This window comes from Apostichopus japonicus, chromosome 17 (genome assembly GCF_037975245.1).
Source record: "Apostichopus japonicus isolate 1M-3 chromosome 17, ASM3797524v1, whole genome shotgun sequence".
NCBI classification, from domain to species: Eukaryota; Metazoa; Echinodermata; class Holothuroidea; order Aspidochirotida; family Stichopodidae; genus Apostichopus; species Apostichopus japonicus.
In genome coordinates, this window is record NC_092577.1 from 37,113,385 (window position 1) to 37,185,473 (window position 72,089).

The 72,089-nt window shown below is 37.2% G+C and overlaps 4 protein-coding genes across 5 annotated transcripts in view; 3 read left to right on the plus strand and 1 right to left on the minus strand.

The window, feature by feature from the left end:
- Window positions 1-4,037: 4,037 nt before the first annotated feature.
- LOC139984700 (bystin-like) lies at window positions 4,038-18,783 on the plus strand. Its single transcript, XM_071998715.1, has 10 exons — window positions 4,038-4,251; window positions 5,126-5,211; window positions 8,443-8,554; window positions 9,265-9,397; window positions 9,896-10,035; window positions 10,986-11,083; window positions 13,498-13,576; window positions 14,242-14,307; window positions 16,654-16,862; window positions 17,417-18,783. Exons 1-10 carry the CDS (start codon window positions 4,105-4,107, stop codon window positions 17,625-17,627), a joined length of 1,281 nt encoding a protein of 426 aa, XP_071854816.1. The 5' UTR covers window positions 4,038-4,104; the 3' UTR covers window positions 17,628-18,783.
- Window positions 18,784-26,135: 7,352 nt separating this feature from the next.
- Window positions 26,136-50,207, plus strand: LOC139954887 (peroxisomal acyl-coenzyme A oxidase 1-like). Its single transcript, XM_071954864.1, has 14 exons — window positions 26,136-26,674; window positions 28,627-28,795; window positions 32,381-32,541; window positions 33,024-33,131; window positions 33,412-33,531; window positions 33,901-34,016; window positions 35,823-35,992; window positions 37,246-37,408; window positions 38,830-39,020; window positions 40,094-40,255; window positions 42,915-43,020; window positions 44,978-45,124; window positions 45,513-45,719; window positions 45,999-50,207. Exons 1-14 carry the CDS (start codon window positions 26,515-26,517, stop codon window positions 46,071-46,073), a joined length of 2,055 nt encoding a protein of 684 aa, XP_071810965.1. The 5' UTR covers window positions 26,136-26,514; the 3' UTR covers window positions 46,074-50,207.
- An 8,912-nt stretch (window positions 50,208-59,119) lies between these two features.
- Window positions 59,120-64,517, minus strand: LOC139954888 (uncharacterized). Of its 2 annotated transcripts, none has more exons than XM_071954866.1 (4): window positions 64,308-64,517; window positions 61,202-62,385; window positions 60,504-60,566; window positions 59,120-59,774 (listed from the first exon to the last, which is right to left on the minus strand). In XM_071954866.1, exons 2-4 carry the CDS (start codon window positions 62,370-62,372, stop codon window positions 59,671-59,673), a joined length of 1,338 nt encoding a protein of 445 aa, XP_071810967.1. In that variant the 5' UTR covers window positions 62,373-62,385; window positions 64,308-64,517; the 3' UTR covers window positions 59,120-59,670. The 2 variants fall into 2 exon arrangements, with proteins under 2 accessions (XP_071810967.1, XP_071810966.1); XM_071954865.1 differs by having other exon boundaries at window positions 64,267-64,515.
- A 2,052-nt stretch (window positions 64,518-66,569) lies between these two features.
- LOC139984843 (uncharacterized) overlaps window positions 66,570-72,089 on the plus strand; it is a 15,435-nt gene continuing 9,915 nt past the window's right edge. Inside the window, exons 1-4 of the mRNA XM_071998944.1 lie at window positions 66,570-66,833; window positions 67,515-67,658; window positions 67,888-67,943; window positions 69,627-69,706. Of these exons, the coding sequence (XP_071855045.1) occupies window positions 66,686-66,833; window positions 67,515-67,658; window positions 67,888-67,943; window positions 69,627-69,706 (428 nt within the window). The 5' untranslated portion in view covers window positions 66,570-66,685. The remainder of the gene's footprint in view (window positions 66,834-67,514; window positions 67,659-67,887; window positions 67,944-69,626; window positions 69,707-72,089) is intronic.

Here is a 72,089-nt window from a genome sequence, read left to right on the forward strand (position 1 = left end):
GACAGTGTTTATAAACTGGTTCCTTTAGAGCAATTGGGTCATTGATAATGATCTTGTTGACAGTGTTTATAAACTGGTTCCTTTATAGCAATTGGGTCATTGATAATGATCTTGTTGACAGTGTTTATAAACTGGTTCCTTTAGAGCAATTGGGTCATTGATAATGATCTTGTTGACAGTGTTTATAAACTGGTTCCTTTAGAGCAATTGGGTCATTGATAATGATCTTGTTGACAGTGTTTATAAACTGGTTCCTTTAGAGCAATTGGGTGATTGATAATGATCTTGTTGACAGTGTTTATAAACTGGTTCCTTTAGAGCAATTGGGTCATTGATAATGATCTTGTTGACAGTGTTTATAAACTGGTTCCTTTAGAGCAATTGGGTCATTGATAATGATCTTGTTGACAGTGTTTATAAACTGGTTCCTTTAGAGCAATTGGGTCATTGATAATGATCTTGTTGACAGTGTTTATAAACTGGTTCCTTTAGAGCAATTGGGTCATTGATAATGATCTTGTTGACAGTGTTTATAAACTGGTTCCTTTAGAGCAATTGGGTGATTGATAATGATCTTGTTGACAGTGTTTATAAACTGGTTCCTTTAGAGCAATTGGGTCATTGATAATGATCTTGTTGACAGTGTTTATAAACTGGTTCCTTTAGAGCAATTGGGTCATTGATAATGATCTTGTTGACAGTGTTTATAAACTGGTTCCTTTAGAGCAATTGGGTCATTGATAATGATCTTGTTGACAGTGTTTATAAACTGGTTCCTTTAGAGCAATTGGGTCATTGATAATGATCTTGTTGACAGTGTTTATAATCCTTCACCTAAAGATGATTGAGAAGAATGTTTGAAGAGTTAACTCCCAAGTAGCAGTTCCCTGATATAACATTCTGCGAGACAAACATGTTTTAAACATTGTATACAGACTTTGCCTTAGGTAATTTCTTTGTACTGTTTGCTTATTGATTAGCTGTCTTCTGTAATTAAAGCAATTCACACTGATGTGTTTTGTTTTGTTTTGTTGATGTGAAGTGGGTGAGTAGTTGTGAGGTGGGTGATGTCTTCCAATTTCCAATTATTTTCACATGTTTCATAGTACCAAAACTTGTGTTCTTCAAACTTTTACATAAACTTTATTATTTGATGTAAATAATTAAGCCAAAATCCAGGGTTTAACCTTCCAAATAACTATTCTAAGATATATTTTGTGTTAATTTTTTGTTCTACAGACAGATAAGAGTGTTGCCTAATTGTGTGTCTTCATAAATTACACAGTAGTTGGTTTAATAACTGTTGATACAAGGTGACAAGATAAATATGGAAACATTACTCCATTGCTTTGTACTTGTCTTGTCAGCTTGATTTGCTGAAAGTAAACATAAAATGTTTCTTGTAATGAGTAGCAGAAAGTGACTATAAATGAAAGTCAAATAATGTAGAGGAAGTGAGGTGTCCTCCTCCTCCTCCTCCTCCTCCTCCTCCTCCTCCTCTATCCTTTCAGCTGATATACTGTTATACAGTGTAAGGTGACACAAACCAACCATCATCTTGGCTTATATGACACAGATCTATGTTAAGAAGTCCCCAAAACCCCGAAGACAAAACAAAGTTATATTTGGGAGATATTCTCGTTTCAAAAGCATGTGTTGTAATTTTGTAAATTATCTGTGATGTCATAGTGCCACTAGCAGGTGCGTAGCCATGAATTTGCCAAGGGGGGGGCGAAAATGTAGAAAAATGATCAGAGCCGTAGATATGGCATCGCAGACTATCTAAGCGTAGCGCCACCATGGTTGGCGCGAAACGTACAAGAAAATTTTGGCTAAAAATGCCTCCCAGATCGCTGGAAATGGCACTTCCCAGGCCTTGTAAGTTGCATCTTGGCATTTTCTCTTTTGAAATTACTAGCGATATCCTAAAAACATGAATTAAAAAAATATATATATGCTCAAGGGGGGGGCGGCTGCCCTCTTCGCCCCCCCTCCCTTTGCTAGCGCCTGGCCACTAGGATCTTACACTGTTGCTTTCTCTTTTGTCTTTTATTTTGAGCTTGAAAATTTTCAAGGGAAGAAATGATATCATTATGTAACATACTACCTGAATAACAAACATTCCAGTAGTTTTTTATATACATTTTGCTTACAACTGATCATTGTCATGCATGTATGCTCTTTGTTCCTTAAGAATCACAACTAAATTATGCATGTTGCCAGTAAACTAAAGATCAAACCATCATTATGTTATATAATATGTATGTTATATACTATCATCGTGTAACTTAAAGCTTGAAAATATTCAGCAGGGCATTGTTTAGCCATTTATATTCACTTTTTATGTCATATTAATGCAGACATTTAAGTCAATCTTTCTCAGGCTTCATTTGAATGTGACTAACAAAAGACATTGAAGAAAAAGAAGAGAATGTGTTGAAGTTGAGATGAAATCAGAAATGTGTTGTCTTTGTGTGTTTTTATAGTACTAGCTGCTAACAGGCAGACTTTATATTTAGTGTTGAAACTCAAATAATGGTCACTCTTGAGCTAACTGAACCTTAGTCTCAGCATTCATACCCACCTGCAGTATCCCCCTCCTGCCCTCCCGCCTTATTTCACTTTCGAAGATACCTTAAAAAATACATAAAGCAAACTGCTCATTTAATGAAATTGTTTTCCCTATATTTGGCTAAACCTTTGAGCTCTGCAGTAAAGAACTAAAGTTGTGATGTCCTTCACACATTCAAAAGTTTTCCGGGGCGTTTTAGCGCAGCAAAGACAATCAATGTTCGGTAGCATAAAGGACCGTTCGTCCCCCGGCTGCTTAAATATATGCCCTTTTAGACATTAAAATCAATTACAGAAAAACAGAATTTTCCCTTATTTTGGAGAAGGCGGGGGGGGGGGGTGGTGCAGCCTATTGACACATAAACAGAATAGTCTTTGTCAGCTGATGTCTCGTTGATGCTTGGTTTACCATGAGAAACCTTTCCATGTATAAACGTCCATGGTGAAACAGTACAGTTCGCAAGAAAAGTTTGCTGATCATGTCTGTTAGTTGATGGCCATGATAATCCTCATATTGCTAGGTACTGTTCTTGAAAATGTTCTCTTAGGTCAGAGAACACCGAGTCGCCGACGGTGTGAAACACTTCTAACTGAATTGACTTTATTATTTCATTGGATGTTTTCAGCGGTAAATTGCGGGACGTCACTAACGTTATTTGATGTTAAAATCGAATGAACGTTTTTGTAATAATCAATCTGCAAAGCTGGGGGAAATGCGTGCACGCTTGGGTTAGAAATGTTAATAAAAATCAATAAGAAGAAGTGATAAACCCGTTTTACCACATGCACTCAGAGATTTATTGAAATGGCATTTTCGAAAGATTACCTATCCGGGCCCTCCCCCCTCACTCTCCCACTTCCTCACTCTGAAAAGTGCATAACTAGTGAGAAATAACTGATATGCGTCGCCAAATTAATGGCTTTCGCGTTTATCTTTTCATTTCAAAAGATGAGAGGGAGAAAAAGAAACTGGTTTTTCTTTTTGGGGGGAAAGGAGGGGGGAGGGGGTATAGGAGATAATGCTACCAGCAGATTGATTAAACATCGTTCATCCACCGGAATATCACATTCATTAACTTCGCCACAAAGAAGGATACCTTGTACGCCAACCTTAAGAAAGACATAAAAATGAATTACAATTGTTTTTAAAGCTATAATGAGACTTTACACATATATGATATTATGCTAATATCCTTACACTTATGAATGGAAATACCACTTCCTCTACTTCCCCAGATGGTGCAACCGAATGCAATGCAAGATTCGGGCAAATTCTGCGAACAACTAACGACAGTTTGGTCAGTTGTTAGTAACATTACTGTGTGTTGAACATAAACAGTACGTGAGCAGACGACGCTCACAACTTGCCCGGTTTGGTAATGGCGGCGGGGTCTCGATATTATTTCGGTCAGTCCGCCCTCTATTCTTATATTCTGCTCTAAGCCCACTGATCTACATAGATCAGTGTCTAAGCTTAACCCTGAGTACAACATTATTGCGCAATTGTACGTTTGACAGAAAACTTAAACAGCAATGGGTAAATCAAAGAAAAGGCAGAATTCACGAAAGGTTGGGGATCCAGTCGCAAAATCTGAACCTTTAGCAGAGCAAATTTTAGGAGATGCTTCAGTGAGAGATTCTCAACGAGTAAAATTTAGGCAACATGCAGAAGAAGATACGGTAATAAGCGTGCTGACCACGTTTTTAATTGACAGTGCTGTTCATATACTAGGTTGTTAAGGGTGTAGTTTCGCGACATATCAAACTTTTACTTTTAAGACATGGTTACAAGCCCCGTCTCTCTTTACTCTAACAAAAAAAGTTGCGTCATGTTATTCAGTCGGCCGAGTAAAAAGAATTTCCTACAATATGACAATGTTTCACTGTATATAATATTCTTTATTTCTTGAAGGCACTACTACTTCCAGTTATTCACCTAGCCGAAGCTAGTTGTAGGCTACTACTACTAGTACTAGTACTGCAGTAGTACTACCTAGTATAGGCCTGTATTATGACATTGTCAATGTGGTTCCAACTGACTTTCAGCTGTTTGCTGATGATTGTGTCTGCTATTGGGAAATAAATAGCGTCAGCGACTGTCATAAGCTTCAGGATGATATAATTACTGAGGACAGTGTGCTAATTTTTTTCCATAAATTTATTGTACATTTCAAACTAAGGAATACTCTACACTACAGATTGCCCATGCCAGGGTCCAAGATAAATAACACACAGGTAATAACTACATTGGCATGTAATATTATCAGGCTAATTTGTTTGGCAAATTTGCTATACCCAGGCATAGATTTCTTTCACCATTTGAAGATACAAAATGTATGTATTCCACATGCAATCAATAAGCTACACTATGAGTATGACTGATTCACCTTTGCAAACAGCACTATACAGAGATTTAAACAATGATAACAAAACAGGGGGTCATGCGAATGACAGCAAATACCAGCAGATTACAAACCATAAAGGATAGCATTAGCTAAATGTTAATTGGAACATACAAATAATGCATTGTGATTATTCTTTCTCTCTTTTGCAGTTTGTTGATGACAAATTATCCAAAAAGATTCTCGATCAAGCGAGACAACAGCAAGAAGAACTTGAAGAAAATCATGGAGCAAAAAGGTTAGAATTTGTACAACCAATACTGTAGTACATAGCAAATGCAGTGTGTTATAGAAAACTCGATTCATCTGGATTTTATGACACCTGATCAACCTGGGCAGGTCCAAGCTATTGTATCCCTAGAAGCCAAATTTCAAACTTTACTGAAACACCCTAAATGTGGTCTCATGTTAAAGCTGAATTATTGAAGTTTCAGATTTTCATAATTTTTTTGAATTTTTTTCCCTATTCAAACAATTACAGCCAGCTAATTTGCATAAACTCAAATTGCAGTGTGACGTACGGGACATTTGGAATCCTATTTCGCTGCCAGCAATATGAACTTATTGAATATAAGTTATGTGGGACATGATACACAGTTCCTTCCAATAAGTTTGACATATTATGTTTGGGGGTTCATTAATTAAATATGCTAATTAGCTAGTGTCCAAATACTGATGTCCCGTACGTCACAATTTTCAGCACTTTTTTCAAGTTTTGATATGGAGGAACAATTTTTTTTTTGGTGATATTCTATAAAGTTCTAATTAAGAACATTGCTCAACAATTTCCATCCCCAAAAAATTGAAATAATATTCACTGCAAATCTAATTATCAAATTTTAAAATGTGACGTACGGGACAAAATGTGACGTACGGGACATAGTGTGGTGGAAACCCTGTATTTATACATAATAAACATGCATGGGCTCCAATGGGGACCTCTACTGGAAACCTTCCAACGCTTACAAGTTTATTTTGTTGAAAGCTGGTAGTTGCAACTTATAATCCCTGCATGCCTGAAGAGCACATCATGGCAGCAAATAAACTATTGACTGATGACCACCAACAGCCCGGGTGTTGTTTGACTATTGGGAAGTCAATTGTGCGTGTGGGGGATACAGAATCATCTACAATGCTATTCAACATTGACACTGAATGAGGACGACTTCAAGAATGTTGAGTTTGCATTTCGTAGGCCTATTGTGAAGTGTGACTATGATAATGTGCAACTATGTTCTTGTTTCCTGAACTTAGATAGTAGACATTGAGATTTTTAGTTACAAGTGTAGAGTTTCCCATTAGTGGGGAGTATGGTACAGTGTTGTACAGTATACTGTACATACCAAAACAGTTTTGCACCAAAACTTTGCATCTTGAATCATTTGTGGTCTAACAAAGCAAGAATTGATGTTCTGACTATTTGGTCTGGTAACCAGTATTAGGTCTATAGAGTTTTCTTTGTTGTACTACTGTAGTTTCATATATGGACATTATGTGGCATTACTGTGGACATTTAGGTATATTTTGAATGGGATGGATCATATTTCAACTTCAGGGTCAATAGTGGGGAGTATGATACAGTGTTGTACAGTATACATACCAAAACAGTTTTGCACCAAAACTTTGCATCTTGAATCATTTGTGGTCTAACAAAGCAAGAATTGATGTTCTGACTATTTGGTCTGGTAACCAGTATTAGGTCTATAGAGTTTTCTTTGTTGTTCTAGTTTCATAGATGGACATTACGTGGCATTACTGTGGACATTTTGGTATATTTTGAATGGGATGGATCATATTTCAACTTCAGGGTCAATAGTGGGGAGTATGATACAGTGTTGTACAGTATACATACCAAAACAGTTTTGCACCAAAACTTTGCATCTTGAATCATTTGTGGTCTAACAAAGCAAGAATTGATGTTCTGACTATTTGGTCCGGTAACCAGTATTAGGTCTATAGAGTTTTCTTTGTTGTACTAGTTTCATAGATGGACATTACGTGGCATTACTGTGGACATTTTGGTATATTTTGAATGGGATGGATCATATTTCAACTTCAGGGTCATTAGTGGGGAGTATGGTACAGTGTTGTACAGTATACTGTACATACCAAAACAGTTTTGCACCAAAACTTTGCATCTTGAATCATTTGTGGTCTAACAGAGCAAGAATTGATGTTCTGACTATTTGGTCTGGTAACCAGTATTAGGTCTATAGAGTTTTCTTTGTTGGATATACTAGTTTCATAGATGGACATTACGTGGCATTACTGTGGACATTTTGGTATATTTGAATGGGATGGATCATATTTCAACTTCAGGGTCAATAGTGGGGAGTATGATACAGTGTTGTACAGTATACATACCAAAACAGTTTTGCACCAAAACTTTGCATCTTGAATCATTTGTGGTCTAAAAAAGCTAGAATTGATGTTATGAGTACTTGATGTATGTGTAGAGTAGATTAATACTTTATGCATTCCATTTTTTATGTGGAATGATCTCACAAGTACAGTCACTGCTCTTTTCCGTATCCCAGAAAGAAGGAAATATGGCATGAAATTACCAATGACATTGTTCTGGCATATCCAAATTAATTTTTTTATGTAGAAATCAGCTTGTTATGGTATATTCAGGAATAAAAATATGAGTTTTCATAGTCAATTTGTATATGGACAAATTGTCCCGTACGTCACATGTCCCGTACGTCACAGGACAATTTTCATTTGTGTAACCACTGTACTGGAATGGCTTCATATTTTTTTCTAATATGTTACAGCTTAGCCCTTGGAAGTTTAGGCTATTCACTAGTTATAACAGCTTGATCACTGCCCTCCTAATTTCAGAGCGGTTTCAGCTTTGTTCTTTAGTAAAAAAAACACAAAATTCTCTGGTCCCGTACGTCACACTGCACATTAATTAAGATGGGACCTAATTAAAGCAAGTGTAGGAAATCTTCATGAGTTTGTAATAAAGTAGCAGCAATAACAAATATAAAAAACTGAAAAAGTTTCTGGAAAATAGATTTTATGTAACTTTTAGACAAATTTAAGTCTCTGAAATGTCCCGTACGTCACAGTTCAAATAGCTTGGACCTGCCCACCTGCTGTGTGTGTATATGATGTTTATGATCCATATATATTCCTGTACCATATTTGGCAAGAGAAAACATTGCTCTTTTCTTCTAATCTGCATGATGTAATTTGTGCTAGATTGTGAAGGAATTCATCAAATGTAGGCCTATATTACTCGCATGTGCAACAACAGTGTATAATATGCCTACAGTATAAATCAGTCGCTATTAGCTCTCCATAGAGGTAAAGTATGTTTTCGTAACACATTTTACATGCAATCTCTCATGGTTGGTTTGCAACGAAAGCAAGGAAATTCTAAAATGAAATATCCAAATTCCTAGCTAACTACTGTAGTATCAAAAACATCTTGATAGCTTACTTTAAGATATCTTTTCAGTCAATCTCTGAAGAGAAAGACAAATCTAGGTTCCGTAGATGCAGCATCGGATGAAGAAGATGAAGATGGCTTACCAGAAGATGATCCTGAGGATTTCTCCGAAGGGGCCGTTGTAAGTCCATCAAGATACTCCCTTTTCCCCCATTTTTTTGGTAATTACAGGTAGCTACAAGCAGTTGAATTTGATCAAATAATACATCAAAAGATTAAAGACAAGAAAACAGAAGTATGAATTTGTTTATGTCTTTCTTAAAAGTGAATCACTAAAGTTCTATTTAAGTTGGTTTAGATCTAAATAGAATAAATGTTGATATCATGTCACACAATTAAGAGCCATGTTGAGTTATCCAATGTGTCATTCTGTATTTTCCCATATATGCAAACGACCTACATATTAGTTTGTGCCTTCTACATTGTGTGGCAGGCAAATCCTATATTACTGCTACCTCCAAATTAGGACAATTTACTGAATAATGTACTTTCATATCCTAAGCATATTTCAGAGCATTTGTACTACAATATGAGTATCATTTTTCTATCAGATAAAGATTAGGAACTGTTCACACTGTCAGTACAGGTGTTTTGAAGCATGATATGCCAGGACAGTACAGAGTAGTATAAGCATTAGAATCAGATAAAGGTTAGGAACTGTTCATACTGTCAGTACAAGTGCTTTGAAGCATGAAATGAGAGGACAGTATGGAGTGGTATTGGCATTAGAAAATTGTCCCATCCGGCTGCTGCTACTGTAAAACTAGTTACTTTCTGAAGAAATAATCAGCTAAATTTCTGTTGCAATTGTTATCTTTTTTTGCCTGCTAGGAAATTGACAAAGAGGATGAAGCAGCCCTGGAACAGTTTATGAATAAAGATGCTCCTCCAAGGCAGACATTAGCAGATATAATCATGGAAAGATTAACAGAAAAGAGAACAGAAGTTGCTTCACAAATGTCTGGTAGGGTTTATATTCATGAGAGGTAGAAGAAGCTGTGTATTGTGTGTAGAGTTCTTTATCTACAAGACAGCATTTCAAGAATATTCAAACCACCTTAACTGATGAATCTAGTTTTGAATTTTGATAAAAAAAAAAAACATTTGTGCTGTTCCATGTGTTATCATTCATTCTAAAAGAGATTCAGGTTTAGCAAATAATGTTCAGTAGATGGGATCATTAATGAGGTCACAACAAATGTTATTTCTTGTTTGGCAGGATATCTCACAAGTTTTATCATTCTGTTTGTAGTAAAAGACCACAATGGGCAAGGTGTTGTCTGACTTGTTTACAAGAAAATATGCAAATGTTGATGTTTTTTAGTAGTTCAAGTAATATTTCTGGTCACATTGATGCATGGAATAATATCACAGCATTCCTTTCATTTAAATTAAGATTCAAGTTTATATCTGGATTGGAATACTCTCAGTTATAGTATTTTGCCCTTGTTTCTTTGACTAGAGAGTGGTGTATCACTACCAGAAGTTGATGAAAGGGTTGTTCAGGTTTACAAAGGGGTGGCGCAGCTTCTTTCAAAGTACAGGAGTGGCAAATTACCAAAGGCCTTCAAAGTTCTACCATCTCTAAGATCATGGGAACAGGTAAGCACTCACAAAACAAGTTAGTTAGCATTTTTTCTTGTATATATTCTGAGAGCTTGTAATGAGGCCTTGTTTAAGTTAGCTAGAATTATATCCTAATAAAAATATAATAAAACTGTTAGCAAACTGCTTATCCACTAGAGAGCCTGTGTAATAGAATGTTTAGCCTTTGAAGAAGATCCTGCTAGGATCGAAACGTCAGGCCAACTTACTTTTACACAGAATTATATCCTGTTTGAATTGAGCAGAGAATTACACAATTTTTCATCTTTTTATAAATTTATATAGATCCATTTCATTTAAATATCTGTCCAACTTGTGAGAATTTAGGTTTCCACATTACAGTAAATCATGTGCAGTTCTGATATATATTACTTTTTGAATGACATAGTGACATTGTTTTGAAAGAACTGAAAGACTTTCATGACATAAAACCCATTCTTACCATCAGCCCTGCCCTTATTAAATGATCCATAATACTGAATTGAAACTTGCTTTGTATTAAAGAAAGGATCAGGAGGGACACTTAAGTCCCCATCAAGGACCCAATAGGAGAGAAAAAAACTGAAGCCACAAACACTCAGACCCGATAACAATGATTAAAGTGCTTGTCCAAAGCATTCTTTAACCCATTCACACTATTTGCAAGTACTACTTTCTCAGGCAAACCGTTCCACTCATTTACAACCCTATTAGAAAACATTATGCTGAATATTAATCCTACTTTGTGACTTGTGGAGTTTGAAACAATGACCTCTGGTACAACTACTATGAGCAAACATGAAAAGTCAGTGAAGAATAAATTGTCAGAACCATACACAATCTTGAAAACCTGAATCAAGTCACCAGGCAACCTCCTAAGCTCCAGTGTGGTGAGATTCTACAGCTGTAACCTCATATAATAATGAACACCCTCTAAGGAAATATCTTCGCATTTACTTTTACTATAGATTTTGTACATCACTCAACCAGACAGATGGACTGCTGCTGCAGTATTCCAAGCTACCAGGTTATTTGCCAGCAACCTAAATGCAAAAATGGCACAAAGGTTTGAACTTAACATCAGTTAAACTGTTTTCATAAACTCGGTTTATCTCCTGTCTTTATTTCATCTTCTATGTATTGTCTCCTTTGTTCATTGTACGTTAATATCTGAGAGGATGTATTGTTCACATAATCATTCATATTCATGTTGTTTATTGTATGTTAATATCTGAGAGCATGTATTGTTCACATAGTCATTCATATGCATGTTGTTCATTGTATGTTAATATCTGACAGGATGTATTGTTCACATTGTGATTCATATGCATGTTGTCTATTGTATGTTAATATCTGAGAGCATGAGGCGGAGTGTCTAGCCTAGTGGTTAACGCCGGCGTCTCCCAGTCATGAGATCCCCGGTTCGATTCCCCGCCGACAGCAATGTGTGTCGTCTGGCAAGGGTGTTGTTCAATAACAACTTCCCGACATGGACGTTAAATGGATGTGTGCCGAGAGATTGGCTTCGGTCAGCTTGCGAGTCTATAAGCCTCCATGGCTTCTTTCGCGAGTTCCTGCTTGCGGGAAGATCACATATACATACATACATACATACATGTATTGTTCACATTGTTATTCATATGCATGTTGTTCATCGTATGTTAATATCTGAGAGCATGTATTGTTCACATTGTTATTCATATGCATGTTGTTCATCGTATGATAATATCTGAGAGGATGTATTGTTCACATTGTGATTCATATTCATGTTGTTTATTGTATGTTAATATCTGAGAGGATGTATTGTTCACATTGTGATTCATATTCATGGTGTTTATTGTATGTAAATATATGAGAGGATGTATTGTTCACATTGTGATTAATATGTATGTTGTTTATTGTATGTTAATATCTGAGAGGATGTATTGTTCACATAGTCATTCATATGCATGTTGTTCATTGTATGTCAATATCTGAGAGCATGTATTGTTCACATTGTTATTCATATGCATGCTGTTTATTGTATGTTAATATCTGAGAGGATGTATTGTTCACATAGTCATTCATATTCATGTTGTTTATTGTATGTTAATATCTGAGAGGATGTATTGTTCACATAGTCATTCATATTCATGTTGTTCATTTTATGTCAATATCTGAGAGCATGTATTGTTCACATTGTTATTCATATGCATGCTGTTCATTGTATGTTAATATCTGACAGTATGTATTTGTTATCAATTGTGATTCATATTCACGTTGTTTATTGTATGTTAATATCTGAGAGGATGTATTGTTCACATTGTGATTCATATGCATGTTGTTTATTGTATGTTAATATCTGACAGGATGTATTGTTCACATTGTGATTCATATGCATGTTGTTTATTGTATGTTAATATCTGAGAGGATGTATTGTTCACATTGTGATTCATATTCATGTTGTTTATTGTATGTTAATATCTGAGAGGATGTATTGTTCACATTGTGATTCATATTCATGTTGTTTATTGTATGTAAATATATGAGAGGATGTATTGTTCACATTGTGATTAATATGCATGTTGTTTATTGTATGTTAATATCTGAGAGGATGTATTGTTCACATAGTCATTCATATGCATGTTGTTCATTGTATGTCAATATCTGAGAGCATGTATTGTTCACATTGTTATTCATATGCATGCTGTTTATTGTATGTTAATATCTGAGAGGATGTATTGTTCACATAGTCATTCATATTCATGTTGTTTATTGTATGTTAATATCTGAGAGGATGTATTGTTCACATAGTCATTCATATTCATGTTGTTCATTTTATGTCAATATCTGAGAGCATGTATTGTTCACATTGTTATTCATATGCATGCTGTTCATTGTATGTTAATATCTGACAGTATGTATTTGTTATCAATTGTCATTCATATTCACGTTGTTTATTGTATGTTAATATCTGAGAGGATGTATTGTTCACATTGTGATTCATATGCATGTTGTTTATTGTATGTTAATATCTGACAGGATGTATTGTTCACATTGTGATTAATATGCATGTTGTTTATTGTATGTTAATATCTGAGAGGATGTATTGTTCACATTGTGATTCATATTCATGTTGTTTATTGTATGTTAATATCTAAGAGGATGTATTGTTCACATTGTGATTCATATTCATGTTGTTTATTGTATGTTAATATCTGAGAGGATGTATTTGTTACATTATGATTCATATATGCATATTGTTCATTGTATGTTAATATCTGAGAGGATGTATTGTTCACATTGTGATTCATATTCATGTTGTTTATTGTATGTTAATATCTAAGAGGATGTATTGTTCACATTGTGATTCATATTCATGTTGTTTATTGTATGTTAATATCTGAGAGGATGTATTTGTTACATTATGATTCATATATGCATATTGTTCATTGTAGAATTGCTTTGTGGTACTAATTGAAGGTTTCTTTTCTTTCTTAGGTTTTACAATGTCGTATTACTTCCAAGGATACGAGATGACATATGTGAATACCAGAGGTTAAATTATCATTTATATATGGTAAGTGTAACAGAGGTTAAATTATCATTTATATATGGTAAGTGTAACAGAGGTTAAATTATCATTTATATATGGTAAGTGTAACAGAGGTTAAATTATCATTTATATATGGTAAGTGTAACAGAGGTTAAATTATCATTTATATATGGTAAGTGTAACAGAGAAGTGTGGGAGAGATAAGTTATTCAAAGCTTCATAACTAAGCCTTTGATGCTGCTTACACATATGTTATTGAAGCCAGTTTATTAGTGATTAATTGGAACATATATACATATATAGTCTGTTCAAATTATCTTTGGAGATCCGGCTTAAGGAATCACAATGACTTCGAGTTGGTAAGCATCATGCTTGATCTCTAGAGTAAGGCAAATATTTCACCAAAACAGAGCTAGTATTATTCGATACTGGTGACAAACGCCTACAGTGGAATTAAAACCTTCTTTGCTGGTTTTCAAACCTATGCATATACAATCAGCATCCATAGCCTAGTGGGAGGCCGGGGTTCGAATCCCGGTGGAGGCTAGAAGTTTTTTCACTGTTCTGGATTTTCCAGCTCACTACAATTTCAATTATATATATATATTGATATATATCTATGTTTATTTGAAAGTCCAATAAAGTTGGAAAAAAGTCACATTTTCTTTACTTTGGTTTTCTCCATTTAGTCTCTGAAGAAGGCACTGTTCAAACCTGCTGCATTCTTTAAGGGTATTCTTTTACCTTTGTGTGAGGTAAGTGGATTAGGGTAGTGTCCTCATTATGCCTTTTATCCTGAATCACATTGATTTACCAGTGTGATATAAGCCTTAATGCATCATATTACATTTAGGTATTGTCAACAATGCCTGATTTCTACCTTTGCAGCAATTTATCTTAGTTTATTGGTAACTAATGGGAACATATCCTATTGTAAGTTGATCGTATGTTAAGCTGTACAGTCTGCATTTTAGATGTGTTAATTATGAAAGAAATCCAATAGATATCGTTCTGGGCTCATTTTGAAGAAAATGTTATGGTTGTTTAACTTGTTTTTCGGACATATTTGGTTGTCCGAAGGATTTTTTTTGTTGTCCAATGAAAGCACCCAAAAATACTACTGTAGTTGCATGATATGGTATATTGCACTCATCCTGTGCACAAAAGTTACTAAATATTTGCTCAGGGACAATTATGTTAGTTTATACGTACGTCCTGCGATTTTCCAACGCTTGGATTTTTAAGTGGCGCCAAGCGCCATACATATCTGCAATGCATAAACTTTGCCTTGTAGGTGAGTACCATAACGTTAGGCTGCGCAGGCCTAGTCCATCGGCCTGAGGCTTAAGTCTAGTACTCTTAGTGACTAGTCTTACCGAGATTGACTTTGTGGAAATTTTGGACAGAATTGTAGTGTATGGCATTGTTACGAAAGCAGGATTCTGCATCTGGGATGCAGTCTTTTAGCCAGTGGCGCAAAACCATCATATTGCTGCCATCCGGCAAACATTTGGAGGAAGCAAACCCCAAGAACACACTCACAGCTAGGCCTATAAAAAACGTAACAAGCAAATTTTTGAATGAATATATTTCTTCCTTTTCAAAACACCACAACTTCTTGTTAAAAGAACCAAAATTCCAGTACTTTGCTCAGATGATTGAATTTGTTTGCAAACAAATAAATCATAACAATCAACTGCAAGTACAGAGTGAATACAGAGATTTTCATGGTAAAAATAGTCAATGGTGGTTTCCAAATTTCCTGTGATTCGATTGGCTAATAGCCATTACCATTGTTCACAAGCATTCTTGCATCTATATGCTCAATGAATGCAAAGGGTGTTGTTTAAATGCAACTAATTGTAACTATGGTAACTAGTCTACGGCAAACTGTCCGCTTCAGGATTTGACAATAATTTTGTTGTTGTATACTAGTTACAGCTTTCATCATTTGATTTATTTGTTCACATTATATACATATCACTTTAGGCTTCCGTTTCATACAAGCCAATGTGTGTCTGGTGTTATTATAACTAAGTATTCTGCGTTCCTATCGAGGTATTTTAAAGTGCATGTTTTCATGGAGGACTGGTGACGCAAGTTTTTCTGACTGACGCAAACATTGTTAAGACGTTTTAAGTTTAATAATCCTGGCAACAATAAATGAATGCAGCAACATAAAAGAACATACGTATGCCCACATTTACAGTATATAACTGCATACACTTTGTACTCCAGCTAGCCTGTCATATGTGGGTGCAGCTGCCAGGGTCTGTAGTGTACAAAGTATACCATACTTTACGTAACCATTAGTGCTTATGTACAGTTTCCACATTCTGTCTTTACTAATAATGAAAGAGCTTACTGCATGTTAGGGATGCGAAGGGGTTATGGAACATTCCAAAATGTGATTTATATCTTACGTTGTTTCTAGTATGAATGGGGGCGATACCATCACTATCACTACCACTTTTTCGGGGCTGATTTTGATTTGAAAGAATAGGGATTTTCTGAGCTTTGTTTGAGGTGTTAAACACTTACGACAAATGCTAGTCTTCTGTCGGACAACAATAAGCAATGTTTAAGGTTGTCCGACGTGCTTTTGGTCGTTCTCGGACAATCGAACGACTATTAAATTTGAGCCCTGCCGTTGCTGAAGTATTGTAAGATAGATGCATTGTTGGATAATCAGTTTTTATAATGCCACAATGTGAGTTGAACATGATTGAGTTGGCCTTAAGACTGACATATTTTTCTGTATTCTGTAGAATCATGAATTAAGAAGATACATATGATTTAAGTGAGACATTTGTTTTCAAAACGGAAAAGAAAGAATGCACCTTGCATATACCAAACTAGTTGCAAATATGTTAAAGATAATGAATTTGTGCATTTAGTGATTTTCACATTCCTGTGACTTGATTCTTTGCTCCTTTACAGTGCCCCGTCCTTCCATAGAATGTTTTTATCACTTTGTGGCACTTTACTTACCCTTTTTGTTTACAGTCTGGTACATGCACTCTTCATGAGGCTCACCCCCCTCCTTTCCCTAGAATGTTTTTATCACTTTGTGGCACTTTACTTACCCTTTTTGTTTACAGTCTGGTACATGCACTCTTCGTGAGGCTATCATTGTCAGCAGCATCCTAACTAAGTGCTCCATCCCTGTTCTGCATTCAAGTGCTGCTATCTTGAAAGTAGCCGAGATGGATTACACAGGAGCGAACAGCATCTTCTTGAGGACACTGCTGGAGAAGAAGTACGCCCTCCCATACAGAGTGATTGATGCACTAGTGTATCATTTCCTACGGTGAGAATTCTTAATCCCCGCCCACGTCCTGGCAGCCTTTCATGGTCTCACTTGATGAGATTATCCTAAACCCATGGCAACTAATCATATTAAAATAGGCAAAGTAAACCAAAGAAATTCTTGTCCTCTACTTCAATGCAAAAATAAAGCTGAATTTGATTCAGAGTGAAAATACCAAACAGTTGAAAACCTGGCATACAGAAAAGAGAGTTCATTTGGAAATGATTTGGGATACATATCTTACAGAAGTTCCTTTAATATGTCAAAGATTCACGAGGAGAGTAGGATCAGGTCTCAGACCCTTCAAATTATTCAGTTTCTTAATATTCATAACTGCTGATATGGCATTGAAGGTTGTGTATCTCAGTTTGTAGTATGTGTTTTCTGTTTTGACAAACTGAGGCTCCAATAAAGATGAACATTAGGTTTGAACCATCTTTTATATAACTTTTGTTGCTTTCAACTCTTTATTCTTTCCCATACTCTTATTTGTCCAGTACTTTTCTCGCTCAATATCTGCACATTTGATTTCTTTGATGTTTTCATTTAAATAGGTTTGTGATGGACAAGAGAGAGTTACCTGTTCTCTGGCACCAGTCTTTGTTAACCTTTGTTCAGAGATACAAGGAAGACATTTCTAGCGAGCAAAAACAGGCCCTGTTAGATCTCCTTAGGTCCCAGACACACCCCAGCATTACCCCTGAGATCAGGAGGGAGATCATAAACTCTAAATCAAGAGACTCTGAAGAACCAATTGTGGGCTAGATGAGGTTTCTTTCATCCGTGAAATAAAAGACAAGTACAGACATTTTCATCATCCCCTTTCATCGGAACTATTCAATGATTTCTAAATTGGTAGAAGAGCATTTGCCCGAAAGGAATACTTGATGTGCTGTCCACACACTGGCAAGAATGAATTGGCTTGGGAAGTATTCAGAAGTTTATTCAATGCTTCCAATATCTTTAGAAGAACTTTTCAGATTTAAAAACGAGAGGATTGCAACTTGCTGTACATCAGGTTGAGATGCTCGCTTGTATGATTGAGGAGTACATAAGAGGCAGAAAGAGCGAGATGGAATTGTCGCTCAAACCTTTTCATTCTATGAGCAAAACTCATAAGTCTTGAGAAACAACTGACTTTTGTTCACTCCGGAACAGTGGGAAGGTTTAATAGTAACAGAACCAGATGTTTCCATTAAAGATCATTAACTTCAGACATTACGGTCATGCTAAAATATCGTAACAATATGGTCCATGGACTTAACTAATCAGGTTCATTGCACAAAGTGAAGATTAAGTCACAAAATGTCTTAAATGGAACAGTGGCTGTTGTGACGAATTGAAAGGTATGAGACTGTTTGAAGTTGTCATTGATGTTTTAAATAATAGTGGCTTGGTTTGGTAAATAGGTGAACAAATGCACAGTATTAACTTTCAAAGTTTATAGAAAGGTTACCTTGTATAAAAAAGGCTATGAAGAAAGTCCCAATTATCAGGGTGGGATTACTAGAGAGTGATAACATTACCTTGGTACTTATAGTTTAGTAGTTTAATAAGTGTAATATTCTAGAGAAAGGAATTGATTTCAAAATGTCAGATGTTCTTCAAATGTGGTAATATTGACAGAAAAAGGAAATGAAAAGTTTCAGAGGAACCTCACAACTTTATCGTTGACGTCCAAAGCTGTGCGTGGTGCATTTGAAGGGCTATAAAGATGCTCTTGATGCATGGTGTAATGGAAGTGGTGGTAGTCAAAACATGTCTTAAGTAGAAAATTAACAGTGCCCATCTGTGGCTGTTTTGTCTGCATAATGAACCGTCTTCTAGTTCCATGTCCTTTCTCTTGGAGAAATAGACCTCAATATGGAGTCGTCTAGTGTGTAATATATGACCAGAAGAACTCTAATATTGTCCTCACTATGTATGATTCCTTTTTGTATCGACATCGAAATTAAACTGATGAAAATATTAAGTTGGCGTGATTTAGTAATAATTGCTATCAATTTAAAATGTTGGTGATGTTTGGAAATTTTTGACATGTGTCTGTTCCATGAAGGATTTATGAAAACAAAATTGAGCTGGTAAAGTTTATGTTCGTAGCATAATATAAAATTAAGTGTAAATGTTCGTCATTTTACTGCTCAAGTCTAACTCAGTGACAATTTATATACCACATTGAAGAAATAAAGCAGGAGAAGGTACAGGCATGTAAAGGTGACAAACACAAAATAATTGTCCTTTAATTCATGAATCCATCAGCTTCATTGGATAATATAATATCTTATGAAAAATGATCTAACACAGCATGCAAGAGATGATCAACACAAGCGACATCATGCACAGCTTCATTGGATAATATAATATCTTATGAAAAATGATCTAACACAGCATGCAAGAGATGATCAACACAGGCGACATCATGCACAGCTTCATTGAATAATATAATATCTTATGAAAAATGATCTAACATAGCATGCAAGAGATGATCAACACAGGCGACATCATGCACAGTTTCATTGAATAATATAATATCTGATGAAAAATGATCTAACACAGCATGCAAGAGATGATCAACACAGGCGACATCATGCACAGCTTCATTGGATAATATAATATCTGATGAAAAATGATCTAACACAGCATGCAAGAGATGATCAACACAAGCGACATCATGCACAGCTTCATTGAATAATATAATATCTTATGAAAAATGATCTAACACAGCATGCAAGAGATGATCAACACAAGCGACATCATGCACAGCTTTATTGGATAATATAATATCTTATGAAAAATGATCTAACACAGCATGCAAGAGATGATCAACACAGGCGACATCATGCACAGCTTTATTGGATAATATAATATCTTATGAAAAATGATCTAACACAGCATGCAAGAGATGATCAACACAGGCGACATCATGCACAGCTTCATTGAATAATATAATATCTGATGAAAAATGATCTAACACAGCATGCAAGAGATGATCAACACAAGCGACATCATGCACAGCTTCATTGGATAATATAATATCTTATGAAAAATGATCTAACACAGCATGCAAGAGATGATCAACACAGGCGACATCATGCACAGCTTCATTGGATAATATAATATCTGATGAAAAATGATCTAACACAGCATGCAAGAGATGATCAACACAAGCGACATCATGCACAGCTTCATTGAATAATATAATATCTTATGAAAAATGATCTAACACAGCATGCAAGAGATGATCAACACAAGCGACATCATGCACAGCTTTATTGGATAATATAATATCTTATGAAAAATGATCTAACACAGCATGCAAGAGATGATCAACACAGGCGACATCATGCACAGCTTGATTGGATAATATAATATCTTATGAAAAATGATCTAACACAGCATGCAAGAGATGATCAACACAGGCGACATCATGCACAGCTTCATTGAATAATATAATATCTTATGAAAAATGATCTAACACAGCATGCAAGAGATGATCAACACAAGCGACATCATGCACAGCTTCATTGGATAATATAATATCTTATGAAAAATGATCTAACACAGCATGCAAGAGATGATCAACACAGGCGACATCATGCACAGCTTCATTGGATAATATAATATCTTATGAAAAATGATCTAACACAGCATGCAAGAGATGATCAACACAGGCGACATCATGCACAGCTTCATTGGATAATATAATATCTTATGAAAAATGATCTAACACAGCATGCAAGAGATGATCAACACAAGCGACATCATGCACAGCTTCATTGAATAATATAATATCTTATGAAAAATGATCTAACACAGCATGCAAGAGATGATCAACACAGGCGACATCATGCACAGCTTTATTGGATAATATAATATCTTATGAAAAATGATCTAACACAGCATGCAAGAGATGATCAACACAGGCGACATCATGCACAGCTTTATTGGATAATATAATATCTTAAGAAAAATGATCTAACACAGCATGCAAGAGATGATCAACACAGGCGACATCATGCACAGCTTTATTGGATAATATAATATCTTAAGAAAAATGATCTAACACAGCATGCAAGAGATGATCAACACAGGCGACATCATGCACAGCTTCATTGGATAATATAATATCTTATGAAAAATGATCTAACACAGCATGCAAGAGATGATCAACACAGGCGACATCATGCACAGCTTCATTGAATAATATAATATCTGATGAAAAATGATCTAACACAGCATGCAAGAGATGATCAACACAGGCGACATCATGCACAGCTTCATTGAATAATATAATATCTTATGAAAAATGATCTAACACAGCATGCAAGAGATGATCAACACAGGCGACATCATGCACAGCTTCATTGGATAATATAATATCTGATGAAAAATGATCTAACACAGCATGCAAGAGATGATCAACACAGGCGACATCATGCACAGCTTCATTGGATAATATAATATCTGATGAAAAATGATCTAACACAGCATGCAAGAGATGATCAACACAGGCGACATCATGCACAGCTTTATTGGATAATATAATATCTGATGAAAAATGATCTAACACAGCATGCAAGAGATGATCAACACAAGCGACATCATCATGCACAGCTTCATTGGATAATATAATATCTGATGAAAAATGATCTAACACAGCATGCAAGAGATGATCAACACAAGCGACATCATCATGCACAGCTTCATTGGATAATATAATATCTTATGAAAAATGATCTAACACAGCATGCAAGAGATGATCAACACAGGCGACATCATGCACAGCTTCATTGGATAATATAATATCTTATGAAAAATGATCTAACACAGCATGCAAGAGATGATCAACACAGGCGACATCATGCACAGCTTCATTGGATAATATAATATCTTATGAAAAATGATCTAACACAGCATGCAAGAGATGATCAACACAGGCGACATCATGCACAGCTTCATTGGATAATATAATATCTTATGAAAAATGATCTAACACAGCATGCAAGAGATGATCAACACAAGCGACATCATGCACAGCTTCATTGGATAATATAATATCTGATGAAAAATGATCTAACACAGCATGCAAGAGATGATCAACACAAGCGACATCATGCACAGCTTCATTGGATAATATAATATCTGATGAAAAATGATCTAACACAGCATGCAAGAGATGATCAACACAAGCGACATCATGCACAGCTTCATTGGATAATATAATATCTGATGAAAAATGATCTAACACAGCATGCAAGAGATGATCAACACAAGCGACATCATGCACAGCTTCATTGGATAATATAATATCTGATGAAAAATGATCTAACACAGCATGCAAGAGATGATCAACACAAGCGACATCATGCACAGCTTCATTGAATAATATAATATCTGATGAAAAATGATCTAACACAGCATGCAAGAGATGATCAACACAGGCGACATCATGCACAGCTTCATTGAATAATATAATATCTGATGAAAAATGATCTAACACAGCATGCAAGAGATGATCAACACAAGCGACATCATGCACAGCTTCATTGAATAATATAATATCTGATGAAAAATGATCTAACACAGCATGCAAGAGATGATCAACACAGGCGACATCATGCACAGCTTTATTGGATAATATAATATCTGATGAAAAATGATCTAACACAGCATGCAAGAGATGATCAACACAGGCGACATCATGCACAGCTTTATTGGATAATATAATATCTTAAGAAAAATGATCTAACACAGCATGCAAGAGTTGATCAACACAGGCGACATCATGCACAGCTTCATTGGATAATATAATATCTGATGAAAAATGATCTAACACAGCATGCAAGAGATGATCAACACAGGCGACATCATGCACAGCTTCATTGGGTAATATAATATCTTATGAAAAATGATCTAACACAGCATGCAAGAGATGATCAACACAAGCGACATCATGCACAGCTTCATTGGATAATATAATATCTGATGAAAAATGATCTAACACAGCATGCAAGAGATGATCAACACAGGCGACATCATGCACAGCTTCATTGGATAATATAATATCTGATGAAAAATGATCTAACACAGCATGCAAGAGATGATCAACACAGGCGACATCATGCACAGCTTCATTGGATAATATAATATCTTATGAAAAATGATCTAACACAGCATGCAAGAGATGATCAACACAAGCGACATCATGCACAGTTTCATTGGATAATATAATATCTGATGAAAAATGATCTAACACAGCATGCAAGAGATGATCAACACAAGCGACATCATGCACAGCTTCATTGGATAATATAATATCTGATGAAAAATGATCTAACACAGCATGCAAGAGATGATCAACACAAGCGACATCATGCACAGCTTCATTGGATAATATAATATCTTATGAAAAATGATCTAACACAGCATGCAAGAGATGATCAACACAAGCGACATCATGCACAGCTTCATTGAATAATATAATATCTGATGAAAAGTGATCTAACACAGCATGCAAGAGATAATCAACACAAGAGACATCATGCACAGCTTCATTGGATAATATAATATCTGATGAAAAGTGATCTAACACAGCATGCAAGAGATGATCAACACAAGCGACATCATGCACAGCTTCATTGGATAATATAATATCTGATGAAAAATGATCTAACACAGCATGCAAGAGATGATCAACACAAGCGACATCATGCACAGCTTCATTGGATAATATAATATCTGATGAAAAATGATCTAACACAGCATGCAAGAGATGATTAACACAAGCGACATCATGCACAGCTTCGTTGAATAATATAATATCTGATGAAAAATGATCTAACACAGCATGCAAGAGATGATCAACACAAGCGACATCATGCACAGCTTCGTTGAATAATATAATATCTGATGAAAAATGATCTAACACAGCATGCAAGAGATGATCAGCACAAGCGACATCATGCACAGCTTCATTGGATAATATAATATCTGATGAAAAATGATCTAACACAGCATGCAAGAGATGATCAACACAAGCGACATCATGCACAGCTTCATTGAATAATATAATATCTGATGAAAAATGATCTAACACAGCATGCAAGAGATGATCAACACAAGCGACATCATGCACAGCTTTATTGAATAATATAATATCTGATGAAAAATGATCTAACACAGCATGCAAGAGATGATCAACACAGGCGACATCATGCACAGCTTCATTGGATAATATAATATCTGATGAAAAATGATCTAACACAGCATGCAAGAGATGATCAACACAAGCGACATCATGCACAGCTTCATTGAATAATATAATATCTTATGAAAAATGATCTAACACAGCATGCAAGAGATGATCAACACAAGCGACATCATGCACAGCTTCATTGAATAATATAATATCTTATGAAAAATGATCTAACACAGCATGCAAGAGATGATCAACACAAGCGACATCATGCAGAAACATTGAGATCATTTTGTGTTTTAAATACCGTGCACAGAAAATCTCATATATTTTATGAATTCTGCAGAAACGATGAAAGAGACCCATTTAGGAATGACATGCAAATTTCACCAGGAGGCTTAGTAAATGTTTGATTTCTTTATTACTTTGTATATATTATATATATTTCTACACAGCCTGTCAGTATTCTATTAACTACTGTGAAAACAGGCTTTAATTTTTACCAGGCTCCCTAGCCCAACCGGCCACCGGGCATTGCCCAAATACCTGTGAGGCCAGTCCGCCACTGTCTCTATTTAACAACAAATATCCAACATGTTCGTTTAACAAAACATTTGCAGTATAGTTTACAATAGTCTTCTAAATAACAATTTCAGATACGAAAGAAAGGATGAGGCAGAATGACGGAAGACAGGGCTTTTATGTGTGGAAACGTTACCCAGGAGGACACGAGTTTTACAATTTCTAGGTAGACACTCGCATTATCTAAACGTTACCCAGGAGGACATGAGTTTTACAATTTCTAGGCAGGCACTCGCATTATCTAAACGTTACCCAGGAGGACATGAGTGTGACAATTTCTAGGTAGAAACTCGCATTATCTTTTGATGCTTGATTTAATGCCAATTGTGAAGTAGTAATGAAAGTGAGACGAATATGGCGTCGCCACTGGCTCCCGGACCACATTAACCACAACATACAACACAACAAAGAACAGTATAATCATTATGCAACTGATATATGACAAGTACGGCAAGTATTGCCGTATGGAAACTGTATACACACAAAAGTTGGAAGTGGGATACTGCGCAAAACAAAGTCTGATACAGAGGCAAGTTCACACCCAGTTAACAAAAACAAGAAAGACTTGAGGAATTAATCGCTCTATAGAAGGCATACAATACTACTCAATTTAATTCTGACTTATCATGTAATATATCCGTGATACTCACATATTGCAAATACAGGCAATGTTTTGTTTCTGTTAGTTTCAATCATTAAATGCAGTGGCGTAGCCAGGATTTTTTCAGTTGGGGGGGCGCACTGGGGGGCTTGACCATTTCCTGGGAGGGCGTCTTGTTACTATCTAAGCGGAGCGCCACCATGATGGCGCGCAGCGTATCGAAAAATGTTAGCTAAAAAAGCCTCCTAGATCATCGGAAATGACACTTCCCAGGCCTTGTAAGCATGGGCGTCAATCCGATTTGAAACGTGGGGGGGGGGGGGACGTAATCGATTCGAGTATTCCGGCCGCAAGTACTATCTAAGCGGAGCGCCACCATCAGTTGGCGAGCAGCGTACCAAGAAAATTTCAGATTGCAATACCTGCCAGATCGCTGGAAATGGCACTTGCCAGGCTGGATAGCAGCCATCTAGTTGCGTGATTTCGGGAGAAAATGACAATTTCGTCACTCAGGAAATCTGCAATAAAGTTCATGCGGCCTTAATTTTTGGTGGATTATTTCTGTTATTAGTGATTCCAATTGACATGAACATTAGAACCCACCGCAAGTTGACAAATGATGCGGCGAACTGGAGACCCCAGCCCCATTTTGCCCTATTTTTCAGGATAGAATACCCCTCTTGTTCGAACCCATGACAACTAACAATCTGTGAATAAATTTACTTCAAAATGGGCACATTATAAGGAGACTACTCCTTAATATTCTCAACATTAGATGGACCAATAACAATTGGTTATCAAACGATGAGCTCTACAATGAAACCAACCAAACACCTTTGGTCATCCATAGTCGCACATAGAAGATTTAGATTTTTCGGTCATGTAGCAAGACTCAAGGAGGACGCTCCAGCAAAGGTTGCTTTAAGAGAAGCATACTGCTAAACCAGTAGGAAGGCCGTGACTACCTTGCTTGGAAAAATAAAGTCGCAATTTAAAAACGTAAACATTAACAATTTCGAGGAAGCAATAAACCTTGCACAATATCGAGATACGTAACGGAGGTTAATCAATGAGCATGTCGGATAGACGAGACTAAACTTACTACTTACTACTATCTCCTCATTTACATAGTCGGTCCATGCTCCTTATCAATTTCTATGATATATATTATGTACATACCGATGGTGCCTTTTTAGTAGTAAGTAAACAGAAGGGAAATTGTCTTTGGTGAGCAGACGACATATGTACGTACGACACTAGTCCCTTCAATCACAATGCCTGCAAGTAAAGACATTAATGTTGATTCTAGTTTAGATGAATCTAAGATGAATCCCGATATTGCAAGGGAGAGAAGAAAGGCCGAATTTGATCCTATCGATCTAACTTACGTCCTGGACAGGGGAAAAGACAGGACGGAACTAAGAAGACGTACCGGTAAGTTTTGATTTTTCATTATTAAGCTAGAGTAGGCCTAGTCTAGTGCTAGTACTCGCGTTAGTGCAATTAGGGCCTAACGTTAGGCCAAAGAAAAGCTAAGTTAAGCTAAGTAAGGATAGGGCATAACACCATGCATGGCCAACAGGATAGGCCTTCAGCCTGGCTACAAATCCAATATACTAATATAGACCTAACTTACTCTAGAGAAGGACTCAACCATCGACTTGTACATAAATATGTAGGTTTCAATACACAGTGAGAAAACTTGCCAACCTTCCAGGGTCATGAAATGTGCTGCCCAGGAATTAACAATATGGACATAACCTTTGTATTTGTAACTTCAATGTGATTTTGTTTCACATACTACAGAACACCCACTATACAAGAGACATAAACCGTAAATCTGAGAATGATTTCTTAGGTTTGGATGATACTGATGGTTGAAATTTACATTGGCTTGATCTGCATGGACCCTTACTGCAGTTAGTTTTTGAAGATCTTCAGAGCCTGGGAAATTGATTATGGATCTGAACTCATAATCATGTTATATGCTTCTGTCTATAGATGTAGCCTAGCCTAGGCCAACAGCCTAGGTTTGCTACAGACATTTCAGCTTTGTTTCGTTATTTGGTTTATCACTTCACGTATAAACACATAGATTCAACATAACATAAATTGTAGTTACAGAAATTATATACATAAGGTGAAAGGAAATGCACAGAAACCTGACGGACTTGAAGATTTACACTCCTGTATACAATATACAAAAACATTGAAAATAAGTACAACTAGGAAGACTATAGCAGAAAAGAGACAGCTAGGTTTAAACCACAAAGTAGAAAAATGGAAAACCACCCAAAACTCCCATTAACCCCGTCTCTCCTTCCCCAGCCATGAAAATTTAACAGCGAGTTGATATGAAGTGACATGCAAATTACATTTTACAAGATCAATCCAAGTACAGCAATGAAAACAAGAATTATAATTTCAGTTGAATATGGTTAACGGTTTGAAAATGTGGTAAATTCAATCCACGTACAAATACATTTATGAAAGTCTTACCTAAAGTTCTGTTTACTGTTGAGTGTTGATTCCACCAGGACTTCCCCAGGCAGCTATACAATGCAGACATTAGTTGGTAGTACTTAGAATACAAATACATGGGGTATGATGAATTTTTCTTGAAATCACATTCCTGCTACTTTCTGGATAATATCACATTAAACTGCAGTGTGATCCCACAGTACTGTATGAAAGCATTGTTATAGAAAAAAGAGCTTCTGCATCCTGGTCATGAAACAGCTTGCATCCGGAGTACACAATTGTTTTAAGAACACTCTCACAAGTCAACAAGCATCGCATAGGAATACATCATTGTTAAAATAACATGAATGTTTTTCACTCCTCAAAAGGAACCACACTTTATCTCTCAGTGGTTGTTTGACAACAGTGTATTGTACAGTATATACACGGTGCAATGTTTTTATTTCTACATGAGTGCCCTACTGAAGTAAAAAGATTGTTTGGTTTGGTTTGGTGTTTTTTTTTAAAACAAAACATTAACATTTACTGTAGGCCCGGATTGAGAAGCCTAATGTCATCAGTTTCACTGTATCTAGGACAATTATCTACAGACTGAATTTAAATGTTTACTATCTTGAAAACTGGAAACAAAATAGAGAAATGCATCCTGTCAGTTGGCATTCAACTTTTACTTCTTGTTTTAGTTGCATTGTGGCATATCAATGTTCAAATTTCTGCAAATTAAAGTCATCCTTTAAACAGAGATTTTAATACAATGGACTGGTTCCCAGACCCTGTCTGCTTCAAACCTGTTATCTGGCATTAGAACATCGCATAGGCTATCAAGCGTGTTTTTTGAGGTCCTAAGACTAGAAACATAACCATAGAGGATTATGCTTGATCATTTGTCGTTTTATTCGGAGCAGAATCAATGGTTTTCGATGACCCTCAGTTCAAGAAAGAAGAGATTGCTTTCATGGACCAAGTAGAACGGTTTAATTACAGCATCAAACAGGAGCTGGTAGCCGTAAAGAAAATCAGAGAACTTGGCTGGAATGCAGTCGACAACAGAGAAGAGGTTCAGTGGCTTAGAAGGTATTTCAGTTCTAGAAACCACTTTAACTTCTTATCTAACAAATTATTTAGACCATTTGAGTTGTATTGTAATTTAGTTTAGCTTAGTATTTCCCGAGATTTAGGGTGTCAACAGAAGCTCATTTGAAACCATTCATACATATGATGGTCGCTGCTTGCATGAAGTCTTATATTTTTGATGAGTAATAAAGAATAACATAGGTGTGGAATTGTCGTAGTCATTCCTTCACCCGGGACTACCATTTAACATCCGTCCAGTGTCCAGGCTGGAGTATACACCTCAGTATCGGACTATACTTGGAGTTATTACAGGAGGTGAAGGCATATCATTACAGGAGTGCAGCCAATCCAAACCATGGAAGACTTCCTTCAACAAAACTTTTTTTAATAGGTTGGTAGAATCTGGTTCCTGGTGTGGTTTGAACCCTGTAACCTACAGGTTGTGAGGTTGATCCGCATCAATACCCTAGTAACTACTATACTGGTGTAGTATACTGGTGTAGTATACTGGTGTAGTAAATGGGTTGAAAGTGGTAGTAAGTCTTATAATAAGGAGTAACATTATTTGGCATTCATCATTATTTACTCATTATATTAATATATGTAGTACTGTATTTTGCTGAAGACCTCTAATTTGCAGGGATAGTTTCTAGCTGTCAAATTGGCATTCATGATCTACAGATATGTAACCCATCATTCATTAGGCAGACTTTAATAAAGCCAAAATCTTGTCATATTGAAATTTATCCTTCTGTTGAAATTAAATTGCAAACTCAGTACTCACTAGTTCAATTTACTTTCAAAACCATAGAGTTCTGTACTGTACAGTGTACAGTTTGTACCTGTACGAGTGTATAATCTAGTACCAGTAGTATTGACAGCTTTGTCTGTGTGTTTGGTGAAAACACAACATGCAGCACAACTGCACGTACATCTTCCCAATCAAGTGCATTGCAAACATAGTTAATTAGCTCCAGGGGTTAGGATATTATGGACTTGTATTCTGTCAGACATGACTCTGTGTTTTAACCTTCAGTTCTGAATCTTTTACTTGTAAAATCCATGAGCTGCTGGTGCTGTGTGCATACAGTTCATCTAATCAGTAGGGCGGTATCAACTGCTTTTATATGAACACACAGAGATTACAGCAATTGAGTTTTATAATCTCATTTTAGTGGCCGCTTAAAAGTCCAAGGTTCAGGCTCTAACTACTCTAGATTACTACAGTGTAGAGGCATCATAGAAGAAATCTAAATTTGATAACCAGTGATAAGATCTGAAATTAATGATGTTGGATATCATCAAAATGTACTGCATAGTGCTTCACATGAGAATATGTTTCAGTTTGCATCAGGTATGACCATAATTTACACTACTTCATTCATAATCATGGATGTAAGAGACTGACTTCGGTCAGCTTGCGGCTTTGATTAGGCAATGAGGCTTCTTCGTGAGTTCCTGCTTGCAGGAGGATCTAAAATACATGTCATACATACATACATATACATTGATGTATATAACGGGAATATTTTAGTGTTCAAATTTGTGTACAATATTGACAATCTCACTGACCTTTGTCTTGCATAGAACACTATACTTCCCATGTACAACACTATTATGTTTCTTTGCACTTATACTGTACCATTACCATTTTCCAACGCAATACTATATATGGATTATGCTCTGCATAGTATATGATTAACATTTTGAATATTACATTGTCCTATTTATAAATGTTATCATTTATACTGGAATAAAGAAATTGGAAACATGAAGGTGCATGACGAGAATTAGTAGTCCATTAACCATAGGTTGCATTTTTTCAGCTCTCTTGACCTCAACTTACTGAAACTTTATCTCTCCTGCAAACAAACTGGTGAGTTTGGAAGAGTTGATTTGTTCACACCTTGCCATGTCTGCCTTGATCTGATAATGATTTGGCTACTACTGTAGCTGTGTGATGAGTTGCATAATAGATGAATAGGCAGCTCAACTAAGGTGCGAAAAGATGGGACTGATCACTCAGCTAACCAACTGGAAAAAACCTGCCGCTCAGTACAAACGGCAGGTTTTTGGATGCTACCTATAGCTAATGGACATTTTCGCTGCATATGAATAGTTTTTGTTAGTTATTAATAATGTAGGATGGTTACAGAACTTATTAAATGTTAGGACTGTACGACAATGATGTCCATGGCCTATACACTTAGAAACTGAAAAGGAATGGAACCCTTATCAATATTCATAGGCTTAGCACAATATATCAGAAGTGATAAAGACTGTACCATTACTGTTTAGTACACTCCATCAAACAGAAAGAAATATGATTGTTGCCATTTTGTTGGGGTACTAGCATATACAGTAGGAAAACTTGGTATTCACATGTAACATTATTAAGATGGCTTTCTTGTAGTGCTTTAGTCTTGTGTGTAAGATTATAGCCAGGGACAAACAAATTAGATGTTAGACGAATGGCAGTATAAATAATAGTAATAATAAATAATGGAAGTACTGAACATACTGTCAGTCTGACATAGTGATACACAGTCTACCAGTCTTAAAGGGGACATGTTTCTCCTCATGTCATCACGAGAATACAGTATGACTGCTGTATCCAATACAAATGAGAGTGTACTGGATGGTTGATATTTATACATGTATTCTTCTACAGAGAATACAGTATGACTGCTGTATCCAATACAAATGAGAGTGTACTGGATGGTTGATATTTATACATGTATTCTTCTACAGAGAATACAGCATGACTGCTGTATCCAATACAAATGAGAGTGTACTGGATGGTTGATATGTATACATGTATTCTTCTACAGAGAATACAGCATGACTGCTGTATCCATTACAAATGAGAGTGTACTGGATGGTTGATATTTATACATGTATTCTTCTACAGAGAATACAGCATGACTGCTGTATCCATTACAAATGAGAGTGTACTGGATGGTTGATATTTATACATGTATTCTTCTACAGAGAATACAGCATGACTGCTGTATCCAATACAAATGAGAGTGTACTGGATGGTTGATATGTATACATGTATTCTTCTACAGAGAATACAGCATGACTGCTGTATCCAATACAAAGAGAGTGTACTGGACGGTTGATATTTATACATGTATTCTTCTACAGAGAATACAGCATGACTGCTGTATCCAATACAAATGAGAGTGTACTGGACGGTTGATATTTATACATGTTTACTTCTCCAGAGAATACAGCATGACTGCTGTATCCAATACAAATGAGAGTGTACTGGATGGTTGATATTTATACATGTTTACTTCTACAGAGGATATAATGTAGTGTTCAGACTTAAGTGTATCATTTTTGTAGGCTCTGAAGTTTATCTATTTTAATGTACTATAGATGTGTTTAAGTGCTATGCATCTTTGCACTTGTGTAGCAGTCTGCCCAGTTTGCATAGCAGTTTGCAATGTAGTACTGTATTCCCAGCTACTGTACAATTTAACATTCTGTGATTCTGGTTGGGTACATATTATTTCAGAGATGCTAAATGCTACTACATCTGAAATCATCCTCTTTGTTAATATTTCACAACTATAGTGCCATCCATGGAGCAGAGGAGACAACCATGTCCCTCCACATGTCCATGTTTATGCAGTCGGTCTCTTTCCAAATGACAGAGGAACAACAGAAAAAGTGGCTGGCTGCTATAACCAACTACACAATAATAGGAACCTATGCACAAACTGAACTCGGACATGGTAAGGTTACATACTGTACTGAAGTACAGCTGACTGATTTACTATTAAGAAACTGTTGTGGAAGTTAAACATTGCCTTGAAACTGAGGATAATGATTGTGTTGTGGGAAAGCTAGCAGTTACGTTAATTAATTTCTCAATGTGTGAGTGTTATATCACTCCCAGTATTCACTGTCTATATTAGACTACATACAATTCAATGATAAGTTGCAGCCAAATGGATTGATCCAGCTACTGTAAATGATGTGTACATAGCAGATTTCTTGGTGTGATTGAGTCACCAGCATTCAGTCATGTCTTGATTCGTTAAAACCCTTGTCAGGATGACAAACCAATCCTAATGCACTGTATAATGTGGTTGTATAATTTGTGGAAGCTTCCATCCATTATCACACATTATCTTATGTTTCACACTGACGGTCAGTCGCCATGGTTACAGTATATACTTTATGTACAGTTAATGTGATTTACATTGCATCACAGGGACATACCTGAGGGGCCTGGAGACCACAGCCACCTACGACCCTTCAACTCAAGAATTTGTGCTACACAGCCCAACACTGACCTCTCTGAAATGGTGGCCTGGAAACTGTAAGTTTTTCATGTTATCCATTGGGAAAGCTAATATCAACATTTAGCTAAACCCATTGTGTAGTTAGGAATTAGTTGTTATGATTTAATATTTCAAACAGACTGTTCAGAAATATTTCATGCATGATAACACTTGCACAAAATATAACAGAAGTAGAATGACAGATAATGTTAACAATGTATTGCTCACAGATAAAGCAGTACAATGTCATCAAATACTTTTCATCTATATAATCCTTTTGTCATACTTCATAAAAAACAAATCTGTCTCTTTAATTAGTGGGAAAAATTGTGACTCATGCTGTGGTCGCTGCAAGACTCATCACCAGAGGTAAGGACTATGGTACTCACATGTTCATGGTCCAGCTAAGGAGTATGAAGGACCATGGCTCTCTACCAGGTGAGTACTAATAGGGTTCTCCATTCTATGCTGTACTCTCTACCAGGTGAGTACTTATAGGATACTCCATTCTATGCTGTACTCTCTACCAGGTGAGTACTTATAGGATACTCCATTCTATGCTGTACTTTCTACCAGGTGAGTACTTATAGGATACTCCATCCTATGCTGTACTCTCTACCAGGTGAGTACTTATAGGATACTCCATCCTATGCTGTACTCTCTACCAGGTGAGTACTTATAGGATACTCCATCGTATGCTGTACTCTCTACCAGGTGAGTACTTATAGCATACTCCAGCTAAAGGGTACACATACTGATATTATGCATTTTATTTGTATTTATGTCTCTATTTATATGTGTATCCAGGTATTGAGCTAGGAGATATTGGACCAAAACTCGGCTATGCTAACGTTGACAACGGTTTCTTGAGAATGGACCATGTCAGAATTCCACGGGATCAAATGTGTATGAGGTTTTCACAGGTTTGTTTTAGTTGTTACCATAAGTCTATCGATATATTTTACATAAAAGAGTGCTACTAGAAGTCATTTAATTAAAATGTGCATATGTTTTGTTACATTACACTTCCAAATTTATTGCAATCATTTAAATGCCCATTTTTTATCAAGAATTGAAAACAATTATTGAAAGGTTAATATCTAAATTGGGTAAGAAAAAATTGTGTCAACTTTTCTCACAAAGTTTATCTAGATGGATATATATATGTATACATACACATCTATAAACATACATACACATATATATGTATATACTTACATCTTCTCTACTTTACCCAGAGAATTCTTCGTAAGCAGCCCGAAAAAACAAATAATACTAAAAGTCAGCATGCTTTGTATCACTGACTGGTAAAAACGTACAGGAATAGTGTTGTAGACTTTAAATAACCTTAAGGTTTTACAGCTTTTACAAGCTTGCCATCAAAGATTGATTCAGTTATTAAAGATCAATGAAGTTATTTTTTTTATTTTGACACTTTTAGTCGGTAGTCTAAGCCAGTTTTCTTGCAATTCTGAGCATCCACTCTGAGTGGTGGAGATCTAGTGGGTCATCCATGGCTCAGTCTTCATGAAAGATCCTTTGTCACAGTGATATAAGTTTGTAGACCACTACCTTATAGGTATATCTTAACCTAAGCCATAAGTGAAACAATATAATGGAGACTGGGGTTTATATATTGTCTGTTCCACTGTAGGTTAACCCTGATGGTAAAGCCATAAGTGAAACAATATAATGGAGACAGGGGTTTATTTATTGTCTGTTCCACTGTAGGTTAACCCTGATGGTAAAGCCATAAGTGAAACAATATAATGGAGACTGGGGTTTATTTATTGTCTGTTCCACTGTAGGTTAACCCTGATGGTAAAGTCATAAGTGAAAAAATATAATGGAGACTGGGGTTTATTTATTGTCTGTTCCACTGTAGGTTAACCCTGATGGTAAAGTCATAAGTGAAAAAATATAATGGAGACTGGGGTTTATTTATTGTCTGTTCCACTGTAGGTTAACCCTGATGGTAGAGCCATAAGTGAACAATATAATGGAGACTGGGGTTTATATATTGTCTGTTCCACTGTAGGTTAACCCTGATGGTAAAGCCATAAGTGAAACAATATAATAGAGACAGGGGTTTATTTATTGTCTGTTCCACTGTAGGTTAACCCTGATGGTAAAGCCATAAGTGAAACAATATAATGGAGTCTGGGGTTTATATATTGTCTGTTCCACTGTAGGTTAACCCTGATGGTAAAGCCATAAGTGAAACAATATTATGGAGACAGGGGTTTATTTATTGTCTGTTCCACTGTAGGTGAACCCTGATGGTAAAGCCATAAGTGAAACAATATAATGGAGACAGGGGTTTATCTATTGTCTGTTCCACTGTAGGTTAACCCTGATGGTAAAGCCATAAGTGAAACAATATAATGGAGACTTTGGTTTATTTATTGTCTGTTCCACTGTAGGTTAACCCTGATGGTAAAGCCATAGGTGAAACAATATAATGGAGACTGGGATTTATATATTGTCTGTTCAACTGTAGGTTAACCCTGATGGTAAAGCCATAAGTGAAACAATATAATGGAGACGGGTTTATTTATTGTCTGTTCCACTGTAGGTGAACCCTGATGATAAAGCCATAAGTGAAAAAATATAATGGAGACTGGGGTTTATTTATTGTCTGTTCCACTGTAGGTGAATCTTGATGGTAAAGCCATAAGTGAAACAATATAATGGAGACTGGGGTTTATTTATTGTCTGTTCCACTGTAGGTGAATCCTGATGGTACTTATAATGCTCCTCCTCACTCCAAACTGGGGTACAGTAGCATGGTACAGATCAGAAGTGGATTGATATTCTACGCTGGCTTTGGTCTTTCCAAGGGCGCCACCATTGCAACTCGCTACAGTGCTGTACGTCGGCAGTCTGAACTTATCCCAGGGTGAGTTTTTATGTTTTGTTCTGTTGGGGTTTGATTATATTTATATATTATACATATATTAAAGTCAAGGTCCTCAAACTTTTTACATCCACGGACACCTGGAAGAATGAAGAAATCTCCCGACTGTAATATAGAATTTGTATCTACGGCTCCTGCCAAACCCTTTGTGTAATCTCATTCTTTTCAGTCAACCAACTTTGATAGTATATCAGATGAAAATTTCTGAAGAAAAACTAAAATGAAACAGCTCCCTTAAAGAATATCAAGCAACACTATTAAATCACCTGATTGTACTTTGCAATCACCTTATTGCATTTTCCAATCACCTCTTGTATTGTATTATCCAATCACCTTATTGTATCATCCTGTCACATGACTACATTGTCCAATCAGGTAACTTTATTTTGTCTGTAATGCAGGAGACCTGAACCTCTCATCATGGACTACCAGAGTCAAGAAATGAAACTCTAATATTGTATTATCCAATCACCTTATTGTATCATCCTGTCACATGACTACATTGTCCAATCAGGTAACTTTATTTTGTCTGTAATGCAGGAGACCTGAACCTCTCATCATGGACTACCAGAGTCAAGAAATGAAACTCTAATATTGTATTATCCAATCACCTTATTGTATCATCCTGTCACATGACTACATTGTCCAATCAGCTAACTTTATTTTGTCTGTAATGCAGGAGACCAGAACCTCTCATCATGGACTACCAGAGTCAAGAAATGAAACTCTAATATTGTATTATCCAATCACCCTATTGTATCATCCTGTCACATGACTACATTGTCCAATCAGCTAACTTTATTTTGTCTGTAATGCAGGAGACCTGAACCTCTCATCATGGACTACCAGAGTCAACAGATGAAACTATAATATTGTATTATCCAATCACCTTATTGTATCATCCTGTCACATGACTACATTGTCCAATCAGGTAACTTTATTTTGTCTGTAATGCAGGAGACCTGAACCTCTCATCATGGACTACCAGAGTCAAGAAATGAAACTCTAATATTGTATTATCCAATCACCTTATTGTATCATCCTGTCACATGACTACATTGTCCAATCAGCTAACTTTATTTTGTCTGTAATGCATGAGACCTGAACCTCTCATCATGGACTACCAGAGTCAACAGATGAAACTCTAATATTGTATTATCCATTCACCTTATTGTATCATCCTGTCACATGACTACATTGTCCAATCAGCTAACTTTGTTTTGTCTGTAATGCAGGAGACCTGAACCTCTCATCATGGACTACCAGAGTCAACAGATGAAACTCTTCCCTCAGATCGCTACTGCCTATGCTTTTATTCTGACTGGATTTCAACTTGGTCAAGTCTTCCTTTCATACATAGCTGAGGCTAAAGAAGGTGACTTCAGTGCTCTTCCAGAGGTACATACCACAATTAACTCAAGACATTATAAACCATGCTGAGTACCATAGCTCAGAATTGTGTAATGCACCTTTATATATTAAAACCCTTAATGGAGAGCTAATTGGCCCTGCATCTGTGACATGGGCACTTACTGTACAGATGTCACATTACATCATTCACAATGGACAGCTAATTGGCCTTGCATCTGTGACACAGGCACTTACAGTACAGATGTCACATTATATCATTCACAATTGACAGATAATTTTCCCTGCATCTGTGACACGGGCACTTACTGTACAGATGTCACATTTTATCATTCACAATTGACAGCTAATTGGCCTTGCATCTGTGACACGGGCACTAACTGTACGGATGTCACATTACATCATTCACAATGGACTGCTAATTGGCCCTGCATCTGTGACATGGGCACTAACTGTACAGATGTCACATTATATCATTCACAATGGACAGCTTAGTGGCCCTGCATCTGTGACACGGGCACTTACTGTACAGATGTCACATTATATCATTCACAATGGACAGCTTAGAGGCCCTGCATCTGTGACATGGGCACTTACTGTACAGATGTCACATATCATTCACAATGGACAGCTTAGTGGCCCTGCATCTGTGACACAGGCACTTACAGTACAGATGTCACATTATATCATTCACAATGGACAGCTTAGAGGCCCTGCATCTGTGACATGGGCACTTACTGTACAGAGGTCACATTACATCATTCACAATGGACAGCTAATTGGCCTTGCATCTGTGACACAATGTATTTTCCTTGACTACTTCACTTCAAATTGATAAGAAATATTGCAAATTTAAGGATTGATTTTTTTACATTACGATTGCTAAAATGACGAAAAGTGTTTGCAAATTTTGTTAGAATTGAACTTATTCTGTAATTATTCAATAGTTATCATTCATTCAGTTGAGGAATCTATTTAGGTGTTTTGGTTTTGTCAATTAGAATCTCTCCATATTTGAGTATTTTTCAGTATTTTTCAGTAGTCTTGGTGAAATATGCTGACAAGTACAAATGGCTGCTGCAAAATTGCCAAGAGAAGCTAGAAGATTGTTGTTGAATAATTGAGAAGAAAGAATGATAGTTTTAATCAAAATATTGTGCTTCATACTCTTCTAGAAAGGTAGGAATTACCACAGGGTTGGCAAAGATGTGAGACATCTAAATCAGGGTTTGTGGGAAATTCATGATCCCAACAGGATTTCACCATGCAAAACAAGTAGTGAAAGATATATAGAGAGCAGACAGTTGTTTATCAAACCCATATATACAGTATGAAACAGATCATAAAGAGTGTTGGAATTCCTTTTTATTTGTACCCTACTCAGTCAGTTTTCAAACAAAAGCAGGGACTTGACAGTTGCATGCATTCCTTTATCTCTACTTTCTTGTCAGCTTCATAGCACATCTGCTGGTTTGAAGGCCTTCTCCACCGAATCTACTAGAGGCGGGCTAGAGGTCTTAAGGATGTCATGCGGGGGTCACGGTTTCTCCTCGGCGAGTGCATTCCCAGAGATTTATGGTGTCTTTGCACCAGCTTGCACCTATGAAGGAGAAAACACAGTCATGTTACTGCAGACTGCTAGGTATTAACACAGTTAGGCAAACAATCGTATATATTCACAAGCAAGGAGGCTTCAAGTGATAGGTGCTGAAAAATTTAGCTACATTGCTGATGGGCCATTGATACTCTTTTGTCGATTTCCTTTACCCTTATTATGTTGATGCCCTAACCTGAACCTATGACACAAGAAAAGTCAGGTTACTGCAGACTGCTAGATTGCATGCAGTGGCATTGTTGCCCCTTAGTCTGCACCTTGTCAAGGATGAATGGGCTTTCTTTCACCAGTCTGCAATTTAAACACATATCACGCATTGTTGCCCCTTAGTCTGCACCTTGTCAAGGATGAATGGGCTTTCTTTCACCAGTCTGCAAGTTAAACACATATCACGCATTGTTGCCCCTTAGTCTGCACCTTGTCAAGGATGAATGGGCTTTCTTTCACCAGTCTGCAAGTTAAACACATATCAAGGTGAACATATTGTCAAGTTGCATTAAACTGATGGGCTAAAACTTGTCTCACTTGTCCAATCTTTGTCTAATTCAGTGTAGTGTCTCTTATGGATGACCAGGGGGAGGAGAAGGGACAGGGTTTTAACAGCATACAATGGCAGGTACAGGTAGTCATGGCAGGCCCCTTGTATTTTTTTCTGTAGAGAACTAAGCTAATTTAGCTAAATTAACTTTGGTCATAACAAGAACACGATGGACATATTATTAGTATGTTTCATATGGTTGCATTCCTAACATTTTATGGATGCTTTCTTGTGCACCAGGTTTTTGTACTTTCTGTATCTTCTGATGCTTTCCTCCCCCACACCGCCCCCCCCAATTCCCTGCACCACTTCCTTCCAGAAATCCACTATCTATCACTATCTTAGCCGACCTATTTTTCAGAAGAGGGTGATTTGAATTGCTTCATCTGACTCTCTATTAAGGACGTGTGTGAAGAATGACGCTTGTGCACACATCAAACTTTATTAATCTATATGTCATAGAGGAATTACTTTTCACCGGTCATTCTGATCCACTGGTAATAATTTTTATATATGTACAAAGTTGCTTTATCATTAATATATCTCTAATTTCTTTTTGTAGGTTTCTTGTTAAGTCTGTACGGCAGGCATTTAAGGGTGCTAAGCTGACCCCCTTCATGTCGTACCTGTTACTGAACCAACATGAGAGATGCAGAGCATCCAAACCAGAGGACTTTATGAACATGGAAACTCTTCTGCAAGCTTACAAACACAGAGCCAGAAGGTAAACATTCCTGTCAAAGATGTTGTGATTATGATTGAATTCATGAAAACACAGGTAGAGAAGAAACTTTATGTTCAAGTATTGTGTGTGATTGCACTCCCTTGATCTTGTTTGTTCAAGTGTTATGTGTGAATGCATTCCTTTGATCTTGTTTGTTCAAGTATTATGTGTGATTGCACTCCTTTGATCTTGCTCGTTCAAGTATTGTGTGTGATTGCACTCCCTTGATCTTGTTTGTTCAAGTATTGTGTGTGAGTGCACTCCTTTGATCTTGTTTGTTCAAGTATTGTGTGTGATTGCACTCCTTTGATCTTGTTTGTTCAAGTATTGTGTGTGATTACACTCCCTTGATCTTGTTTGTTCAAGTGTTATGTGTGAATGCATTCCTTTGATCTTGTTTGTTCAAGTATTATGTGTGATTGTACTCCTTTGATCTTGCTCGTTCAAGTATTGTGTGTGATTGCACTCCCTTGATCTTGTTTGTTCAAGTATTGTGTGTGAGTGCACTCCTTTGATCTTGTTTGTTCAAGTATTGTGTGTGATTGCACTCCTTTGATCTTGTTTGTTCAAGTATTGTGTGAGATTGCACTCCTTTGATCTTGTTTGTTCAAGTATTGTGTGTTCAAGTATTGTGTGTGATTGCACTCCTTTGATTTTGTTTGTTCAAGTATTGTGTGAAATTGCACTCCTTTGATCTTGTTTGTTCAAGTATTGTGTGAGATTGCACTCCTTTGATCTTGTTTGTTCAAGTATTATGTGTGATTGCACTCCTTTGATTTTGTTTGTTCAAGTATTGTGTGAGATTGCACTCCTTTGATCTTGTTTGTTCAAGTATTGTGTGAGATTGCACTCCTTTGATCTTGTTTGTTCAAGTATTGTGTGTTCAAGTATTGTGTGTGATTGCACTCCTTTGATTTTGTTTGTTCAAGTATTGTGTGAGATTGCACTCCTTTGATCTTGTTTGTTCAAGTATTGTGTGTGATTGCACTCCTTTGATTTTGTTTGTTCAAGTATTGTGTGAGATTGCACTCCTTTGATCTTGTTTGTTCAAGTATTGTGTGAGATTGCACTCCTTTGATCTTGTTTGTTCAAGTATTATGTGTGATTGCACTCTCTTGATCTTGTTTGTTCAAGTATTATGTGTGATTGCACTCCTTTGATTTTGTTTGTTCAAGTATTGTGTGAGATTGCACTCCTTTGATCTTGTTTGTTCAAGTATTGTGTGTGATTGCACTCCCTTGATCTTGTTTGTTCAAGTATTATGTGTGATTGCACTCCCTTGATCATATTTGTTCAAGTATTGTGTGTGATTGCATTCCTTTGATCTTGTTTGTTCAAGTATTGTGTGTGAATGCACTCCCTTGATCTTGTTTGTTCAAGTATTGTGTGAGATTGCACTCCTTTGATCTTGTTTGTTCAAGTATTATGTGTGATTGCACTCCTTTGATTTTGTTTGTTCAAGTATTGTGTGAGATTGCACTCCTTTGATCTTGTTTGTTCAAGTATTGTGTGTGATTGCACTCCCTTGATCTTGTTTGTTCAAGTATTAAGTGTGATTGCACTCCCTTGATCATATTTGTTCAAGTATTGTGTGTGATTGCACTCCTTTGATCTTGTTTGTTCAAGTATTGTGTGTGAATGCACTCCCTTGATCTTGTTTGTTCAAGTATTGTGTGTGAATGCACTCCTTTGATCTTGTTTGTTCAAGTATTGTGTGTGAGTGCACTCCCTTGATCTTGTTTGTTCAAGTATTGTGTGTGATTGCACTCCTTTGATCTTGTTTGTTCAAGTATTGTGTGAGATTGCACTCCCTTGATCTTGTTTGTTCAAGTATTGTGTGAGATTGCACTCCTTTGATCTTGTTTGTTCAAGTATTGTGTGTGATTACACTCCCTTGATCTTGTTTGTTCAAGTATTGTGTGAGATTGCACTCCTTTGAACTTGTTTGTTCAAGTTTTGTGTCAGATTGCACTCCCTTGATCTTGTTTGTTCAAGTATTGTGTGTGAATGCACTCCCTTGATCTTGTTTGTTCAAGTATTGTGTGTGATTGCACTCCCTTGATCTTGTTTGTTCAAGTATTGTGTGTGATTGCACTCCTTTGATCTTGTTTGTTCAAGTATTGTGTGTGATTGCACTCCTTTGATCTTGTTTGTTCAAGTATTGTGTGTGATTACACTCCCTTGATCTTGTTTGTTCAAGTATTGTGTGAGATTGCACTCCTTTGAACTTGTTTGTTCAAGTTTTGTGTCAGATTGCACTCCCTTGATCTTGTTTGTTCAAGTATTGTGTGTGAATGCACTCCCTTGATCTTGTTTGTTCAAGTATTGTGTGTGATTGCACTCCCTTGATCTTGTTTGTTCAAGTATTGTGTGTGATTGCACTCCTTTGATCTTGTTTGTTCAAGTATTGTGTGTGATTGCACTCCTTTGATCTTGTTTGTTCAAGTATTGTGTGAGATTGCACTCCTTTGATCTTGTTTGTTCAAGTATTGTGTGTGAGTGCACTCCTTTGATCTTGCTCGTTCAAGTATTGTGTGTGATTACACTCCCTTGATCTTGTATAATGTATCTGTCTTTGGATTATATCTCACACTGTGTGGCCAATCACAGGAGAGTTTAGTGGATAGAATGCTGTTATTTAATCTTGTTATCTCTGTAGAATGGTGACCCAGGCTGGGAGGAACCTAGAAGCAGATCTGAAGGCTGGAAAGATCAACGCCATAGCCTGGAACAACAACCATCTGCACCTTCTCTCAGCCTCAACTGTAAGTAGCCAATCCGTGACCAGGCAAATACCCCTGGACGATTACCCCCCAGACAATAATAGGAGCACACAGTGGAGAACACAGGGGAGTACATGAGGAGTATGTAGGGGAGTACATAGGGGAAGGGGAATACATCAGGGTGAACATAGGGGAATACTTAGGGGTATACACAGGGTAATAAAGAGGGAGCACACAGTGGAGTACACAGGGGAGTACATGAGGAGTATGTAGGGGAGTACATAGGGGAATACATCAGGGTGAACATAGGGGAATACTTAGGGGTATACACAGGGTAATAAAGAGGGAGCACACAGTGGAGTACACAGGGGAGTACATGAGGAGTATGTAGGGGAGTACATAGGGGAATACATCGGGGAATACATAGGGGAATACTTAGGGGTATACACAGGGTAATAAAGAGGGAGCACACAGTGGAGTACACAGGGGAGTACATGAGGAGTATGTAGGGGAGTACATAGGGGAATACATCAGGGTGAACATAGGGGAATACTTAGGGGTATACACAGGGTAATAAAGAGGGAGCACACAGTGGAGTACACAGGTGAGTACATGAGGAGTATGTAGGGGAGTACATAGGGGAATACATCAGGGTGAACATAGGGGAATACTTAGGGGTATACACAGGGTAATAAAGAGGGAGCACACAGTGGAGTACACAGGGGAGTACATGAGGAGTATGTAGGGGAGTACATAGGGGAATACATCGGGGAATACATAGGGGTATACACAGGGTAATAAAGAGGGAGCACACAGTGGAGTACATAGGGAAGTACATTGGGGAGTGCATAGGTAGTACTCAGGGAAATACATAGGAGAGTACATAGGGAAGTACATCAGGAGCACACAGTGGAGTACACAGGGAAAATACATAGGGATTACATAGTGAATATACAGGGGATACATAGGGAGTACATAGGGGAATGCATAGGGAGTACATAGGGGATTTCATAATGGAGTACAACAGGGAGTACAACAGGAAATACATAGGGAAGTACATATGATAAAAAGCAGAGTTATGTCCTAGATATACACTCTTAGCAAACGTACCAATCATTATTCAAAATGTGATATCTTTCGAACAATCTAAGATACCTTTCTTTTCACAAAAAGGAACTAAATGAAGCAAATAAAAATTAATTTGGTTATTTCTGTACTTCTCTAAATTTTGAAATCCAGCAAAAACTTTGTATATCATATAGTATTAAGCACACACAGAAAGTTGCAAACCTTCAGACTTTGACAGGATCATTTGAAATGAAACTTGATGAGTCACACCAGACTTGACCTACACTGTTAAAGGATTTTAGTTAAGCAGCAAAAAAAAATACAGATTTAGGATATTCAAGCTAAAAAGTGGATGTGTGTACAATGCATTGAATAGTATGTGTGTCACCACTCAGATATGTGAGTGCTATTGAGGCCACTTTGTTGCATTAGTGTAAAGAAGTATTTGAAAATACAAGCATCTAAGCATTACTTAGTGGTTTTATCATTCCATGCACAGGGCAGGACCAGACATAGTCAGTACATGTCTTTCCCCTCCCCCACAACTGTATATCTCCTCTACTTAGGAGTAAATACCGTGGTTGCAGGACCAGACATAGTCAGTACATGTCTCTCCCCTCCCCCACAACTGTATATCTCCTCTACTTAGGAGTAAATACCGTGGTTGCAGGACCAGACATAGTCAGTACATGTCTTTCCCCTCCCCCACAACTGTATATCTCCTCTACTTAGGAGTAAATACCGTGGTTGCAGGACCAGACATAGTCAGTACATGTCTCTCCCCTCCCCCACAACTGTATATCTCCTCTACTTAGGAGTAAATACCGTGGTTGCAGGACCAGACATAGTCAGTACATGTCTCTCCCCTCCCCTACAACTGTGTATCTCCTCTACTTAGGAGTAAATACCGTGGTTGTTGTTTCATCACCAGGCTCACTGTCACTTGTTCGTTGTGGACAGTTTCAACAAAGCTGTAGAAGCTATCCAGTGTGAGGATAGAACCAGACGCATCCTCCGAGTACTGGTGCAGTTTTATGCTCTCGATGGTATCCTGAAGAACAAAGGAGAATTCCTTGAGGTTAGTCACTAGACCTTTTTTAAGACATCATTGTTTTGCTGACAGTTTGTGATATTCTTTTATTCAGACTGGAAAAGGTATCATGTATTGCTTTGCTTTTACAAATAAACACTTCTAATTGTAAGGTAAAAGTGAAACAAGAAATAAACAACAACAGATAAACATGAAAAGAAGAAGGGAAGTTTAATAGGTACTAATGGTTCACCTTGAACATGTTGGCTGTTAATTCCTATCAAATATTAATGCAGAACATGCTTAAGAAATGCTACATGTGAACATGCTTGATATATTGCAACAATATTTAACCTAATTATCCCAGACCTCGTTAATTGCTTCAATTATACATTTCTTGTCATTTATTACTTTGAACTTTTGCGCCTTTCCACAGAGTGGATTCATCACTGTTGACCAGCTGGATCTCGTAAGTAAGCAGTTCATCTCTCTATTGGCGGTGATTCGTCCTAATGCTGTAGCTCTCGTGGATGCTTTTGACTTCCGTGACTTGAAGCTGGGTTCTGTTCTTGGTCGCTATGATGGTAACGTCTACGAGAATCTCTACAAGTGGGCAAAGTCTGCACCACTCAACAAAAAAGATGTAAGTTCTTATCAACCTGCCCTAAGAATTGTTTTTTGTGAGTACTTCTTTCCATAGTTGAGAGATATAATTTGTTTGCATTGCATTGCTTTCAGCTATTTTACAAATTGTCTGTTTAAAACATTGATTATCGTTTAAACTCCTTTCAAAGATGCTCTCTCATTAACCTCCTGCCTCCGCCATTTCTTCCCCTTCCTTTCTATGTTGTATTATTTGATTCATATTTGGTAATTTCTAATGATCATAATTATCTCTCCTGTTTCTTCCTCTCTTCCTTAGGTTCCTGATGCTTACGATCTTCACATTAAGCCATTTTTAGAGGAGAATCAGAGACGAGTCCAGTCCAGGCTTTGAGGGGTTCTTATTTCTTGAGTCTTCTTTGACAGTACTAAATTTAATCAAATTCATCCATTTAATTCTAATCAAAGCTATGCAATTATTTAATGCATCATGGAAATGCAAATCTTGGCTGATTTAATTTGTAATCTTTTGCATAATATACTGCCTTCAATGTTTGTGTGCTACTTCATAATTCCCCCAAATATATTCTCAGGATTTTGACCACAAAACAATTGAAATTTTTTCTACAAATCTTTAAGCATCAAACCAAAGCCATTGAAAGAAGAAATACAAAAGTTGTCATCGTTTTGATTCTTCATTTTGTTTAAGTAAATTCAGCACATATTTGTTTCTTGAGTCATTTTACGTATGTTTTCTTTATAATTAAAATAATTTTCATGAAATGAAGGTTAGGGGGCGGGGGGTCATTGTTTATTTCCAGTCCTTAGTTCATTGTCCCATAATTTCTTTATTCTGGATTGCTTTATTCTGCTGGATCTTCTAGAGTGCTGGTATAGATTAAATTTATCATCTAACAGACTTGTGAATGGTTAATAATTAGGGGTGGGGGTGATTGTTTATTTCCAGTCCTTAGTTCATTGTCCCATAATTTCTTTCTTCTGGATTGCTTTATTCTGCTGGATCTTCTAGAGTGCTGGTATAGATTAAATTTATCATCTAACAGACTTGTGAATGGTTAGTCATTAGGGGTGGGGGTGATTGTTTATTTCCAGTCCTCAGTTCATTGTCCCATAATTTCTTTATTCTCTGCTGCATCTTCTAGAGTGCTGGTAGAGATTCAGTTTATCATCTAACAGACTTGTGAATGGTTAGTCATTAGGGGGGGGGGGGGGTGTGATTGTTTATTTCCAGTCCTTAGTTCATTGTCCCATAATTTCTTTATTCTCTGCTGGATCTTCTAGAGTGCTGGTATAGATTAAATTTATCATCTAACAGACTTGTGAATGGTTAATAATTAGGGGGGGAGGGTGATTGTTTATTTCCAGTCCTTAGTTCATTGTCCCATAATTTCTTTATTCTGCTGGATCTTCTAGAGTGCTGGTACAGATTCAGTTTATCATCTTACAGACTTTTGAATGGTTAATACTTCTGTTTTTTAAAGACTTTACAATAATTTAAGATATATGTCAACATTAAGTTTTAGTAAATGTTGTTGTCATTGAAAGTCTTAAACCTTATCAATATACCATATTTTGGTAATAAGTAATAGACAGTGTACCATAAACTGAAACTATTCTATCTAATAATGCCTGGAAATTTTATTTGCTGATTTGCCATTAGCATCACAGAATCTTTCTTTGAAGCATTAGACGTATAGCTTTTTACAGCCTAGAGCCATCAGAAATATAAACAGTTTTGAAATATCTAGATGCAATTTACGTCAGATGAAGCAGTTCATATCTACATCCTACAACTTAAATATCATATTGAGACTTTGTATTAATTTAAACTAGTAGATAATGGGGTTTTTTTTTGGGGGGGGGGGTTGGGGGGCACACTGTCCTATTTAGATTCTCGATTCTCTCTTGATATAGTAAATTAGAAATGGTCTTACCTGTTTGACAGAAATTGAAAATGGCATAACTTTGAGTACTTGTTTTGTATAATTGTACATCTCATCTTTCTTACATCTCTTTATACAAAAGATTTAAAATGTTTTTATGAAACATATTATTGTCATATAATAGAACATGCATAAAACTTACATTTTAAGTTAACCTGAAACACGATTGGGAAAAAATTAATAGAGCAAAATGAACAAACAAACCCATTTTTATAGCTTTCCTGTTATTTACATTATATTTATATTTTACAGTATATCATGAATAAGCAGATATTATTGGGGTTGTAGTAAAACAGAGAAAAGGAAAATATGGGATTAAGAATAGTGTAATTATTCATATTTTCTGGATGAGTGCAACAAGGGGCCCCAGTCCCATGGAGCCAGACCTGGCTATTGAAACCTCTGCCATGAGGTCAACCAAAGGTCACAGGTCAAAGTTGGTGAAATCTTATTCAAACCATAGTGTCATTGCTTGTTCAAAATTCATTTAATAATTTCCCAATTTACTTTTTTCTTTATTTGTGTAGAATCATGATCAATATAATTTATTTTACAATATTTTAATGATGCTGCTGTCTGTGATATAGGCTGCAATATAGAAAAAACTTATCAAAAATTATAAAAGGTATTCAAGCCCAAGTCATTTCCATAGCCTCGTTAATAGATCTCTTAATTAGGTAGAAGAAAAAGCTTTTATTTTATGCATGTTACCCTGGCAATTTGTAAAAAAATTATAAAATATGTAGGTATCAAATTTGACTATATTTACTTGTTTTTAAAGATCAACCATATGGAAGTAGTGGTTTTCCATGAAGACAACTACATTATATCAAAATATAGAGATGTCTATTTATGTCATACAGTTTAGTTACATATCACAATTGAATTATAATCTTTGATGTCAAAATTCATATTTAAAATAAAAGACCGTACAAATTGAAAGCTTCAAATTTATTAGCTAATAAAAAGAATATGAAATCATTTTTAGTTTATTTTTGTGTATTCATGTTGTTATCAAATAATTAATAATGTGTAAATTCTGATGGATGGAGGGGGGGGGGGGGAGTTCTGCTGGGTCTTGGCTCTATCGTCATCAGCTCCAGGTGGACTGCATGGATTCTGATGATGGGGTGGGGGGGTGTCTTGGCTCTATCCTCAACAGCTCCAGGTGGATGGGGGTAGGGTCTTGGCTCTATACTCAAAAGCTCCAGGTGGATGGGGGGGTCTTGGCTCTATCATCAACAGCTCCAGGTGGATGGGGTGGGGGGGGGGTCTTGGCTCTATCCTCAAAAGCTCCAGGTGGACTGTATAAAAGTTTGTTGACCACGTCTTTAAAAGGCATAGCTGGTTTATCGACATCCTCCAATCCGTCCAAGTTTATGTTACATTGCATGTTTTCACTTGCACCTTTCCATTGATGTAATGCACATTGTAGTATTTTATTTATCGATTCGGTAAAACTTGATAAACCTAGCAATTTGGACAAGGAATTTGCCCTTTTCGCAAAAATTCCTAAGCGCTCACGTGACTGCAGGTCACCATGTGACGTACATGTGCGGAGGCGTTTCAGGAAAAAATAGTCTGACAAGCTATTTACTTCAGCACTAACACTACGCCGATATGACACCGTCATACTGTTAAAATCAAAGTGCCAACGAATTGTGTAGTAGGAGGTTGCAAAAACACTTATCAAAACCGAAATCTAAAGGTAGTCAGTATACTGACTAGATATAGGCCCCAAATGATAGCACGCTGTAATTGCTAGAAGTTTTCAAAAAGTACTTTCCTGGAAGACTTTACTCTCTAAATTGTTCTCACACAGTTTTAAGAAACACAAGATGACTGTTGTTCTTTACCGTTGTGTTCTCTTCGCGAAGACAAGCGCGCTTGTGTATCTGCTTTTTTGGAGTTGTGACTTTCTGAAAGCCTTCATTAGCAGCGAGGATGAAACATACCCAAAGCTTTATATTTCGTTGATTCGATTAATATTGCATCCACTGAGTGGAAACTAAATGCAAACAAGATTAATTTCAACAACAAATGAAGAGATACCCAAGATGTCGTCATATTTCACAAGATAGGCCTTTCAACTGCGGCAAGACCTCAATATCGTAAGCTACAGTATTTATACACGGCCTTTAATAGCAGCGAATCTTACGAAATATGACCAAACGTTTAGGTAGTTTTTTAACCATCATTTACTTGTAACTGAAGAATTGCTACCCAAAACGAGTTAACAAATGTGTGAACAATTCTAACAACCATTTCTTTTCATGTAGCTGCATGTTTATTGGAAGAGTGAAGTTAATAAATGGTTCTTCTTCATACCGTGAGAAGTACGTCAGTGGAAAGTCCATTGTTGTTTCGCGTTCGCGGTACACGCCGCAGAATGACGTCACACGGTGATGTGTACGTTTATGAGCATTTACGCATCACGTTTCTGGTCAGTGAGAATCTGCTAACTGTGACCCCAAATTTCTCTAAATTACTGTCTCTTTCGACCCAACAGGAACCCAAGTACTGTTTGTGTACCAAAATACTTAAGTATGAGCCCCCCTCCCCCCCCCCAAAAAAATTTGGGGGGCCTCCAGCTATGCACTTTAAGCTACTTAATTATAATAATAATGTTATAGAACGTAATTATGGCCGCGATTATTTTTCTCAGGTTGAGGTCATATCTGTCATTAGTGGGTTGCCGTGGAAACGTTGATTCATCGCATGACTCCCATAGCAATATGGTCATTTACAGGATACGCCCTTCTTCTACTTTGTGTGTGCGTGTAATGTAATATTGTGTCGAGCCCGGCTCTTCCGATAGTGATACTTTATCGGGACTCGCGATAGAAAGGTACTGGGATATCTTGATGCCGTATTTATGCTTCTTCAGGATATGTCTCGAACGGGCGAAAACAATGAGTTCACAGAAAAACAATTTGACGAGATAGGATTTGATTATTGATTCGGTATAATTTCTTCTCTGTCGATTCTCTTAACAAATAAAACTAAATTACAATGATTTGACTTGACTTGACTCCGTCAATTAAACAATTAGGAGTGATGAAATAGTAACGAAGCAATGACGAACTGATCACGGAGCGCTGACGGAGTGATAAATTTTCTGATCAAGTGGAGAATCTTTCGGCCTCCTTTTACTTTTATACCCTACTTCTACAAAAATCCCTCTGCGCACAATCAGTAGGCAGCCAATAAACTGACCATCCTGTATTAACTTAATGATATAAAAATAAGTGCACTGGCACTGATCTGCCCTGATTGGTTGGGAGTTTGGAAGTCCATCCCCTTTCTATGGAAACTTCCATACCACGTGAGAGAACCTTCTCGAATGTTCCACAGACATAATGGAATCTATTTTGGGAAAAGGCCCTGTACCAAGATTCAATAAGATAGTTAAAAAATTCTCGTGGGAAAACTGAATCCATGACCTAGATAAATACATAAGAGGCCTGTAAGGTGTCTCGATGGAGCTTTTCGGTAACATCAAAGAGATGGTATCACTATTTCATAACATCCCCCTCAATCTTTTAAAATTTTTGGATACTCCAAAATTTTAACATCATACTGCTTTAACTTATCATTATCTCAAGAAGGTAGAGTACTGTAAGCACATTCACTAATATTCATTGACTTCAATAAATGGTCTTCTTATATCTCAAAGGTTAACATCTTGGTTACGAATTACTAAAATGATCATATGGTATATACATTGACACTATCTCCATGAAAATTTTTTGTGTGTACCTCTTCAATATTGATGACATCATATGATGTAATCTAAAAAAAAAAAAATATCATTAAGATATCTTAAAGTTACATGACACAGCAAAATATGCAGTATCTCTAACAAAATACATTTATGCATTTCATACATCAATAATACATTTATATCAAAAGTGAAATCATGCCGTGATTTGGGGTGAGATCAGAGAATACTAGACTTAGTTATCTTTTAACTGAACCTTAGCGTTCCATAAAAAATTCGTACATTAAAAAAAAGAACCTTAAAATATAGTACAAACTCATTTACAAAACCTCCTCTTTAATGAAGGCATAGTTTCAAAACTGTTTTGAAACCTTGTGAATTATAAACATCCACTTCAAGAAAATCAAGAAAATGTGACTCGATAGCATGGTGACCCTAGGTATGCACTCCGAAATGATCTAGTAAAGTACCAAAGTACTAGATATTCGATACCATAAAAGAGACCCCATAGACTATGACATCAACAAATCTTTCTTCAAATTTACATAATACTTAACATCTTGTCTTTTCAACTTCATGATGAAATTAACTTTTGCATGAATATTTGAGGAAAAGAAAATATATACATAAGTTCCTCAAAAGATCTATACTTTCATCTATACATCTTTAACTGTTGCTGTAAGCAAAAGTTGCATATCACCAATGCTGTCTCTAAATAGCCTTCAATATAACATAAATGATGCAATGTAAATATCCTTAAAATATTTCTCAATATATGAAAACCCATGTTGCTAATATTCCGGATATGTTCTAATTGCCGGGTAAACGTTTGAACGAATTCATAAGGAGAAAATATGGTACACTCATTACACATTTGTTATAAAAGATGAAACTAGGTCACTTGGTGGCGTTTAAACAATAAAGCTTATATTGTTACACCATACAGTACAATGACTTCCACTTAATAGGTATGCAGGTAATTGCCATGACACATTCCATTCATACAATTGTGGGCTAAACACCTGTTCATCTGAACTTAAAGCAATATGCAGTTACACATTCTAACCATATAATGTTTGCAACATTCTGCCTGGACTGCCTGTAATGTTCAATCCCTTTTCATGGAGAAAATTCATTATTTCCCCTGTGTTGGAATATTTTCCTACATTCCACCAAAAATCATGACTCTTAAAGCCTGTTGGAAAACATGGTGTCTGATAGGTGACCAGAACCTGTAATTCACCCAATTTGTATCGAGCACGTTGGACTTTCATGTCTCCTTGTGGAGCATTTGCAAAAACTTTCTTTTGCCTTAATATGCTATCTCTGATGGAAGGATATGGAAGTGCTAATCCTTCATTATGTGCTCTATTCTCTAGAAAGGATGCAACATTCATTGGCTTAGTGCTCATAAGACACATGATGTGATCTGAAGTTACCCCTGGCAAAATGTTACCAAACTCATCATGAAACTCAATATGTGCATCTTGCATGACATTAACATTTTCTGCATTAGAAGTGTTACTACTCAAAACATTTCGCATTCGTGCAACCTTTTCACTTGATGAACCTTTTGTTTTCAAGACCTGACGCAATTTCTGAATGTTAGTGATATTCTTAGTTTCAGAAGATGCTCTTACAAAACATGGTTTTAGCCTGTTATAATTGAATACATCACTAAGAATTTCTCCTTTGAGAGTGGCCAACAAATAATGAGTCCTATCTAAAACTTGATGGATCACTAGTGGTCCACACCATTCTGCAGCAATTTTGCGAGAGTTCGCAGTCAAGGAGGAAGACGTTGGCTTATATAGATACACTAATTGACCCGTTGAATAAATTGCACCTTTGTCCAGTTTTGCACTTATCTTAACATTTTGAGCATCTTGTTGCTTCTTTTGTAAGACTAACATTACCCTTGACAAATGATCAAATCGTTTCTTTAACAATGCAGCATATTCTCCATGAGATTGTGATAATCCTGCCATTGGATTGAACGATAAATTTGTAAGATTTGGCGGCTTACGTCCAAATGCAAGTTCAAATGGGCTATAGCTACCCAACTGAGGAGAGGAAAATGTGTTATATGCATAGGCTGATGTTGGGACAAATCGTACCCAATCCGTACCAAACTGATTTAAGTTCACTTTGAGGAAATTTGAAAGAGTCTGAATGTGTCTTTCAACCTGTAAGCTTCCATGATTGCTTACACTGATGAACTTTTGTTCAATGCCTAAAGCCTTACTTAAGAGCTCCACTAATTTTCCTGTAAGAGAAGCTGCCGCATCACTTATAATACAAGACGGTGGACCAAAGGTTGTGACTACCCTCTGTAATAATGCTTCACATATTGTTTCAGCATCAAGAGTCTTAAGAGAAACACATACAACAAATCTAGTGATCTCATCACAAACAACCATCAAATGTTTAAATCCTGTAGCCGTTGTGGGCATAGTCTTGAAATCCAGACTAAGTCTGTCAAAAGGACGATAAGAATCAGGAATGCGAGCATGATATTGTCTCAATTTGTCCGGTTTCTTACGGAATTCTTGACAACGGAGACATGCCTGAATATAATTACTGATGCGTTGAAACATATTGCGCAGATAGAAATGCTGTCTAATAGTCAAATATGTACGCATTACACCCTGATGATTACTTAACAAGTCATCATGATATCGAGATATTATTTGTTCTACCATAGTCTCAGGTACGACTAACTGAAGAGTCATCTTAGCATCATTAGTCTCATGCAAAAATATCCTGAATAACAAACTATTACATAACAAATAATCCTCTGCTTGAGAACGAACAGTTCTAGCATGCTTAACATTACCTGGAATAATGTCATGTGCAAGAAAATCATAAATTGGTTTGTAGTAAGGACAAGTTTGTTGTTGAATTTGCAACTCTTTTACATCAAATGGCAGATCATAGTTTTTGATCAGCTTTCCTCGAATTGCCTTCATGACTTTATTCAATTCCTTTTGTTTTGGAATGTGCCCTGTAACCAAATGATCAATGTTTGTTATGACTGGCTTTGGCTGAACAAATAATTCTGGTGGTGGTTCTCTGACTACCTCTGGCACTCTATGTCTATTCTGATCCACTAATCTTGGCTCTGTAGGTTGAGAAACACTTGTAAAATTTGGCACAACTAATATGTCAGGGCTAAATGTACGTCTATTTTCACTCGGCATAGTAATAGTAGGCCTTTGACTATATGTATCTCTCTTATCAGTAGAAATAACTGGTGTAGTCGTCTTTTGTGACTCAGATTGTGGTCTCTGTGTAACATGCTCCTTAGAATGTTTTGCCTTAGGAACGGATGTCCTTTCAACTCTATTTGTTGATTCTCTGGCTGGGGAATCCTGCTTGGACTCCTTTGTGACTTTATTCGGAAATAAATCTGGAACTTCGACTCCCATTGACCTTGCCATTGACCTTGTCATGATTGGATTAAATGTCTCCTTAGGTAAAGTTGAAAAATCCTCATAAGAACTGACCTCTTGAGCAACCTGATCTATTTCAGAGTGAAATTCCTGTGGTGCTCTAGACAAATAATCTGCCAAAACCAATTCTGAGCCTTTCTTATAACCAACCTGAAATGTATATTCTGACAATTTGAACAGAAGCTTACGTAAGCGTGAAGTTGCTGGTTCTTGTTTTGACTTAAACAATTCAACAATGGCTGAGTGATCAACATATGCCTCAAATTCTACATTTTGCAATAAATGTTTGAATGCTGTCACATTAATAAATAGACCCATCATTTCTAATTCAGTTACACTATACCTCTGACATGCTGGTGGTAATATCTTAGAGTAATATGCAATAATATTCTCTTTGCCATTAACTCTTTGTGTCAGGTACGATCCTGTTGCTACTCGTGATGTGTCGCTATATAATACAAAACGACCATATTTCTGTGGCATATGCAATATAGGTGGATTACACAACAACTCTTTAATACTTAGAAATGCACACTGATGTTCCTCTGTCCATTTAAATACCTTTCTCTTACGACTCAAATGATGTAATGGTCTCAATAGTGCTTGAATATTTGGAAAAAACGAAGCCACATAATTAACTGCACCTACAAATCGTCTTACTGACTTAACATTGTGTGGTTTCGGTGTGTTCCTAATCGCTGCACATCTGTCATGCAAAGGTTGGATACAAGCCTCACCTTCTGGGGTTATTGAGAGCAAATGTCCCATATATCGGACTGAATTTTGGAAAATGCTACACTTTTTCGGAGAGATTTTCAATCCATTGTCCATTAAAACCTTAAAAATTGCCTGTAGGTGTTGTTTGTGAGATTGTTTGTCTGCACTGTACACAATAATATCGTCATGATGAGCAATACAGAACTTATTTGAATTTGGGATCGTTGCCAAAATATCATTAATTTGCGACTGAAAGATCGCTGGAGATAAATTCAATCCCTGTGGTAAGCGTTTATAATAATAATGCTTTCCTCCATGAAATGAAGCAATACCTGTATATTGTTGTGCATGAACACTAAGTGGCAGACAGAAGAATGCAGACTTTAAATCAAGAACACCCAAAATTTTGGCTCCAGAGTACCCTATGGTACGGATAGTCTCATTCAGTAATGGAAATGGGTGATTGAGACGTTTTATTCTACTGTTCAAGTAGCGAAAATCTGTGACAACTCTTTTGTCTTTTGTTCCCTTCTTTGGAATTAGGAAAACCGGTGAGGTATAAGACTGATGTCCTACCGCTAAGATTCCTAATCGCACTAATTTGTCAAGCTCACTGGCGACAATGACTTTGTCCTCATCTGAAAGTCTATAGGGACGTATGTAAAATGGCTCATCATTAGTAAGCGTAATATCAGCCTCATAATTTGGACAGTGAGATAATTCACCATAAAGAGAAAATGCATCTCTATGTGAGTCTAGAAATTCATATATGCTCTCTGTTTCTGAAGCATTTAGAATACTTTGTTCCAAATTAATGTTATCTCTCATGATTTCCTGTTCGGATTTGGAAACCAGGGGATCATCAGTTGTCAAATGTGGATAACGATGTAAATTATATCGTGTAATTTCATCACGGTTCTCTTTAGAGTTAGAATTGGTTTGAAAAAGAGACGGTTTTTCGATGTCTCTCATGACATTGAGAAAATCTAGACATTCAGTAGGTATGTCTTCTGTGACCGTAATGATATCTGCTAAATTTAAATGAGCCACTGTGCGAGAAGGATGCAGAAAAAATTTCCGGTTACCCATGTTGCTTAGTAGAATCTTTGTTCTACCTTTATGCATTTTCACTAACATTCGTGAAGGACACATACGAGATATTAGAGGAAACGGTTTAATAACCACATCTGCATTTCGTGCATATAGTGGAAGACGTCCCTGTACAGTAATGTATCTTTGCTGACCTGGGTAAATAACAAATCTCTGCACTGGCCTAAGGAAGACTTTGGCTTGTTTAATTCTAAAACAGTTTGTGGTAAAGTCCAAAGATCCATTCAATTCCTTCAGAGTTTGACTACCTAATATTAAGTCAATACCTGTCAGGTTTGCAGCAATTAAAGCAGAAAGTTGAAATTCATGACCCTGAATTTTGACCTGAAATGTTATCGTGCTATACGCATGAATAAACTGACCATTACCCAACTTTAGGTTTACTACATCAACTGAGACTGGTTGTATAGAGGATAAATACTTTGAATTTTGCACTGTAGAAGAAGAAATGATAGAGCGTGTTGCTCCACTATCAAACAACAATGAAATTCCTTTACCATCATGTAAAGTACCTCTTACAAAATTACGTGTGTCCAGTTGAATATCCACATTACGGTCGTTCCCTGTATATCTAGAACTAGGAATATTACTATTCTTCCAAATATTATTTGCTTTACGTTTCGATCTTCCTTTACTTGGTACTTTGTCTGGAGTCACTGTATGATGAGTGCAATCATAAGTGCTCCCTAATGAAAATTCTGAGGTGGTACTTTGTTTACATTAGCCTCCATTTCATGGCTTAGGCGAATTTGGCAATATTGTGCAAAATGACCTCGATTTTGGCAGTAATGACATGTGATTGAAGGATTAAAATATGGTAACCTTCTCCTGTTATTATTCTGACCTGTCCTAGGACCACGAGAATCACGAGAACTATATCTTTGCCTCATATCTTTAGGATTGTCTTGCGATTCCGACCTACGTGACTGATCAAACTTGGTTTCTAATTCCTGAATTTTGGTACACAACTCGTGTATCTCAGAAGATGCAGAAATAGTAGGAGTCTGAACAGAAGACGCTTTGTCGTGCATTGCCATAAATGGTTCGGAAGAAGCTGGTGGTTGACTTTGTATTTGTAAGTCAAAATAGCACTGTACTTTCATGACCAAATCTGCAATTGTTGCTTGTGGTGATGCAGACATTAACACTGCTGAGCGGCATTGCAAAGGCAGGGTCGAGATGAATTTATCTCTAATTTGGTCCTCGCCATAGCTTAATTGTGCTGCAGCTTTTGAAATTTTGGCCAAATGAGCTTGAGCTGTATCACCTGGCGTATAGCTTAATGCTTGAAATGCCTGTGATTTAGCGTAGGAAGAAGTGCCTGGACTGAAACGAGCAAGGAATTGCTTTCGAAGATCAGCAACAGTTGAAAAATTTTTGTTTTCAATCCAGAGTCTGGCTTGGCCTTTAAGTGTTCGCTTAAATATGCGACATATTTCATTAAATTCTTCCGCTACAGGGGTGGTTTGGGACGGCAATTTATGCACCTCTAAATAATCTTCAAATCCCAAATAATGAGCTTCGGCTAAATCTGCATCAATTACATCGCCCTGAAATCGTGATGGCAAAAAATCAGTGGGTCTATGTTTCTGCATAACAGAGGTCGAAGTTTCCTGTTTACTGACGGACATTATGCCGAATACAATTAGGCTAGTTATGAGTATACAACATGAGCCTTTACTTAATTGAACACACTATCGACCGCAATTAAATACAAATAACAAATATTCAATACATGGACACGATTAAAATAACTTAACGGTACACTCTGATCTCAAATAGGGGTTGGGATACAAATTGGCATGATTTCACTCACCCTTAAGTTTAACTAAGAACTGGTAGTGGAACTGCAAACGATGATTGAAGTCCCTCGGTTAGTAGTAGTAGTAGTGGCAGGTAGTAGCAGGTAGTAGCAGTAGCAGGCGGGCCTACATTTCGTGTGCTGCAGATTCGTTCGCCGTTAACATCGGGTAGAGTCTAGGCTTAGATCGCGAAAATGTTCAGTTCTGATGTTTAGAGCTGTAGTATGACTAACTACGTACTAGTTGCGCGAATGTTCAAACGCGAACTGCATGCTGGGTTGATTAACGTTAGTGTACAGATCAGTGGTTCCGGTGTACAGACTTAGGCTAGTATAGGCCGTCTTCCCTCGTAGAGTGTTTCAGTTAGGCTAGGTCGTGAACATACGTTGTGTTCCTCGTTAGGTCTTCGGGCCCAAAAAAATCTCCTGTTCGTTATTGAACGTAACGAACGAAAGCTGTGAAAAGTTCCGTTTCCGTTTTCTTCCTGAAGAAAGCCCCCGCTCCTCCACCATGTAATATTGTGTCGAGCCCGGCTCTTCCGATAGTGATACTTTATCGGGACTCGCGATAGAAAGGTACTGGGATATCTTGATGCCGTATTTATGCTTCTTCAGGATATGTCTCGAACGGGCGAAAACAATGAGTTCACAGAAAAACAATTTGACGAGATAGGATTTGATTATTGATTCGGTATAATTTCTTCTCTGTCGATTCTCTTAACAAATAAAACTAAATTACAATGATTTGACTTGACTTGACTCCGTCAATTAAACAATTAGGAGTGATGAAATAGTAACGAAGCAATGACGAACTGATCACGGAGCGCTGACGGAGTGATAAATTTTCTGATCAAGTGGAGAATCTTTCGGCCTCCTTTTACTTTTATACCCTACTTCTACAAAAATCCCTCTGCGCACAATCAGTAGGCAGCCAATAAACTGACCATCCTGTATTAACTTAATGATATAAAAATAAGTGCACTGGCACTGATCTGCCCTGATTGGTTGGGAGTTTGGAAGTCCATCCCCTTTCTATGGAAACTTCCATACCACGTGAGAGAACCTTCTCGAATGTTCCACAGACATAATGGAATCTATTTTGGGAAAAGGCCCTGTACCAAGATTCAATAAGATAGTTAAAAAATTCTCGTGGGAAAACTGAATCCATGACCTAGATAAATACATAAGAGGCCTGTAAGGTGTCTCGATGGAGCTTTTCGGTAACATCAAAGAGATGGTATCACTATTTCATAACAGTAACTCACAAAGAGACACCATGCACAACACGCGAAGAATAAGCACAGTAGGACACATCCACCGAGAACAGAAGCTGTAAATAGAGATAAAAGGAGACAAACAAAATAAATATAAAAATGAATAAATAAATAAATAAATGAAGGGCTATTGACACTCCATAATGTTAGGAACAAACACCGTGTGATATGTTGCATTAGTATGACTTCCCATCTTGTTTTAGTAGTACTTCCAAAACCATTATAAATAACTGATATATTTGTTTTATTTATCTCGATTTCTCTTCATTTATGTCTTGAAGACTATATTAGGCTTCTTTTTTGAAGAAAATCAAACAGTTGTGGAGATGACACGACACCCCATGACACGTACTGTCATTCACTTCTTGAATGACCGAAAAATTGACACGGCATAATGATAAATCACAGTCAAATTAACATATTAAGAGTTTGAAACAATATAATTAGATGGGGGTTTTCATATGGCAGGGTGGAGTAGTTTTAAATTTTGCCTCTCGTGCAACTGGAACATCTCTTATAAATCTTGAATTATTTATGTGAGGATTGTAGAATGGTCTGTCACTTCACTGCTGTAACAATTTCCAGGTGTAGATCCAGGGGTGTACACAACAACCGCTCCACCTCCCCCCGACCCCCCCCCCCCAAGTACATAAATAGTGCTTAGCACAACCTTGTGTGTACACCCTCCACATCTCCTGAATGACCAATGGACCACACCCCTTCCATTCTGTAATCCTGGATCCGTAAATTCAGTTCAAAGAGCTAGTCAGATTAGTCTATCTTACCTCCAATAATTACAGCTTTTCTACCACATTCTGTGCTTTGTCGACACCCTTGGAAGCTTGGGCCTACGTGAATTAAGAAAAGCACTAAATAATTGACAAAATTACAAGACGTTTTAACAATGGTTAGACAATCAAGTGATCGAAAAAGCTGTTAAAAATATGAAATAAGTTTATTTTTTGAAATGACCTTCTGAACATTTATCTAGATAAGAAAAGGCGGATGGGAATTTTGTTGAGATACAGATCCTTGAAAGTGTCAAAATAAAAAACTAAACAATGTTCACATTTGATGTACTTTTCATTACACTCTCTCAAACATTTTATATGAATGTTGCTATTTTAACATTATAACTAATTACAAATTGTGAAATGGACCATTATTTATAGGTTACATACCTATGGTTCCTCCTTAGATTGCTGGGGTCCCTCCTTAAATTGATTGGGTCCCTCCAACTCAGAATGCCTAGCTAGGGGCCTGGAGTGAGCATGTTTTATTTCCATAGCTATGCTTTAAATTGTTTAATGAGACTATTTTCAATATTATTTCAGTTAGAAGCTCAATGAGTCTTTTTTTATGAGGGGGGGGGGGGGGCTTTCTGTCAGTATGGTTACTAACTGTTTTGACCATGAAAATGACCAGGCTAAGCTTAAATAGAACACGTTTCGATGCAAAGCATATTTGTGAAAAAAATACTTACTGAAGATGAAGGTCAAAATGACTCCAGTCACTGTCATCAGAAACAAAACACAGATGATTAATAGGAAAACCATAATGATTCTTTTACAAGATGTTAATTCATTCTGATGTTTGGCAGATTGAATAATTGGCTGGACTGACGAGTCCATTCGTCTTATCGTCTGTCGTGGTCTATCGTACCGTGGATTATTGTGCCTATATTGGTTTCGACTCCGGGGTCTCTCAGGTGGTTCTGGTGGACCGGTGGAGGACAAACCATCCATGTCAGGTACAGAGGCTGATTCGGATATGGTCGCGTAAAATGCCGAGTCGGGAATCGAGACCAAACGTCTCCCAGCGACATTTGAATGACTCCCGGCGACGATGCCGTCAGGGATATTACTTTCTCCCGGAATCCATTCTCGTCCATATCCCGGTGCTGCGGTGTTGGTACGAGCCGCTGTTCCCGGGTTGTGAATTGGTCCCCGCTGCTCTCCGTTACGATGAGAACTCCTAGCTGTAACATTACGTCTAGGTCGATCGTAATGACTGTCTACAGCTGTTTTACTCAGATCAATCGTTTCAACATTCTCACGCATTTCCCGTTCACGCATGCGCACTGCTTGTTGTCTAGCTTGTTCCTTTACCCGCCGTATCGTCTCTAGAGGCACGTATCCATCATGGTCTTGACTTTCCGATTGGCTTCTGTCACCGTGCACGGTCTGTAACCGATCAAATTGATCCCCATCTCCATCTTCTGAGATCTCCTGAATCCTGGCCAATTCCTCCTCTATTGATGTACTATCTTCTTCCTCTACTCCCTGCTGGAACGAATCATTCACATCCGAGAAATCCACGATTGGTTCTAATTTAGAAGCTGTTCTCTCTCTTAATGAATGTGACCTTCTTTTATCAGGATGAAAACCAGCTCTGGACCTCATATCGTGAAGTACGTACACCTTCCTTGGATCACCGAGAGGACCTGGAAAGGTCGGCTCTCTATAATGTCTTTCCAGACTCGCAGTAAACATTAGGTGAGGCATGGCAGTGTGATGTACCCTGGGGTCAAGGTGAACACTGGGTCCAGGTATATGCAAAGGATGGGCTCTTTGGAAATATATTGGCATTGGTCTGATGGGAAGAAGGCGTCCTCCTGGATGAAAGGAATACGGCATCGCCCTGCCTCTCTCCATGGTTGCAAATTGTCTGCAAAAAAAAATGAAGTTGTTCCATTTATTACAAATCTCCCGGAGCGAGATTTTTCATTACACAGATATAGTTGATACAAAACGTGGAGGAGTCGGGGACGGGCCTTGTTTCCTCTCTAATGACGCTTCGGGTAAGGACGACGTAGCCCAGGTGCACAATAAGCGGCTCTTCCTCCTCAGTTTTGTAAAAGCATCAAATATGCTCCTTTTCATTAACAGGAAATTCCCCTTCTGGTGTAAAAGTACCATAATTCTCCCATCAGGTCTTGTTTTTGTGTGCTCTCTTGTTATTTTGTCATTTTTTGGTGAATTAGATTAAAATTATGATAACATTTACATTAGAAATGGTTCCCTGGTACTATACGAATAATATAAATACGAAGTACCCTTTCTCTGATAAACAGTTGTTGCCACTGATTGTACAGAGAAACTATTTGGTCTGAACGTATCGAGAAACCTTAAGTTTGCGATTTCCCGGCATCAAATCAAAGTCACATTCCCCAGCAGGCACGTAGCTAAGGAGAGGGGGAAAAGGGACGAGCGCCCCCTCCTTGAGCATATTTGTTTTTATGATATCGCTAGTAATTTCAAAATAGAAACTGCTTAGATGCAACTTACAAGGCCTGGGAAGTGCCATATCCAGCGATCTGAGAGGCATTTTCGGCCAAAATGTTCTTGTTCGCTTCGCGCCAACTTATGGTGGCGCTACGCTTACATAGTTTGCCTACAGGTTTCGCCCCTCGGCAAATTCCTCGCTACGCGCCTGTTCCCCAGTGCCACCACCGCGACTTTTGTGATTCCCTCCTACCTATTGAACCAGCCTATGTCGTCCTGGCTACAGAGCATGCTTATTGGGGTCAATCTTCAGTAATATTGAGCCATAATATCATGACGATTCTGACGTTTGTAGTCGATTGATGTTTGAATAAATGAGCTGAAGAGAGGAGTTGTATGAATTATTTTTTTGAAAAAAATAAGTTAACTGAATTTAAAGTATGACTTCAAGCACAAAATTATGTACGGTATGATATAAAGCGTTGAAAAGTACCTCTATCAGTCAATGTATTAAAACTTTAGTTTGTTTTTAAATTGACGTTTAAACAGCTGAAGTTCATCAATTAAAGTGCTGGATTGTATGTAAAACGTACACACAAAAAAAGACATAACCTCAGATAAAACACACAACTGGATGAGAAAACATAACCCATATATGAACTCAAATGACATGCTTAGAAAGTGACTCAAATTTGTCAAGGACAAATGTCATCATAGGGCAAGCTGTTAAAAGATGTTTTTATTGAGATATTGTAATGTATAAGACAATGGATTAAAATTAACAATTGAGCTTGTACTGAGGAGCTGATGTCGTCATATATTGAACCTTAAAGGAGTATTCCAGAGATTTAGCATCACGGTCTTAAAGGTGAATAGTGAATACCAGAATAACTGATCAAACATTGACTAGCACTCAGATGTTTCTTTTTTGCCTTCGTGGAGATTAAAAATCTGTTTATATCCCTCCTTTTCATGGAAGGCAGTCATGCTACTACTATTAGCAGGCACAAATATGTTCTTGGCATTGAGAAATCTAAAATGGCATTACAAATCTTCTCTTACAGTTTGAAAACTGAAAATCTGATACAGTAAGACGTTAAATGTGTTTTTAGTATAATTTGATAATGACATAATAATTGTACATTGCTCATTTTTGCCGTTACGTTATATGAACTGAGCCAGTCTGCAGTCGCTGCCCGACCCTCTACTTTAGCTCGTGACCTGATGCAAAGATGCGAATGGATTATACACTGTCTTGTCCAATATATCCTATACTAGTGAAGAAACTAGTATTTTCAAAACTTAAAATATTGATAAATCCCACCTTATACGTCTACAGGAACAAGTTGTTATCGCCTTATGTACCTGCTTCAAAATGATTCGGCCAGTTACGCGCTAATCCGGACGCTATGCATGGTGGTTCACATAGTGGATGAAACGGCACGATTCACCAAATTCGAGTACGAAACGTCGATTAGGACACTACAGCATGCATATTGACTATATGGTTACTATACGCACGGACTAATACCAATAGCACGTTAGTCATACACCTATTTACAATTGACGGGTGTGCCACTTAGAGATATAGAGAACGAGAGCGACCATGTGTTTAATTAGTCACTCTGTTCAAAATCAACCATGCATGTCCAGCCTCGAACTGATTTTCTGTTACCTTACTCTTTTTCAATTTAAAATTTCTGACCTGCGGAGCCAGTCGAGCGTGGAGTGTTACCATTGCTAAATTAATAGTTGTTCACGTAACACCGCCATGCAATATGAAATGTTTCTGCCAAGGGCGTAGGAACCGGGGGGCTGGGGGGGAGGGGGGCGCCAGCCCCCAGTGAAAAATATGGAGGGGCGGAAGTATCATTCCGTCCCCCCGCTTCGCAAGTCAGAAAACCCCTTTTTCATTTCCAAATGAGAAAAAATCTCATTTGGAGCACCAAATTGCATCTAAGGCCAGGTGAAAATGCAAAAGTTTTTACAAAATAGAGTGGGTGTTGAAGTGTGCTACATTGCACCAAATTGCATCTGAGGCCACCTGGAAATGCCAAAAAATTCCAAAGGGGAGGGGGACACCCCCTCCCCTTAGACCCCTCCCCCAGGCCGGCCATCAGTCTTCAGCCCCCCACTCAAAAGTACCTTCCTACGCCACTGGTTTCTGCTATATTCTTTACCATAAATTTTTTTTCATCAATGTCAAGATAAGACAGAAGTACTTAACAAGTGCTATAAATCAGCTACTTAGCATTTTAACAGCCTATTAATACGGGCACATCACCTACTGCACGGGATACCCAACCATATAGTTAGCATACACCATGCAACTAAAATGAGGAAAACAGAAGAGAGTTCCTGCAAGTAAGACTCTCCTCCCCCTTCCCTCCCCCTCCCCCTCTCCAGCGGACCTATACAGCAATGCTTAACAGGAACGCAATCACTTATACATCTTAATCCACTTCCTCAGAATTAATCATTTTCCACCTTCAACCTGAAGACATAATATCACGCAAAAGTCCTAGTGATAAGTATAAAAGTAAATAAGATGTATGCGCAGAGCAACCTTGGAAGTGGAAGATTCTTTCAAATGTTGCCAATTATATAGCAACATTTTGCATGTAATGACGAAAATTCCTCGAAGGCTAGGGGCCACCTGTATCACCATCATACACCATGCACCCTCCACTGGACGACATGACATCTTATTCTCCCTCCTCTTCTCAGTACCAAACAGGTGTTTGCTCTCCTGCTGGTTGGAATTTAGTAAAATTATGAAATGGAGAACGGAACGAAGGGATGGTTAGATACAGAAAACCACTCAGTGGTGACGTGCAAACATATTGCTCAGGTCAAGCCTATCTATGTGACGATGTATGATAACAAGGATATAGTCAATCCCTAACATTTGCATGTAATGATCGAGTAATATGCACTGAACTGACCAGAGAGAGAGAGAGGGGGGGGGGGGGGTAGAAGGTTACAGCCGCTGGCCCGAGGTCATTTAAAGGGAACCCGGATATACGGAATAACGATAATGTATTTTTATTTTCATAATAAATATTGTATGGTCCATACAATAATAATACATTATCATTATTCCGTATATCCGGTTCATGTGTGTGAAGGTTGAAAGAGATGACGCCTAAACTTACGCTTATTATGTAATCTCCCACGGTACTTATAGTATTATAAAAAAAGTTTACCCATGTACGACAGTAACGTGTTATTATCTAGTCACTCTATACCCGGGGGGGGGGGGGCGGTAGCTAGGGAAGGTGGTATTGCGGCAACTTAGAACCTAACAGGTAAATGTCTGAACATTTTCCCAAAGGCTAATTACCAGCATGAACCGGGTGACCTGCATCCCACATATCTGTAACCCCCACCCCACCCGGTTCCCATTAAAAAAACAATTTCCAGATTTTTTTAGAATGAAGCAGACGTCTGCCTACATAAAAATAGGAAAATACTATGGCTGTTATATTTTCCTCCTCTTTCTACATACGCTTCACATAGAGGATTTTTGCGACAGTTTGTACTGCTACACCGGCAATCACAGGAACGAATCGCTCATAAGAATCGCTGATAACGTGATGAATAGTAAAGATCGATCCAGCACATGTGGCCAAGAAAAATTGGCGATTGCGCCCCTGGCTTCTGCAATGTGTCCGTTTCGCTCAACGCAAATACGTGAATAAATGAGCTCAGAGATGTTCATTTTCGACTTTTGACTCGTATCAATGTTTTATGCCACCTTTTTCAATATGGCTGCCCGCATTGGTGATTTCGACTTTCGGAAATTTAGACATATTTTGATGACGATAACAATATCTATATCTGTTGTAGTTGAATGCGTAACTGCTGATGATGCAGATGTGGAATGGGGTGGTAAGTACTCCTTAATCCAATTTCTACACTGTCAAAATGATAAAGTTACTCTACACTAGTGGTAGCTTTGTTAGCCTAACGACAGTAACGTTTGCCTTCACTATAACTTAAGCAGCATATACTGTAGGCCTACGCGTAAGTACAACTCACAGAAATTAATATACATAGAAATATAAAACAGAGGCTTAGGCAACATGAATCTTTAACACCTTTTTATTAATAAAAAAACTTGGTTTTACGAAACAGTTTGTTGCTGCTCACATGCAACAACACTTAACAGTAACAGTACTTTGTAGTTGTACAGTAACATACTGCACATTTAAAGGGTGTGAAGACTCGCGCAAAAAGAAACGTCTCATGCCGGTAATCTGACCTAGTTTCGAATGAGGTGTAACCGAAGTGTTACACACCACCATCGATCCCAGAAAATACGCACGCAGGTTGCTATCTTCGGTAATTAGACACTAGTGTACAGTCAGTACATACAGCTGCGGTCAATACCCACAGCACAGAGTACAAACGATACAGCGATGGACATCTCAGGTCCAGCTAATGATAACAAGGTATCAAGTTTCATTACTGTACTGTCTGCATTTTGTAGCGACAAGCAGAAAACTCTAGTTGCAAGCAACGGTGAATGTGATGTGCTATTAAGTTGGGTTTTTTATTTGCTTTTTCCAGAGCATTTACTCTGTCGTAACTGCGGTCATGAAGTGGCAAAGGCATCAGACTTAATTAACGTTCCAAGTCCACATGCACTTCTCCAGAGGAATGAGACCATCATGGGAAGAGATGTTCTTTTACAGATCTTTCAAAACCCAGGAGGTAGGTTGTTATTGAATGAGGTTCTATATCATTTCAGCAGAATGTGACACTCATTTAAACTGAATGACTACTTGATGGTATGTACAGTAGGTTAGTATGACGGAATTGCACATGTATCAAACTATCACTTTTTAACACATGACCAAATGGCAATAATGAAATTTTGTGGTTTTCATTCAACCATTTACTTTGATCAACTCAAAGTGAACGAACCTTGTCTTTGTTACAGGATTGCAGTTTGACCTGATCACAACATCTTCTGCTTTGGTGCAATCAATGAATCAGGTTTGATATGCATTTATTTACATGACTTTTGTTATGATAAGGTTTCATCATGGGGATAAAGTATTAAACACAACTTGATAGTCTCATGTGATACACCCAAAAATAACCGTATCATTCCATAATGGTTATGAAGCCCACTATATGATGTGACAAAAGTGAAAAGTCTAGTAATTATGTATCATACATAGATGACGTGGTTTTGATTTGTGCTTGTCAGGATTTTGTTCAGGAGGAGAATAACCTTCAGAATTTAGTTGAAAGTAATTGAATTTATCTGATTGAATTCATAGCTCTAATTGGTCGTATGTGTGAATTACTTGGTAAAATGTACAGTAATATAACATATATGTAAGTGTTGCTAGTGTATTATAGGGTTATATAGGGTTGTACAGCCCTAAGCATAGAGGTTGCATCTTAAACAGGTGTCATAGCCTAACCACTGAAACACATGTTTTTCAGACAAATGCACTTTTAGGTACACACGAAAACATTTTGAGTTCACAAGTGAGGTTACCAGGCATGCTCACGTGTGTGTCTATCTTGTTCTTCCTGTGATCACAAATTATCACAGGTGCGGATTGGCACAGGATTGTATGAAAGGGGTGTCATAGTATAACCAGTAACCACTGAACTGGTTCCACCCACCCCACCCCCCAACCACGGGTGTGGAAGGATGTACAGTGGGGTTGCATGGTGTCATAGAGGACCAGTTGAATGCTATCCAATATACACATTGTTATAAGTAATGACAAGCAAAAAGTATTTTCAGCAAAATAAAACCTCTGCTGTTGCCAGATACATTAAAGCAGCATTTTGCATTTGGTCGCCGTTTTCTACTTTTTTGACATGTCCATCGAGTTTTTACATATATCAATCACAAACAGCAAACTAAGATATTAGCCCAGTTTTTCCCTGCCAACGTTAATTGGCGAGTAATTACGGATATTTGCAGATAATGAGAAAAGTGTCCCACGACAAATTCCACATTTAAAAATAATCGCATACAGTTCCCCCAACCCACTAGTTTGAATTCAACCAATCAGAGATGAAGTTTGAGTTATGATCCATTGCTAAAAATAGATTCAAGACTTTGCGTTGGTACAACCAGGGAGTTGTTATGGAACTCCCTGGTACAACTGCCATATAGACTGTACACAAATCAAGCATGGTGTTGTATTAAGTATTGGTCAATGACGTTCGTATTGTTTAAATACTCATATTATGGGCGATGTTTATTGGGATCCCAACGGAAAATATCTTGGAGAAAAACAAAGTTGAAAGATGGAAATATTTCGACTTTTATGCCACCATTTGAAGTAAGATTTAAATAGATAAGCTAGTTATGTATGTCGTTATGGCATAGTGGAGTCAGTGAGGTTGAGAAAAATCATAGAAAAGGACGCAAGATGCTGCTTTAAGATACTTTTGCCAAACTGTAAGAAATCTTAATTGTGCCATAAAACATGCCTCTGTGCCATAAAACATGCCTCTGTGCCATAAAACATGTCTCTGTGACATTAACCTTCAAGTTTTGAAGAGTACTTTGGCCCCTACTCTTTGATGATCATTTTTAATTGATAAATTGTTATGAATCTTGGAATGTTTTACACAAACAAACATTTAGAATTTTGTTGAGTAACATTTTAATCTTCATACTGTCTTTCTTTCTTCCTTTCTTTGTAGAAATATCCAGCAGATACCTGGTTTGATAATTATACCTGGAGGCTTGTCAAATGTATCAGGTGTCAGGTTCATCTGGGTTGGTAAGGTTTTATCAGTGTTCATCATATGTTAGCACAGATCATGTAGTTTAAGGGTATAACTTAAAGTCAGTTGTTATTAGTTTTGAAACACTACTGTAGGTGTTATGGCGTATGGAACTCTACAGTAGGAGTCATGGCGTATGGAACTCTACAGTAGGAGTCATGGTGTATGTAACTCTACAGTAAGAGTCATGGCGTATGGAACTCTACAGTAGAAGTCATGGTATATGGAACTCTACAGTAGGAGTTATGGCGTATGGAAATCTACAGTAGGAGTCATGGTATATGGAACTCTACAGTAGGAGTCATGGTGTATGGAACTCTACAGTAGGAGTCGTGGTATATGGAACTCTACAGTAGGAGTCATGGTGTATGGAACTCTACAGTAGGAGTCGTGGTATATGGAACTCTACAGTAGGAGTCATGGCGTATGGAACTCTACAGTAGGAGTCATGGCGTATGGAACTCTACAGTAAGAGTCATGGCGTATGGAACTCTACAGTAGGAGTCATGGTATATGGAACTCTACAGTAGGAGTCATGGTGTATGGAACTCTACAGTAGGAGTCATGGTATATGGAACTCTACAGTAGGAGTCATGGTGTATGGAACTCTACAGTAGGAGTCATGGCGTATGGAACTCTACAGTAGGAGTCATGGTATATGGAACTCTACAGTAGGAGTCATGGTGTATGGAACTCTACAGTAGGAGTCGTGGCGTTTGGAACTCTACAGTAGGAGTCATATAGTCAAATGTGGAATCATCCTTTACCAGAGAAAACTAAAACTTGAAATGTCAAGTGGTGCATTATGAGGCTTAGCTATTCTGTAAATTATATTTTATTTTGTATAATATTTTTAATCCGGTTTCATTTCTAACTTAAGCATACAGTGTACTATTTTGCAAATTCCTCCGTGCCAAAAATAATATATTTTGTGTTATTAATGTTAAAGCTTGATTGCTTGAAATTTGGAGGAATTTATTAGTTTTCAAAATAAAAAAAGCAATCGTTTTTTTGTTTTTTTCGTTTTACTTCTCCTGTTTCATTATTAAACATTTAGTTACAACACAGAAATATTAGTGTTACTTTACTTTGTTTTTCTTCTCCTGTTGTTTTATAGCAGATTGCATCTTATTAGGATGGTCCCATGTTTTATGATACTCTGTTTTTCTTTTCCTGCTGTTTTATAGCAGATTGCATCTTATTAGGATGGTCCCATGTTTTATGTTACTCTGTTTTTCTTCTCCTGTTGTTTTATAGCAGATTGCATCTTATTAGGATGGTCCCATGTTTATGTTACTCTGTTTTTCTTTTCCTGTTGTTTTATAGCAGATTGCATCTTATTAGGATGGTCCCATGTTTTATGTTACTCTGTTTTTCTTCTCCTGTTGTTTTATAGCAGATTGCATCTTATTAGGATGGTCCCATGTTTTATGTTACTCTGTTTTTCTTCTCCTGTTGTTTTATAGCAGATTGCATCTTATTAGGATGGTCCCATGTTTATGTTACTCTGTTTTTCTTTTCCTGCTGTTTTATAGCAGATTGCATCTTATAGGATGGTCCCATGTTTTATGTTACTCTGTTTTTCTTTTCCTGTTGTTTTATAGCAGATTGCATCTTATTAGGATGGTCCCATGTTTTATGCTACTCTGTTTTTCTTCTCCTATTGTTTTATAGCAGATTGCATCTTATTAGGATGGTCCCATGTTTTATGTTACTCTGTTTTTCTTTTCCTGCTGTTTTATAGCAGATTGCATCTTATAGGATGGTCCCATGTTTTATGTTACTCTGTTTTTCTTTTCCTGTTGTTTTATAGCAGATTGCATCTTATTAGGATGGTCCCATGTTTTATGTTACTCTGTTTTTCTTCTCCTATTGTTTTATAGCAGATTGCATCTTATTAGGATGGTCCCATGTTTTATGTTACTCTGTTTTTCTTCTCCTGTTGTTTTATAGCAGATTGCATCTTATTAGGATGGTCCCATGTTTTATGATACTCTGTTTTTCTTTTCCTGCTGTTTTATAGCAGATTGCATCTTATTAGGATGGTCCCATGTTTTATGTTACTCTGTTTTTCTTCTCCTGTTGTTTTATAGCAGATTGCATCTTATTAGGATGGTCCCATGTTTTATGTTACTCTGTTTTTCTTTTCCTGTTGTTTTATAGCAGATTGCATCTTATTAGGATGGTCCCATGTTTTATGTTACTCTGTTTTTCTTCTCCTGTTGTTTTATAGCAGATTGCATCTTATTAGGATGGTCCCATGTTTTATGTTACTCTGTTTTTCTTCTCCTGTTGTTTTATAGCAGATTGCATCTTATTAGGATGGTCCCATGTTTTATGTTACTCTGTTTTTCTTTTCCTGTTGTTTTATAGCAGATT

Coding starts and splice junctions, on each gene's coding strand:
- LOC139984700 (XM_071998715.1), top strand. CDS start 4,105: ATGGGTAAATCAAAGAAAAGGCAGAATTCACGAAAGGTTGGGGATCCA. Junction 11,084..13,497: donor AATGCAAAAATGGCACAAAG/GTTTGAACTTAA, acceptor TTTCTTTCTTAG/GTTTTACAATGTCGTATTAC. Junction 14,308..16,653: donor TTCTTTTACCTTTGTGTGAG/GTAAGTGGATTA, acceptor TTTTGTTTACAG/TCTGGTACATGCACTCTTCG.
- LOC139954887 (XM_071954864.1), top strand. CDS start 26,515: ATGCCTGCAAGTAAAGACATTAATGTTGATTCTAGTTTAGATGAATCT. Junction 28,796..32,380: donor GAGGTTCAGTGGCTTAGAAG/GTATTTCAGTTC, acceptor TCACAACTATAG/TGCCATCCATGGAGCAGAGG. Junction 43,021..44,977: donor ACCTTCTCTCAGCCTCAACT/GTAAGTAGCCAA, acceptor TTTCATCACCAG/GCTCACTGTCACTTGTTCGT.
- LOC139954888 (XM_071954866.1), bottom strand. CDS start 62,372: ATGGAGAGAGGCAGGGCGATGCCGTATTCCTTTCATCCAGGAGGACGC. Junction 60,567..61,201: donor CATTTTGACCTTCATCTTCA/GTAAGTATTTTT, acceptor TAATTCACGTAG/GCCCAAGCTTCCAAGGGTGT. Junction 59,775..60,503: donor AAAAGCTGTAATTATTGGAG/GTAAGATAGACT, acceptor CTCTATTTACAG/CTTCTGTTCTCGGTGGATGT.